The sequence below is a fragment of the Meleagris gallopavo genome, chromosome 1 (genome assembly GCF_905368555.1).
Source record: "Meleagris gallopavo chromosome 1, MGAL_WU_HG_1.1, whole genome shotgun sequence".
In the NCBI taxonomy this organism is placed as follows: Eukaryota; Metazoa; Chordata; class Aves; order Galliformes; family Phasianidae; genus Meleagris; species Meleagris gallopavo.
Window position 1 is genome coordinate 143982549 of NC_139404.1, and position 70998 is coordinate 144053546.

Below are 70998 nucleotides of genomic sequence, written 5' to 3' on the forward strand. Positions count from 1 at the left end.
AGTCAGCCGCGCACGCAGTCGGAACGATTAGGTGCAGATCGCTATCGGGTTCACCACCGTTCTTCACCTACTTTTTATCTCCTTCGCTTGCCACCCCATTGTTAAGCTCAAATCAAAATTAGGAGGAAAGGAGGCGGCTTCCTCGAAACTCGCTTTAAACCTGGCTTTGAAATAAAGCGGCTTCTAAAACGTGGCTGCCCGAGTGCGGAGACGCGGGGGGATGCTCGGGTTGGGTGAAGGGTGCTACAGAGAGGGACCCCGCAGGGGCCGAACGGGTGATGATGCTCTCACCCCGAATATTTCAGAAAGCGCTCGAGTCTCGCTCGGTGGGATACAGCACTGTATTCTGGAATTTCTTGTTCAGCGATAGCTCATCCGCTCGTTTTCTTCCCCCGATAACACAGGGAAAGATCGCGCCCTTGAATTTGCGTGCGTCAGAAGTGCCAGGTCAAAGGCAGGCAAATCCCACGAGCCACGGTCGGGTGGGCAGCGTTTCGATAACGCCGCGTTATCGCAACCGTTAACACCTCGGCGGCGGCTTCACCCATCGGGAGCTCAGCAGCACGGAGCTCCGCGCCCCGTCGGGGCTCAGCGGTGGCCGGGTCTCTGCCGCTTGGCTCCGAGAGGGACCGAGAGGCGTTCCCATCGCTTCGTGCCGCAGCGATAACCGCGTGGGTCTATGGCTTAGGAGCCAGGCTTTACCGCCCATAAGCTTCGGTAGCGAGAGCTTCGAATGGAGCGTTTCATTTCTAATAGGGAAAATATCCGTGAGCCGCTACAGAGCCATTCGAAGCTTTCGGTCCGTGCAATAATTCAGGACCGATGGGTGAATCCTCCGTGCCGCAGCCGACCCGAGGGCTGCCAGCGACGGACACCCGTGAGGAGGGCGTTGACATCGCGTCGGGTTCGAACGGGCGGAATAGGAGATCGCTTCCCCCGCTCGAACGAGGGCCGGAACAGCTCTCCTAATCCCGGGCTGCGAACTGCTGACGGCAGCCCATCCGCCCGCGGGTACCCCGGCTCGGAACTTTTGTCACGGCTGCGGGCCCGTGTTAAGAGTTAATGGTGCGTTCCGGCCGGTGCTTTCCCGCAGCACAACGGTCAGTCAGAGCCGGACTGCGGAGCGCCGACGGGGCGAAAGGCTCGGCCCTGACTGACGGGGCGGCCCCGTGCGGGCGGGTGGCGCGGGGCGGGAGGCGAAGCGGCGCGGAGCGGAGCGGTGCCGTCAGGGCTACGAGAGCGGCCCGCCGACGGCACTCCGCGCAAAAACGGCCGCGCTCGTCCCGACCGGGGATCCCGGCGGAGCTCCCTCCCGGGACGCCGCTCTGACAGCCGGACGACTCACGGACGCGTTTCGCCGGCACCGCGCGGCTGTCGGGCGACGCTCCGCGGGAGCCGCCGGGCACCCGCGGGAGCGCGCATGCGCGAAGCCGGCCCCGCCCCCCCGTCCTGCCGGCGAGGCCCGTGGGTGTGGCCAGCGCCCCCGCCCCGCCCCTCCCCGCGCGGAAGCCCCGCCCCTCCCGCGGTGCGCGGCGGCGGGAGGCAGCGGGGATATAGCGCCGGGCGGCGCGGGGGCGTGCGTAGAGCTGCGCCGCGCGGCGGGAGGAGGAGGAGGAAGAAGGCAGAAGGAGAAGAAGAAGAAGAAGAAGAAGAAGAAGAAGAAGAAAAGAAGAAGAAGAGGGGGCGGCGGCGGGCGCAGCGCCGGGCCGGGCGTTTCCGAGAGGGGCCCGCCCCCCGCCGCTCCCTCCCGCCCCGCCGCCCCTCCGAGCCGGCGGCCAAGAAAACCCAGAGAGACCTGGCGGCTCCCGGAGAAGGGGGAGCGCGGGCGGTGGAGCCGCGCGGCGGGAGGAGCGCCCCGCAGCCCGCCCGAAACTCGCCCGAGTTGGAGAGCGGCGGGTGGAGGAGGCCGCGGCGCCCGGCGGCGGCGAGTATGTGCGCGGGGCGGGCGGCCCGGCGCGGCCCCGCGGGCGGAGCGCGGCGGCTGTGAGCGCGGCGCCCCGGGGCCCCCGCAGCGCCCGAGCCGCCGCCGCCGCCGGCCCCGCAGCGCGCTCCGCGGGCGGCCATGGCTGCGGGCGGCCGCTGACCGCCGCCCCGTCGAGGACGAACCCTGGCCCGGCGGGCGGCGGCGCGGAGAGAGGCTCCGAGGCGGGTACCGGCACCCGTCCCGCCCGCAGCGCCCCGCTCCCGGAGCCGCCGAGATTGACTGGGGCGGAGCGGAGCGCGGCGCGGCCGCGGAGCCGGAGCCGGCCGAGGAGGAGGAGTGCGGGCGGCGGGACACCATGTCCAAGCCGGTGGACCACGTCAAGAGACCGATGAACGCTTTCATGGTGTGGTCGCGGGCGCAGCGGCGGAAGATGGCCCAGGAGAACCCCAAGATGCACAACTCGGAGATCAGCAAGCGGCTGGGCGCCGAGTGGAAGCTGCTGAGCGAGGCGGAGAAGCGACCCTTCATCGACGAGGCCAAGCGGCTGCGGGCCATGCACATGAAGGAGCACCCCGACTACAAGTACCGGCCGCGCCGCAAGCCCAAGACGCTGCTCAAGAAGGACAAGTTCGCCTTCCCCGTGCCCTACGGACTGGGCGCCGTGGCCGAGCACGAGCCCCCGCACGGGCTGAAGGCAGCGGCGCTGCACGGCGGGGCCGCGGGCGGGCTGGGGCCCGACTCGCTGCTGGGCAACCCCGAGAAGGCGGCCGCCGCCGCCGCCGCTGCCGCCGCGCGCGTCTTCTTCCCGCAGTCGGCCGCCGCCGCCGCCGCCGCCGCCGCCGCCGCCGCCGCGGGCAGCCCCTACTCGCTGCTGGACCTGGGCTCCAAGATGGCCGAGATCTCCTCGTCGTCGTCGGCGGGCTCGGCGCTGCCCTACGCCTCCTCGCTGGGCTATCCCGGCGCCGGCGGGGCGGGAGCTTTCCACGGGGCCGCCGCCGCCGCCGCCGCCGCGGCCGCCGCCGCCGGGGGGCACACGCACTCGCACCCGTCCCCCGGCAACCCGGGCTACATGATCCCCTGCAACTGCAGCGCCTGGCCCGGGCCCGGGCTGCAGCCTCCGCTGGCCTACATCCTCCTGCCGGGCATGGGCAAGCCCCAGCTGGACCCGTACCCCGCGGCATACGCCGCCGCGCTATGACCCGCGCTGTGAGCCGCTGCCCGGGGGAAGCGGGCGGGGAGCGGCGGGGCCGCCGCCGACCTGTTGCGCGCCGCCCCGCCTCGAGCTCGTGTGTTTGTTGCATGCGGATAGCCGAGCTGAGAGGGAGTGAGAAAAAGAGGAAAAAAAAAAAACAAAAAACAAAACAAAAAAAAAAACCGAACAACCTTCCCCCACCCCACCCCCCAAGTCCGTCCGTCCATTCCCTCGAAAAAAGTGCTTCCTCGGGGACGTGGGCTCGGGAAGGGCCGCGCGGGGATGCGGCGTTCCCCCGGGACGGTTCCCACGAGGGCAGGGGTGGGGCGATGTCGCTCCGCTCCGCGGGTATCAGCCCGGGACTGTACATGTGTCAATGTCTGTGGCAACGTTAGGTCTCGGATCGGAAAGTCTGTCGCTTCTTTTGCCCACGGTCGAGTCGGTTTGAAGCAGAAGAAAAGGGAAAGAAAAAAAGAAAAAAAGGAAAAAAAAAAAAAAGTGATGGAATGCCTTTCAAAGGGAATAAACATATTGCGGGACCGTTCGGGGATCGCGATATGATCTAAGGTTAAATCAGACTTTTTTGTCTGAGTGCTAATTATCTATTTATTATGTAGCTGAACTGAAGCAGAGCTTTGCTTTGACGGAAGAGTATTTCTCATTTAAAGAAACCCCGTCCCCGCCACTACAGAGTGTGTCACTGTGTCTCGGAGAACCCCCTCCCCCCCTCCCCCCAAAGCCCCCCTTATCCCGTTTAGCTGATTTTAGAGCGACCGCAATTCAATTGCAAATGACGATTTGAAGCCGGAACACAAATTTTAGAGGGGAATCCTCCATCGGTTTATAGAGTTCTTTTTGGTTTACTTTTGTAATGTGTATATTTTGACTAATGGTTGTGAATGAAGCTGGCTAACCTGTATTTAGTTTCATTTTGGCTTTATGTAATATAAAGTAAAACTACAACGGAAAGAAAGGAAACAAAGATTAAGTATTGGTTTTAACATTTACGTGTAAATGGTTTTCTTGTGTGACCTTCTAATTTAAAGTTAGACGTCTGAACGATATCTGTACATTAGATTCCGACTGCCACTCTGTTCATTTTTGAACAAAGAGTTTAAATAAAGCCTGAAGCAGGGAAAGGAGAACCCCTCTCGTTCTCGTGGCGTTCCTCTCAGCTCCCATCGCATCGCCCCTCCGTGCCGCCCCGGCTGAGGTGTACGGTGTCCTCAAGGCGCTCTTTGTTTCATCCTGAATAGATTTACGGGGATATCTAAATCGGGCCATTGTTATTTCGAGCCAAAAAAAAAAAAAAAAAGAAAGAAAGAAAGAAAAAAAAACCGATTTATCACGTTTTTTAATCGTGAATAGGAAAGAAGATTTAAAAAAAAAAAAAAAAAAAGGCCACGTTGTGTTATCTTAAAAAAAAAAAAAAAAGTATTCATGGACGGCAGGAGAGAGTTCACGGAGTGCGCTGAGCCCGATGGCAGCGTTTCATGGGTTCCCAGTGGCACTGAGGGAGCGCGATGTGCCCGAGCGCTGCTTCTGATCCGCGTCACCCCCGCTTTGCACCCCGTGTCATTTGTCAGCCTCCAGGATGTATTTCGGATCCTTTCCCGCAGCGCGTTTCGAGGGGTTCCTAGTGGTGACGAACGAAACCCCGACGGCTCCTTTGACCTTACCCTTCCATTGCAGGTGGAGCGCCTGCGTGCGGCTTTGCGCCGGGGGACGGAGCGGGACGTCGGGGTGCGGCGAGCGGGGGAACCGAGCCCGGCACCGGCCCGCAGCTCTCGGCCGCTTTATGTGCGTCTGTGCGCGTGTATCTACGCCTATCTATAGATATCTCTTCTTTTCCTCCGGAGGGGCTCGCGCTCTCCGTTGCGACATTTGGAGGAAATGCCCTCCAAATCGGGGCTCCCCTCGGAACCTCGCTTAAGAAGTGGAAAGTTGGGGAGCTGAGCGGAGCCGCCCGTCCGTGTGACCCCGATTCACTCATTAAAGCGATCCTGCTTTTGTTATTCCCCCAGCGCTTCGCAATATTATAAGTTAATTCATATGGTTCTGAGCGATTATGCAAAACTAATTTGGACTGTCCAGGGGTAATTATCCCTGACACGGTTAATTAAATCCTTTCAGGGCTCCGCCGTTCCCTTTTGTGGCAGCCCATCACTTCTCAACACGGAACTTCCTGCCGCTTCCCTGGAAGTCGCCCCAGCCCTAAATCTCCGTGACCTCCCCGCTCTGCCCCGCAGTCCCGCACGTTTCCTTTTCGCCTCCCCCTCCTTGGAGGTAACCGTGCCCTTCCCGGGACGCGAAAGCGGCTCTCGAGAGAGCTCCCCGCTTATCGAGGCGGGCCTGGCTGTTCGTCCCTCTTTCTTTAGCGTTTAATTATTAGCGTTACTATCGCACTGGTTGTCTTTTACTCTTCCCGGAGCCTGCCCCGTCCCGGACTCTTCCTGCCCCTCGGGCGCTCCCGGTGCCGCTCTCCGCCTCCGGGTTCGGGTTCCGAGTGCGCCGTACTGATTTGCACCATCCGAGAGCATTTGACCGGGGACAGCCGCACCGACGGGAACGCGGCCCGCACCTACTCCTCCCCCCCCCCCGGCCCCCTCCCCGGCCGCCGTCCGATCGCGGTGGAAAGTTTGTTAATATCTCCCCCCGCTCCTTCTCACCCAGCCCAGTGCGTCCCAAAGGTCAGCACTTTCCTTTTCAAGGACTGATATTATTAATTCGCTGACAATTTCCCTCTCCCCCCTATCCCCTCCCCCCCACCCCACCCGTACCCCACCCCCCCGCCTTCTCCCCCTTTCTCTTTTCTCTCTCTCAGAGGGAAAAAAAAAAAAAAGAGAGAGAGAGAGAGAGAAGGGGGAAATGGTGAAAAGAGCTTTTCTTCTTCGTCTTCTTCTCCTTCTTTTTTGTCCTGCAGTGGGAGCGTTTAGACAGTCGAGGAGGTTTTGTCCGCGAACAAAACCCGGGGTTGGGAGGTTTTGTGAGAGCGTTGTTTGTTGAAGTGGAGCTAAGAAAAAGCGGCGGCTTTCTCCTCATTGTGAGGAAACCAATCAGCGGTATTTGGAAAACTGTTAGCATTGTGCACTTCTTCTGTGCCCATTGTGAGGCGTTTCTTTTCACAAGGTTTTTTTTTCAGCCGCTCCAGCTGGCCAGAATGAATGGCGGTGCGATGTGTACACGCTTTGTCCCTCCGGCCCTTCAAGTAGCCCCCATTGAATAGACTGAGTTGACACTGCATGACAGTGAAACAACATAATAAAAAATACATGAGCCCCTGAATGGGAGCAGGCGCATAAATAAATAAAATGGGTGACCAAAACTGGATAAACTGAATGACAAAACGGTGAAAGGGGAACAAAAAGATATTTAACACGCTAGATTAGCATTAGAATGCAATCTACAAGGCAGAACAATTGATGAATAGGTTTACCGGCCAAGAAAGAAATGGACTAAATGCCCTTTGAATAGATACGCTTTTGGCGAGGGCTTTGAATAGATATGCTTCTTGCGGGGCTGAATGGGAAAAGGTAAAGATGGAGCTATGCAAATGGCCGAGCGAGTGAGGGAACTTTTATATGTCTTAAAAAAAGAAGCGCACACACACCAGGAAAGAATGCCGGCGCAGGATGTTTACTGAAGCAATCATTGCCATTATTAGCGTTGTCTCGGAACAGATAGAGATCGAACAGGTTGGGGATAAAACAAAGCGGCGCTAATTATTTTCCTAATGAACGGTCTTTTGCCTGTGAGAGAGAGGAAAAGGAAAGGAGAGGAGAGGAGAGGAAAGTTGCGCACAAGTCACTCTATCCCGAACTCAATTACTCAGCGCTGGGAGCACCTTCCCCTGCCCCGGGACCCCTCTGACGGGCCGGCATACCAGCAACACCGGGAGCTCCGGGATGCGGAGCTGGGGGCAAAACTCGAGCATCCCCAACCCCCCCCAACTCCCCACCCCGCATCACCTGCGCGCTGCCGGCTCTCGGGGGAATCGGGCCGTGTGCTATTTGCGCGCTCGTAGCGGGGCTCCCGCAAACTCTCCCGCTCGGGAAGTGGTGGAACTCGGGATAGGGATGAGAGTCAACAAACGCTGCCTTCAGCCTCTTCTTCCGCTCGGCCGCCGCTGCTTTGCTCCCGTCCTTCCCGAACGGCCCTCGGTTCCCGGTGCCGGGACGCTGAGGCACGGAGCGGGACAGGGACGCGCTGTAAACACCTCGGTGCTTTTTTTTTTTTTTTTTTTTTTTTTTTGAATGCGTTTATTATCATATTAGCAGGGGAGTATGGAACATACGGCGTATTACTCACCCTATGCCTGCAGGCAGAGAATTCTCCTATTGAAATCAACCAGTATAACCAGATTTCTTATGGGAAATTACAGAGGACATCTTAAAACTCTTCTCACGGAAATATATTACTGGAATGTCAGTCTCAACACAGCGTTTCCCTTTTCTGCCCCCTATCCCTTCCCAGTTACAACAAGTCGTTGGCCACTTCCAGCTTCGGGGCTCAAGATCCTCTGGGGCGTCCGTCGGACACACGCCGGCCGGCGGCGAGGGCCCCGCTGCATTTTCCAAAACACCGGCGGCTGCCCCGGGTAGTGCATAGAGGAGAGGGGATAGGACACAGGAAAGGCACTGGGGCACTCGCCCCATCCCACTGCATCCCGTTCCGTCCCGTTCCATCCCATTGCATCCCGTCCCGTTCCATCCCATCCCGTCTCGTCCCGTCCCGTCCAATCCTATCCCATTCCATCCGATCCCGTCCCGTCCCATCTCATCCATCCCGTCCCGTCGAGGCATCCCCCTCTGCCCTCGCCCTCCCACCGCGATATGGAGACAAAAGGGACGGAGGTGATAGCTGCTAAATGCCATCGAGCAGCTCAGGGGGAATACAGCCCTCCTTATCACCTCCCCTCCGCCCCCCTCCCCCCCCATACACACACCTGAGCTCCCCGACAGCGGTACCCGCGCTCAGCAGAGAGGAAAAAAAAAGGGCTCTGAAGGCAGAAAAGATATCCCTGGAAGAGAATAATGTATGTGCCGGGATTGTTCAACTTTTAATAAGTTTTAGGACTAATTCCAAAAGCAGCAATGATTCCCGATCAAATTATTCCCCTGGAAATGCTCCTACACGTTCTTTTTATTAAGATTTCTTTGGCTGCCAGGTATGAAATACGAGACGTACGAGATAAAAAAAAAAAAAAAAAAAAAAAAAAAAAAAAAAAAGGAAGGGCAGCAGCAAATTCTTAACCTTTTTTTTTTTTTTTTTCTGTTTCAGAGGGGAGGAGGAGGGCGGAGGACGGAGCGGTGCCACCGCTGTGCCCACCCCCCCCCCGGAGCCGAGCACCTCCCGATGCGCTCCGAGCTCGGACCGCCCGCGGGCTGCGAGCCGTTCCTTGCGGAGCGCTTCGGGGCCGTGCGGACACCGCCCGGTGCAGCCCGGTGTGGGGCTACGCGCTTATTGCGACCGGGAAACGTGTGGCTGTTAACTGCTTATTAACGCCTCTTAATAACCCGAATTGTCTCTATAGCGTAGAGCTCGGGAGTAAGAACCATTAAATCTGTTCGTGTTTTAAGAGGGATCAAGACTGAACCGAAATCAATTAGCTCCGCCGGCAACACCGAGCCCTCCTGCGGACGAGTGGCAACCGCACTGCCAGCGTACCTCGCTCGGTGATCGCCGGGGCCGGTATCGCTTCTCCCGACATCGGCTTTCGCCGTGCACAGCCCCGGCACCGAGGAACCCCCGGGTCTCGGCTCCCTGCACCCGCCGGGGAAACCTCCAGCCTCTGCGAAGGATGCCACTGCCCCCCGTGTCCTCCCGTCCCCGTGTCCGGTCCCCATGTCCCCCTGTCCCCGTGTCCCCATGTCCCCCTGTCCCAGTGCCCAGCCAGCCGAGGCCACCCGTGGGAACAGAAGAACTGTGATCAGAGCCCCCCGAATCACGGGGATGGATCTCCGGATCCTGATTACGGAGGTTCCCACCTCCTGCTCTGCGGGGCTCTGCTCCACGGCCGGTTCGCTTTCTTATCTCACGTTATACACTTCCAAAGGGAAACACAGACACGGTCGGGTATGCGGAGCTCCGCTAGAGCTTCTGCACAGACCTTTACTGACCTCGGTAATGTAATGACTGAAGTACAAAGGTATGTTTGCCCGTTGCCTTTGCGGCCTGAATATTCTGCGTGCAGGATGCTTCTCATCAGCTGAATTTAATAAGCAGCATCCCAGCACTCAAGTGTCGAAGGAAGCAACGTTGCTGGCCGGTACTCACCAAAACATGTTGTGTAAACGGTGCCCGTATGGATATATTTGCACAAATCACGCAATATTGTCACACTCAGATTCCTTCATTAAGGGTTTGCGATATTATCGTGGCTATTTTACTGTATTTTGGATGCAATCTCGGCAATTTAAATAGAAAATGTATAAGTAGTCAGAAAGCAACTGCAGCAGGTCTGTTGCTCACAGATGAACAGAGCGGGGAAATACTACAGTGGGCGAAGAGCAGAGAGAGCACAAATCTCACCAGGACCAGGCTTTTGCCCAACTGTTTTTTTTTTTTTTTTTTTCCCTTTTGCAATTGATGCTTTGCAATCAATTAATTAAAGTCTGGGCTCCGAGCTCTTTCGAGGGTCATAAATCCCAGTGGGAATGCGCTCCCTCTTGAAGCTGCACCTGAATCACTCGCTCCTAGGAGGGTGTTCTTAATTCTTGCCTAAGTTGCTTTCTGCCCGGTAAAGAGAGAAGGTAGGGAGGATCGGGGATTGCGGGAGCATTTAGTCTTCAATTGCCATCTCCTAAGGAAGCATCAGAATGTCCCTTTTCTGACATGAGCCAATGGCAAACGTCGCTTCTGGGTGACCGATGGGGACACTTAAGGGTTGTTAATCAAAGCAATCGTGGAAGGCATAGTCACAGGTTTTCTGATGTTTTCCCTCACACGCTTGATAGCAATTACTGTTACACAAATATGTTGTACCCAAGGCTCAGTCCTTCCAAACGAGCAGAATATTTTACCTCTCATTTCTGAAGGATTTTGGTATAGGATTGCAAGATTTTAGGGAAAGAGCGCTCTCTGCAAGGCTCTGGTTCCCCCAAGTCCTTTCACATTCCAGCAGCCCATGCATGGCTTGCACTCATCCTCTTCAAGCTCTCTGCAGCTGCATTCTTCAGAGTCTTTTGAGGGTTTTTGGTTTTATTTTGAGGAAATATTTTCCAGATCCATATCCCCTCTCTTGGGGAAGACTTCCTTCTCCACACTTTTTCTCTCTCCTCTCCCCTCTATGATGACTCTAATAGCTGGCTTCATTGACCCCCTCCACTGCAGCAGCACAGAACATCCTTTGCTCAGGTCTCACCAAAGTGCCTGACCTTGATTTTTAACATCTCAGCATTAATTCAGCACAGCTCAGAGCAAACTTGTTTCCCAGGTTTGAGGCATTTTCTTCCACTCTTCTCCCTTGCTTGATATTCCTGCCAATATCTCTGAGCCTTGACCTCTTCTTCTTCACGTCCTTCATACTAAACTCTGGTCAAGTCACACCTCATTTATATTTGCAAAAATTCTGTTTTAAAATATATTTTGGTTCTCAATGTCCTGTTATACTGGTGCATGGGTCTTCTTTACATGTGACCACCTTCTGCTGTTCTTTCTCCTTTTTCTCCATGAAGCTTTCAAGTTTTAACCCAATCACTGTGCTGACATTACCCCATCTTTCTCCTTTACCGACACGATTTCTCCACGTGCTTCTGCATTTGTTGTGCTTTTCATACCATCTGCATGGCCCGTTGATTCCTCTACCAGCACCCCAGATCTTCCCAGAACACCAACTCTGTGATTCAGGAGCTCCCAACGAGGTTAGCTGGCTACTGCCCTTCTCCTACCATCTCCTTAACGGGAGGTTGCACAGCAAACACTCAACAAGAGGAAGGGAGCTGGGGGGCTGCACAGCTGCCCTCATCCTCTTTTCATGTTGGGTTGTGTCATGCCTATTGGCACCAGGGTGTACCTTAAGCTGCATGCACAGCAGAACTGGCTGGAGAATACAATTTTCATTGGACAGGACTTAATATATACACACATGCATTCATGAGCATGATTTATTCTACGTGTATTTATATATATCTTACATTTCAGTCAAAAATGTTTTGCCACAGTCTGGACATCAATTGCTTTTAAAATGGCAAAATGTAATGTTTCCAAATAAAACCTGTACTTTGCATCCTGCAGTTAATCACGTGATCACTCTTCTTTCATGGGTTTTCTGCAATGCACCAGAGTCCATTCCCAAATGGTAACAGGTGGCAGCTCCTTCCCAACTTAAGACTGACATGAGTGTTTCCAAGGTGTTTCAACCATAGACCTAAGCACCATCTCAAACCAAATGTTGTTTCGCATCCAGATTCTTGGAGAGAGAGGCTGAGATTGAGCTTGGGTTTAAAGCAAATTGGAGGAAGCTGTGAGACATAAAAAGGAGAGCGTGAGATTTTTTTGGGTGGACCAATGCATAGAGATTCAGCTCTGATCTGAAAGGGAAGGCACAGCCTCCTGTCATATAGCTTGAGAACACCCACAGTGGCAATGGATGCTGGAGGGAAAGGGAGACAGATCTCCCTTCAAGAAACTGACGTTCACATAAACTAATATTCCATCACTGTGACAATTTAGCTTTACTCACTTCCTCTGGTTTATCATGACTCTCCCCTTGCTGGCTCTGCAGGATACACCCATCTCAGACCTTCACGTTTTTAGCAAGCACAGACAAAATCTTCCTCAACACCAGTGATCACAGCAGCGAGTTCTGGTCATCACACTGTTACTCACAGGAGCAACAGTTCCGTGGAAAACAGGGATCTCTAGAAATAAATCCAAATGGTGGACTTCACACTTTTTTTTTTTTTTTTACATCACTGACACCAGTCCAAATGTTGGACTTTACACATTTTTATTAACATCACTGACACCAGCATGAGCAGGGGAGGAACAAATGGGTGTAGTGTGACTCAAATCTGGGGGACTCTTCTCTGGACCCAGCACCCAGTGACAATATCCTCCTACTCTGTCCATATGCTACTGTGCAGCTGCTCACTGGTAGATCCAGGGTGAGAATGTTTCCATAGAGTTACAGATTTTGGGTGGAAATAGGCCTAATTTTTCGTATTATTTTAGCTATTATTTTCAATATTTGCCCAGAACTTTTCTGTGGGTGGGAACACTGATGCTTTCTATGTCTGACTGATAGGATCAGGCTTGTGATGGAGCCTTCTACCACCTGAGGCACACATCGGGCTTCCCTTCCGTGCCCAGCCACCGTTAGCATGACAAAAGGCTCCGAACCCATCTTCCCTCAGCCAGATATAACTGCATTTGGCCAAAGAGATAAGTGGTTTTTAAGAGGAGACCACCAGAGAGCCCTGCACAGGCACACTGCGTGGTGGTACAACATTTTCCCCATTAGGAAACCAGCCTAAAAATCACTGTGCATGTCCACGGGATGAAAAAGCTGCCAGGGATGGAAAGAGAAATGCTCTGGGTATCAGCACTGATCAGGTTGAGCTTGAGCACTTTTTGTAATAGATTCATTTAAAGCTGGATATTTGGCAGAGCTAGGCTGGGGACAAGCTTCTGTGAGCTGCTGTGGGGCTGCACCTCAAGGTCAGTGTGATGTGTCCCAAGCCCCTTTATTGTTGGCTGTTCACTGCCAACAAGGGGCAGTGGCTTTAAACAAAAAGAGAGCAGATTTAGGTTAGATGTTAGAGGGAAATTCTTTACTCAGAAGGTGGTGAGGCATTCACACAGGCTGCCCAGAGAAGCTGTGGACACTCCATCCCTGGAATCATTCAAGGCCAGGTTGGATGGGACTCTGGGCAGCCTGAGCAGGTGGGTGGCATCTCTGCCCACTGCAGGGCCGTTGGAACAGTCGAAACTGAGTGGGCTGTAAGGTCCCTTCCAACTCAACTTAAACCAACACAACTCAACCCAGACTAACCCAACCCAACGCAATCAGCCCAATCTAACCCAAACCAACCAAGTCTGTGATCCTATGGAATGTTGTGCAGGATACGCTGCCTTCCCAAGATGTGATGAGCAGTCACTCCAGACTCAGGGTCTCAGCCCTGTGGCCAAAGTCTCCCCCAGGGCCCAGCCTGCTCCCCACTGTACCCAAGGAGCTCCCAGGCCCACACAGGGCCCCATTGCAGCTGCAATCAGAGCAGGAGGCAGGGAGCTGCATGGACAGAGGTTGGCAGGGTAATGAGCAGCCTTATCGGTGCCGGTATCAGTACAAGTGCTTAGATGACTTTTTAATTGTGGCTTAATGCATTTAATTATGACAACTCTTGCCCATTTTCAAGTGTGATGTATTAATATTACAGATCATTAACATTGCTAAATTACTGTAATGACACAGAGTCCTCGGTGTCCCAGTTAGAAGGCAGAAAGCCCTGCTTTTCTCATTTGGCTCCTTTGTTATTCGCTTATAGGAAATTCACGCACGATCCTCGAGTCATTAAAGCACGCAGGAGAGGCTGCTGCCTCCTTATTAAATTATTGATAGGGAAAATCCCCCTTGTACAAATTCCTGAGCCGACGCCGGAGCTCTCGCTGCCTTCCCAACCTCACTCCATCGCTGTGAAGTTGGAGAGCCCGGCGCTTGGCGGGCCCCCCTCCCCTCGTCCGTAATTAGAGCAGCCCGCATTTAACATCTGCAAAATAGTCATGCTTATAAGGGATGAGAAATGCGAGATGTTCCGTTCTGTTTGCGATGGTCGGGACCGTTTTAATCTCTTAACTTCAATATATGTCCTCTAGCGGGCTGTACTTCTTGGATTTCATTTCTAGATCCTTAAGGCTGAGTCTATCTGTCAAACAGACATAATGAATTTAAAGTGCTAATGCCTAGAAGACCAGGAAAAAAAAAAAAAAAAAAAAAAAAAAGAACACTGAAACATATCCTCGGTTGATTAAATTACCACCTCTAGCGACGTTGCCTCCTTATATCCAAAAAGATTTCCTTTTTTTTTTTTTTTTTTTGACTTACCAAGTACCGGATCTTGAAGATCGTGAAAGATGTCAATTTCATGGTCAAAAATAAATAAATAACTAGATAGAGAGTGAAATAAATAAATAAAATAGACGGATAAATAAACAAGGCACGCGGCAAAGCGACTCTACACAGTGCCCTCCCCCCCCCGACCCCCCCCCTCTCCACCTTCTTCCCCCTCTTCCCCGTCCCCCCCCTCCCCATTCCATGTCCCTATCTGACGGCTCTCCCCACCGCCCGCGGGCACCGCGCTGTCGCACCCCGCGTTCGGGTGGCAGCGGCGGCCCCGACACCGCTGGTCCCGTCCCCCATCCCCGTCCGGACTCGGTGCCGGTTTGAGCGCTGATCCCGTTGGCTGAGCCGCGGCGCTCGGAGTACAGCGCGGAGAGGGACTTTGGGGTAGGGAGTTGGGGAAGGGGGGGGGGGGGGGGGGCACGACAAAAAAAAGAAAAAAAAAAAAAAAAGAAAGAAAAAAAAAAAAGAAAGATACATTGTTGGATAAACAGCTTCTTCTAGGTAAAGGAAAAAAAAAAAAGCTGAATGGGCCGTGCGGATGGATCCGGAGACACAATGGGAAGGGGGTGGTGAGAAGCGACGAGGGGAGAGAAAGGTAAAAGTGAACAGAGGGGAGAAAAGGAGAGAAAAGAACAAAATGTAAATGAGTGAGACAAAAAAGCAAAGGGAGAAAGAAAGGAGAACAAGAGGGGGAAAGAAGTAATATTTTCCTTGATAAAAATGCACAAAAGGGAAGATGAACTTTGTTCTTTTTCTCTTTCTCCTCTCCTCTCTCTTTCTGCTTTTCGCCTCGCAGCACGCCAGCCTAAGCTGAGAGCTGTAATGTCATTAAATTGCAAATGCTTTTTCATTTCCGACACACACTGTTTACTTATCTGGCAAAAACATATGTTGGAAGGAATCCGTTAAATTCTGCCCATTGCCTTGGGTAAAAGTGCAATGGAAACGGACCCACTGAGCTTCTTCTTTCTTCTTCTTTTAGCACTTCCCTTATCTACAAGACTGCTTCGCAGAAAACTGGCTAGTTCAATGAAAAATGAAGATACAGCAGGAGATTAGGGAAGAACACTGAGCAAAAAATTCCTGGAGAGAGGGTCACTCCATTGCAAATGATTTCACTCCTCTAGATCTGCATAAATTACTATTTTTAAGGCATCTCCAAAGTCTGTATATTTTTCTCACTCTGTCAAACATTTAATTTCACGCCCCGTGTTCTGAATATGCTAAAATGCATATCTCTGATGCACCTTTAAGCCAGAAAAACGAATGCAAAATTGAAGATAAAATGATGTGATTTGCACTACAAGCCTATTACTTGAGGTATTTACATATAGTTTACCTCTGCAGTTCTGAGAATGATTTATTAAAAAAAAAAAAAATCTGGATTAAGCTCATATAAATATGTATAAATCTTTGTTTAGAAAATAGATTTTGCAGCTGTTGTGTCAAAAAAAAAAAAAAAAAAAAAGTTCTTTAAGATGCTGTGAAGGATTTTTCTTTTAACGTACGTTAAAGAAGAGGGGAAAGGACAGCGCCCGGCACCGCGCTTTGCCGGGCAGCGCTCACGTTCGGGATCTTTCTAAAGCCCCGCTCGTTCCCCTCAGCCTCCCGGCCGCCTCCTCTGCCTCAGCCCACCCGCTGTGGGCCGCTCGCCGCGTTTCCCGAGCACGGAACTCAGGTGTATGGCAAAAAAAAAAAAAGGTAAAACAGAAAAAAGCCCGAAATCCACCCATAGGGATGCGCGTCCCAACGAGGCTCAGCCCGCGCCCTCCGACGCCCCCTGAGCGGATCCCGCTTCCAGCCCCGCTCTGCGTCCCGCACCACAGCGCCTCCCTGCGGCCGCGAGGAGCGCCCCGACTCCCGCCCACGCCTCGCAGCGCTGAGGTAGAGCGGCCGCGGGGCTCGGAGAGCTCTCCTCCTCCTCTTCTTCCTCCTTCTTGTCCGCCCTTTGCCTCGCTCTTCGGGTCGAGGTGAAGTCCAAGCCGTCCGCAGCGCCGCTCGGGAGCTCCTCCTGCAGCCACGCTTGGCGAGGTTAACATAAACAAAGTTCTGAGGGACTTCTTGAAGACGTTGATCGAATTTTACTTACGTGTGGCACATCAGAGATGTGTAAGCATCTGCCTGGGATGGCCATGCACTCGGTGGGGCCAAGAGACTTTTAGGTAACTTTAGGGTCATGTGGTTGGCGATCCCGCACACAGCAGGGGAGTTGAACAGATGATCATTGTGGTCCCTTTCAACCCAGGCCATTCTATGATTCTGTGATTCATTTTGAAACAAAACCTGGACTCTACACCAAGCCTGAGTGGCAGTGCTCCCTAAGGGACACGGTACTTGGTTTTCTCCCCCAACCCCATCACTCCACTGGCACCTCTGGAGCAGTTCCTGCCTGCAGAAATCTGTCTGGCCGATGGCAGCTCTGAGTACCTGTCCTGCTACTGGTTGGCAGTTCTGTCTGTCCATCCTTCCACCTGTCTGAGAACACTGAGACTGCTGTTGGCACCCATGCAGACCAAGGCTCTTTCCCATGCAGGCAGGAAGGTGGGAATCCCAATGTGCAGAACCACCGCTCACTGCCCCTCCCAGCTTTGTGTCAGGGCTTTGAGCCCACACCATCATGCTACACCAGAACAAGGGCTTAATCCCCATTAGAACCAACACGGAGAACTGCAGTTTGCAGGGCAGGGATGGGACACAGTGAGATTTCTGCCTCCTGAAGGTCTGTTGATGCACAGTGATCCACAGCCCAGCAAGGTGGTCCTGCACTCCAGGCAAAGCTAGACACACAAAGATCTGCCAGGAACCAAAGCTGCATTATGGAAAGGAGAAGGGCAGATCATGGCACCAAGCAGCTGACAAAGCCCCAGGCACCCCAAGGGGACCAGATGCTCTCTCCCTGTCACTTCACTAATGAGAACAGGCTGACAGAAGCAACAGAGGACCATGCTCCTTGGAGTGAGATACAGCACTCCCCCAACCTTCTCTGCTCTGAGGACCAGCACCACCACCTCCTGCTTGGCCTGGTAGGGCTCAGCAGAGCTGCCTGCCCTCAGCACAGAGGTGAAATAAGTAGGCTACCAGGGAGGGGCTCGGGGACACAAATGCGTGGGAATCAGTGACAGGGAAGGCACAGAAATCAGATACACACAGCTCCAGATGAGGAAGTTCGACAGTGTTTTCTTGCTGCTCACCTTTGTGCCCTAGCACAGCATGTTCCCTTCCCCGATTCCTCCTCTACGGAACAGGAACAGCACAGCCCTGCCGTTGCGCGCTGCCTGGGTTTTCCAAACCCAACCCAGCTGCTCTGCATTACTTCCACACAGCATTACCTGAACATACAGATTGTGATCACTGACCCCCCGGGTCTCTCACGGCTGCTGCAGGCTGTCACAGCACGGAGCTGAGCTGCAGGCTGTGCAGCGCGCGAGGAACCTTCCCTCTGGTTTCTGAGAAGTGGTTACAGCACACGTGCACCAAGCACTTTTCAAAGTCAAACAGATCTGTTCATTTTTATTTTCAAAATACCAAAGCAGTAAAATCATGTAATTGAGTAATCACTTGCCAAATTTCCTTTTTCTTTTCTTTTCTTTTTCTTTCTTTTTTTTTTTTTTTAATCTAATCTATTTTGAGTTACATTAGAGCCAAAATGCAAATTAAACTGGTAAGGTTCCAAGTTTTTTTTTTTTTTTTTTTTCCTCCCCTTTAGAAAACACAATTTAAGGTACTCATAAGTAAGAAAATTTTAAAAACCATTTGTTTTGGAAAGCAAGTTCCAGCCTGAAGTAAATTTTCATAGGTAATAGGTTAAATAGAAGTCTTATGTAAATGGTGATCTCTGCCTAACAGCTCCGCTTTAAATATCTGATTTGGAAATAACTCCACTGTTTTAAAAGAGGCTCACATGGTCAGAAATGAGGCAAAAAAGTATCCACTCCAGCACTGCATACGTCCGTTCCTTCAGCCCTAACTGCTGCATTAAAGAAAAGATTCCTGGGATAGTTCATTTACAGTCAATCTGTTTGCTGTTGTTGCAGCGTTAAAGCCAGACTGACCAAGCTACCCAGGCACACTACTTGGCTACAAGATGAGAAGGATCCTCTCTGTTCTATCACAGCCACATGAAGACCTGCCTCTCAGCAGATGAAAATATCCACTACTTCACGAGTACCCACTGCAGGCTCAGTGGGCTGCCGATGCTCAGAGTATCTCCCTGCACACAGGCAGACCTTGAGAAGAGCAGTGCCACTTTCTCGGTTACCTTCTGCCACAATGCTGCCATCTGTTGAAAGAAGTGGCAGCCACTCAAATTATCAGAATGGCTTGGGTTGGAAGGGACCACAAGGATCATCAGGCTCCAACCCCCCTGCCGCATGCAGGGCTGCCAACCTCATTTAATACTAGACCAGGCTGCCCAGGGCCCCATCCAACCTGGCCTTGAACACCTCCAGGGATGGAGTATCCACAGCCTCCCTGGGCAGCCTATTCCAACACCTCACCACTGTCTTGGTAAAGTTATGGCTGTCTCCATCTTGCTTCTCTCATAACTGCTCCACCCAAAACTAACCGGACCCTATTCTTAAAAAAGGGCCTTAAAGAAAAGAGACAGGGCAGTTCACAGCGTGCAGAGCGTAATAGAAAACATACAGAAGATACAGGAGATGGGAGCCACTAGGCTACGCTTTGCAGAAGACCAACTGACCTCACAGCTGCCCTTCCTAAGAGGATTTTGGCCCCCTCCATCTTGCCTGTCCTACCTCATCCCCTGCATCACCGGCGTTCACCAAATGCTGGTGAGCTGGTTCAGTGAGCTGAAACTACAGAGAACTAATCTGATCTGCCGCTGCTGCTGAAGACTGAGTTTTCTACCAGTGTAACTCCTTGGCTTCATGTTACTCAAACTGCTAGGTGACAGCCACCACCACTTCAAGGGAAGCAGCAGCAAGCCAAGGGGACGCTCATTTTTGTCAGCCAAGAGCCCAAATGAGCTGCAATGTCAAACCACACCCTCACGTCTCTGATGGCTAGAGAGACTAAAGTCATGGTGGAGAGGGCAAGGGAGAGACAGGAAAAGCGTGAAATCAAAACAGACCAAGGATAAAGAGAATACGCATACTAGATGCAAAGTAGGGGCTGGACTGTGAGTGTTGATCGTGGGAACAGATGGAGAGATAGAAAGAGAAGTGACACCCATTACACTCAAGATCATGTGTGAGAGAGGGGAAAGGAGAGGGAAGAGCACAGTGGGAGAGGTAGAACTCTGTAAGACAGGAAATATTTTTCTAGAAAAGGATTTAAGAAAAATGAGAATTGGAACTTACTGTTGACTAGAAAACCAGTCTAGCTGCCATTCACTGTGGTTAACAAATAATCCTTTGAAAAACACCTTGACACCTTCTCTCTTTTGACATTTGAGGATTGCCCACCCCTTGTACGCTGCAGTCATGCAAGAAAAGTGTTAAAAGTACAACATAATATCGATTTCAGCCAGCCCAATCATCATGAACGTCTAAAATTCAGGCAGAGGCATGACACCATACAGAACAAACTAGAACCACGTCATTTTCAGTTCTGTAGAGGACCAAGATGCAAACAAAAAGATTTTGCTACTTCTATGGCTCTCCAGCGGTACAGGAACCAGAAAAGAATATTCATCAGATCTGACTATAAGTGTTTGCCTTGTGTGGGAGGTCTTATACAGTAATATGTATTAGAAACTTGATATTTTTCCAATCAAGCCTTTCCACTTCCATTTACATGCATTTAATTGTAAATATTCATTTTTCCTACCTGAAGCACTTTAAATAAAAGTACAATCAACATACCCTAGAGAGAATGGGAGCGAATAGCTTAGAGGACTTGTGTGAGCTGGAGCATTGTTCCAACCTCTACATCATGGGTTCCAATCCAGCTGGGGTTGGGAGCTATGCAACACTATCACTGCTCACAGCGCGTGGGGGGTCTCGTGGGCTGAATTGGTGATCTCACTCCTGCTCCTCCTGAACAACCATCCTGCCCCAACCAATAAATCGTAATTGACACTAACTGGCATCTGTTCCAGGAGAAAAGGAGGTGACTGGCAAGGAAGAGTCCTCTCACGCACGCTAGTGAATTTCCTCAGAGCACAACTTCAGCCTGCAATCGCATCAGCGTGCGCTTATTTTTTCCATGCACTGAAACTCACAAACAATGGAATTAGTATACTCTTTCTCTGCAACTTTATTTTAAAACAGGACCATGTAATGCACAAAACCTAACAAGTACGAAGTTGCCATTCAACCTCGACTAAATGGCGCCGTTCAGCACAGTCAGCAGCTGGTAGCGCTGCCTTCACACGGAGCATGTTTCTCTCTGCGAGGTGGCAGGCAGGCTGCAACCCGGCTACAGCCCTCCTGCTGAGAGCTCCTTGGGTGGGCAGCTGCTTTCAGCTGGCACAAACCCTACCCTTGACACACTGGGACTACAGGCGTGCTAAAGGAGTGCTTTTGTCCACTGCCGTCAGCTGGCACGTAGCTGAGGTGGGGGCCAGAACTGCAGCTTTGCAACACCAATTTTTTTTTTTTTGGGGGGGGTATTGGGGTGATGGAAAACACATTTTACAAAGCGAGAAACTTTTTCAGTGAGGGTGCACTTATTGAAGACGACTAGAAGGCGGCTGGAAGCTATTCTTCTAAGAGATGGTTATGAAACCAAATTGATAAGTTGGGTAACTATGTGAATAAGCACAAAAAAACCCAAGGCTGTAACTTATGTCTTCCATGGGACCAAGCATGAAGTTTTGTAAATAGCTCATATTTGAAGATTTCAGGCCCCCCTGACCCATAGATATCATATACCAAATTAACAGACATCTTGAATATTATCACAGTGACACTGACCTAACGCTACAGCACACATTAATGATTTAATAACTTAACATTTGTGGATGATGGTTAAGAAAGAATGCTCATAGAAATAGAAATGCATGTCCGTGGTACAGCTTACCATGAGAAAGCGATACTGATCTGCTGCAGTTACATTAATAGTAAAATTGAAATTTTATTTTCAAATCACTGGATTTGATGCCAGACTAAAAGAATAATGCTACCTGTTGATTTATGGGGCAATCTGGAAAAGATTAAGAGACAACATCTTATACTACGCATTTATACCCAGATGAACTATGAATTCTGAATGTGTTTTATGAATTGTTGCAGGGTATATTTAGAAGGTAAAATTAAGATACCATTTACTTTAATACGGACAGGTTGAAGGCAGAGCTACTACAGGAAGCAAGAAAATACACCTGAAGAATAAAATAGAGTGCCTATTCTGAAAGTCACACGCAGTTTTTCTGCATAGGTTAAAACTTTTATCGTGACAGATCGTAAACTATAAAGGAGCTCTTGTGTCTATCAGAAAACTCTATTTTATAAAATTCATGTCTTATACATGAGGACAGATAGAACTCTTCTGCTGCATTACTGGAGACTTATCAAAAACAGGATGCTTTTTTCTTGAGAAGATGAAAAGTACAGAGATAAGCAGGGAAATAAAGACTGAAGTTTTAACCAATAATATTTTTGTGTGGTTATCAGAGGAATGTAATAATTAATCTTTTAATCATTCTGAAGATTGTGTGAAATCATAATATCTCATCTTTTCCAGCCTCAACCTGCCATTCTTGATCTGAATTACAAACAATAAGAAAGGAGATGATTTAATGAGCAACTTTGTCATGTTGCCATTTCGCCTTAGTCAAAGGCAAATGTCTACTTTCACCTCTAAACTGAAATGGAATAGACTTACGTTTCAACTATGCTCACATCTGAGGCAAACATGAATGAAAAGTTAGGACTGTTTTGAAGCTAGAACACTGGTGTCTTCACGTTTTCATAGAGGCATAATTAGATGCATACCATTAAGAAGAAACGAACACTAATTTACCTGAAAATAAAATCAGTGTTGTGAAGAGACACACGTTCATGGGAAGAAGGCTAAAATATGACAAATAATTAAAGAAAATCCAAGAAAGACAGCAGTCACAACGGTAATAGGTATGTTCTTATTATGAAGGAAAATGTCAGCATGATCTAATCATACTCAATAAATAGGCACTTCAATAAAGTATATATTTACACTGTTTTTCTGAATGCAAGGGCATCACAAAGTAGTATGGCTTTATTACAATGGATGGAAGATGGCAACTACTTAAAACTCAGTGCCAACATGGATTATAACAAATCCAGTGAGTATTTTGTTTTTCAATTATTCATAGAAAATTTAATCCTGATTAAGTATCCTTGGGCAGGAATTCATGGGTAGTTGATGACTGAAACCAACATTTATACGAAATGCTTCTGTTAATTTAATCTGTGTATATGGCTTAATTATGATTGAATCCTCAATGTAAGAGAAATGAATTATATCAGGATTAAAATTCTAGTGCCACATCACCCATTTCTTTTTCTTGGCTTTTTTTTTTTTTTTTTTTTTTTTTTTTTAAATGTGAGCCTGCTGTTTTAATTACCTTTATGATGCTGTATCTTCTTAAGCCTCAAATATTGTTTAAATCTTCACTACTAGGTGAAATTTTCAGTTACATTTACTTCAAAAGAGGAAAACACAAACTCTGTTCCCATCCTCATCACACTTCTAACCAATATGAACAGTATTTGCAAAAAAAAAAAAAGCTTTTATTTCACACCAATGATAAAGTAAGGTTTCCTGTAGATAGTTGTAAACATTTTATATACGTTTTTAGTGGACTTTCCCTCTTTTGTTTCCATTTCCTTTATACTTATACATAAAAATGCATCTTTTCCCTAAAGCATGAAAAAAAAAAAAAAAACAAACCAAAAAACTTGTATTCATTGTAAGGTATTGCATCAATTTCACAACTGGCCTATATCAGACTTGTTTGAGCTTGTAGACATTTTAAGAACCATATTTTATAACACTTACAAACCTAGTATTGATATAAAGTAAGGACATTTTCTGTGGCTGTGAATGGGGGAGGAAAGATTCCTTACACTTTCCTGTCATATGGCTCAGCACCCGTGCTGCACACACATCGTATTTAGGAAATTACTCAAATTACAGATTTTTCCACATAACAATACTTAAACAGATTAACCTAAGGACCGTGTCAGACCAAAGTTCCATGAAATGCTCTGATACTATCACCCAGTTTTCCAGTGAAACCAATGTATCACATACCTGTGACAAAAATACTTGCATCTTTAGATCACTATTGCACATTTTTTTAACATAACACATTCTTATTAAACATCTCAGAAGCGATGTCGATTTTTATGTCCAGAGGATACTGTTAGTGGCAATGTCACTGATGACAGTGAAGATACTTCCCAATATAGACTATGAGAGAGAAAAAGTCTGTAGAGGATAACCATGGAGATGCACTGACAGAGGATAACGCCTATGGTAATAATCTAAAGACAAAAAAAAAAAAAAAAAAAAAAAAAAAAAAAGGAGAAAGAGAAAAAGTGAAAAACAAGCCCAAATAAATCTCTACCAGTACACTATGTGTGTGCTCGAAGCTTAACTTTAAATCTTTTAATATTGCTGCAGTTACAGAAGGTTTGAACGTGAAGCTCAAGTCCAAGATTCACGCTCTCACACCTGGATGTTTTCAAATCAGCAGGTGGCCCTAAGGCAAGACACATAACCCCTTCTGGCGGTCTCTGTTCCGGGGAATTTCAGACTTGCTATTCACCACCCATGCAGCTCCACAAGCAGAGGTGATGCTTAGATATTCTTTTCTTACAACGAACAGAGGAAAAAAAAAACCAAAAAACAACAACCTGAAAATACTCTGAACTAGCACAGTCACAGAGCTGTGATGGAAGTGATTTAACAGTCTCACTTAGACCTCTTCTCAGTGAGAGTCTCTTAATCTGTAAGAGACACATAGGGCAGTATTTAATCAAAACCATCAAGGTACCTACTGTTTCTGAGAAAACAGAAGTCTAAGTTTTGGTAACAGAGAGTCTGTTAAAACATGTTTTTCTTGCACAAATATAGTATTTATTGATCATACATTTCTATTATATCCAAATGCATTTAAAGGAGGAAACATATCGTAATGTAGGAACTCCAGCTGCACATGATGGCTAAACTTTCTCAAAATCCAAGAGGACAGCAACTACTGTTTCTCTTCAGTAAACTCAAGCTCTCAAAATACTGCAAAATTTTATTAACTCATTCCACCTCTTGTCACTGTTCACCCTACTGCAATGATGTATTCATCAAGCACTACTAACAGATTTTTTTGTTGATCTAGAGGAGGTTTCTTCTTATATCCCCCTGGATTTCTTTTTTTTTTTTTTTAAACAAAACCAAACCTGGTGTTTCATTATATCAATATTTCATAAATATTATATTTTCAGTAGAACGTTTATCCCTTTCTACATTCCCCACACAAATAAAAGCTTGTTTTCTGAAAATATTTGCATATAAGTGCAAATGTGCTTATAACTATAAAGTAAAGAAGCAAACTGCCCTGGACTGAGGTAGCCAATCACCTGAGAAGAGAAATGCACTTTATCTGAACATGGCAGGCTTCACACACCAGTTCTCTAGTTCACAATATGATTAAGCAATCAAGAAATCCAGTAAGTCCACCTTTGTTTTTAAATGTTTAGAGCTCACAAACCAAACTAGGCATTTGGATAGATCTCTTAATCTACAGAATACAGTTCAGCTGTGAGTTCCTTGACCTATTTAGCCACATAAAGCTTTTAAATGAACGAAGACTGAAAAGCAAACAACAAAAAAATCCACTGATTTATCTTTCTGCTAGCTTTGTTAAAAGAACCCCAAGGTGCTTTTAATTAAAAAACAAACAAGCAAACAATAAAATGAAACACCCCCTCCACATTTTCCTTTGACTTAACCATCTCCCCACTCCCCTTAGTCTAGAAACGATTACTCTTAGATGATTCAAACCCAGTATGCCTTTGTAAAATATGACTCACATTAGCATCAATAAGAGCTGTGTGACTAAGACTTTTCAAGTTCCTTTGGGGTCATAAGATTAACAGCCTAAGAGCATGAGTTTGCTAACAAACACTGAACATGAAGAACAACTACTATTCAAATTCCATCTCTTTTATCTTGCCTGCACATACCTTTTCCCTTTGATATTCTCTGAATATTACAGAAACGGTTGCAAGACATGGGTGGCACAAAAACCAGAGAATGCAGGCCTGAAAGAAAAGAAGAGTGTAAGTTATAAAATAACTATACGCCAGCAAAGAAGAAAGAGATGACAGTTAAAGGAACTGCATTTACATTTCTGTCTTTTTTATGAATCCATTGTTTAATTTTCAATCAACAGAATGAAAACCACACAATGAAAGGTGGGATTTCTGTTTAGAAAAGCTCTTTGCTCCTTGTCAAATTAAAATGACTGCTCGGAGTATGATGATGACAGGGTGCAATTTAATCAAATCAGACACTTAAATATTAACTTTCTTATGGAGGAAAACAGTTCAGTGCTTTAGTCAACTGCGTCCTACAATTACATTTACAGCAAAACGAATCAGTTTCCATGAGCTCGTACTTTAGCAAAGGTGATATAGAACTCCCTTTTCAGCGTGCTTCTCTCCACTGTGATGATCTGATAAAGACCAGCAGCCAGTGACAAACCTAGGCAAACTCTGAGGCCAATAAGCAGTCCGCTTGCTAAGCCATGGTGTGAATGGTAGCTGTGATGATCTGTATCTTCAAACTGTTCCCAAATTAATAAAAAGGTCTGGAAAAAGAACAACAGTAACATACATTCAAAAAGCAACAATCATACAAGAAACTTCAATTATCTTTCCATCACAGATCAAATTATCAGCACAACTGGTCATGCTCTTCTATGCTTGCTGGAGACTGCCATGTTGCATAACAAGTAATCCTGGCCAGAACTACTTTTCTAGGACTGTGCATTACTCCGAATTTGACTGGCAGGAACAGGATCCCATTTCTTGCATTTTGTTACTTGTAGAAAGTTTGACAAGTTACAGTTTTCTCTAACTTAGGTTGAAGGAATGTAACATTTTAGCCTAAAATTCAAAATATTAATGTAGTTAAACAGTCAGCCTAGTCAGCAGGAAGCCCACTGAAATGATACAGGGAGGTGTCTGCTTCCAGTTGGGATTCACAACCTGTAAAGCTTGTTTCAAAGGCAGGCGACTACGCCTTTTCTTTCAAAATCCTAACAGGATTCACTTTTCTTTTTAAAGATGGGGAAGTAAGAGGGTGGTGCTGCTGCCCCTTTTATACAATAGCCTGAAGGATCAAGCATTCACCCAAGTTGAACTCGGATCTCCCATAATTCCCTTCTTTGCCTAAAGGAAATTCAACTCACATCTCCCACCTCCTTGGAGAGTGCCCTAACTGCCAGGCTATAGGCTGTTCTTGGGTGGGCCACTCTCCACCCCTTCTATTGAAGCTGTGCCATCGTGGAGAAAAGAATTCAACATCAGCTAAGTCAGAAACCGTGAGCGAGCCTGACTCTGCAAGCAACTGGCTTGGAACCCTCTTAGGGACTGTGAAAGGCAGTGTCACAGGTTCCAAGTGCTGTTGCAACACCTGGACAAACACTCCAGCCAACAGATAGCTACAAGCAAGGCAGTAATCCACCTTAACTCTCAGAAAAACAGTACTGTATCCACTTGCTGTAGAATCCAATGTTAGAAGAGCACTGTGAGAAAGAATACTGATAGATTCTCTAAGGAAAAACAGATTAAGAAAAGCCTACTTTCTGAGTCTCAGCTGAATAGAAGGCAGGTGCCTACTTGCAGAGTTGCATGAAAGTTGGGTCTTGCTGAATAAAACCTTTTCAAGAGTTTGGGATTGTTAACATTACAAATTAGAATACCCGTAAAATTTAGGCTCCCAGCAGCACGTACCAGCTGAGTGGCATTTTAAGAATTGAATGTACACTGGAATCCAGTCCACCTACTATAGACATATAACTTGCACTTGGGTTTCAGGTGTCTAATAAAGCAGGCTTTCTGAAAAAAGGTAGTCAAATTTGATTTATATGAGCAAGGTAGCTCTAAAGGCTGTCAGAAAGAGACACTGTATGCCTCAATTTAGAAATCTACATTAGTCAGATTCCTTTCTGAACAAATTCAAAGGCTCTCTAACTACATCAATATTATAAAGACAGAAAGATTACTGATATAAACTTTTTTTTTTTAAATGTGCAATACACCTGTGCATTCCAAAGGTGGGTGTCCTCAAGTCTTGTCAGTTGAGACTAGAATGTTTTTGGCTAAGAATATGCTTTGAGAGTACTCTTTCACTTTTTCCTTCCTTTACTCTGGCTATGACACAGTGAACATGACTGCTGTCATTTTAATTACTTCTTAGCCACCTGAATAGAAAATGGAAATATGAGAGAGTAAGAAGTGTAAAGCACATCTTGAATATCACCGATTACTACTAGTAAATAATCTGACCAATGTTCTTCAAACACTGCTGCTGAAACACCTTTTCTGGACAACTCCAAGCAAATAACTCAAGATGATTGAATTACTTGACGGAGAATCCTCTCAAGGATTAAGCCTGAAATAAGACCACGTGGCTCTTAAAATCCTGAGAAACAGCAGCGTTTGGTAAAGTTGTGGCTAAAGCACTAGTTTTGGTATGAAACAGATGAATTCCCAACACAGAAGTAGAATTTCAGATGAGGTAGAATACGGCCAGGAAACATCAAGGATTCTACTAGTTATAGAATGACAGCAGTCTTGTACAAAGCATTTCATTTTTTGACATTGACGCATGGGAAGTCAATTTTTAATATCCTTGGACTGGACATACACTAAGAAAATTTCAGAAAAATTATATATATAGAATCTCCCTGACATGAACATGAAGCATGATACCAATTCAAGTAAGAATTTTAGGTAGATGCCACTGCTATCTCAGCTTTGAAGAGCAGAGCTCAGGAGGGTTTGAATCATTCTTAACCTACCACCAAAAGTAACATCAACGAAGGAAGCCACTTTCATGAGAAGATGACAAAGAGCTGGAGCAAAGCAATCACGAGAACAAAGTCCAAATCCTCATAGGAAAATAGCATCTGACAACATGGTACGCTCAGGACTAGCCCTCTAAAGAATGTATGCTGTGCAGACAACACAGTTGAACAAAGACTGTATGCAGTGACAGCAGTGTAAGATCACAGAAGTTCATCTCCTTTAAGTTTCACTAGGCTATTCCAAAATAATTAGAAAGCAGAAGCATTACAGGCAGAAATGGAACTGTCAGCACGACACATAGGAAACCTGGAGAAATAAAAACATTTGTCATTGTTCTTACTATGAGCAGGATTTATTCTTGCTCACTGGAGAAAAGCAGCATTCCATAAAGTAGAAATCTGTGCTACGGAGTGTGTGTAAGCTAGGCAGATTAGGCAGTGTGCTCTCAGTGAAGGGAGAGCTTTCACAGACCAACCTTGATTTTGAAGTCAAAATCTCCATGGACATGCCTGAGAATAACGTTAAGTAAGTCCTGATGCCCTTCAACTTGACCACAGAAAGGCACACATCTGCTCCCTCTGCTGAAGTATTGGGAATGAGATGAAAAAAATACACAGGCACCTACACGCTCAAAACAAAATCAGATTTTGTTGTTGTTACTATTGAGCAGAATTGTTTCACCTTTGAGAAGAAATCGGGGTGAATATCCTAATTGTTATCCAGAAGAACAACTCTGCTCAGGCTGTTTATGGAAGAACTGGACAAGCTGTATAAGTGCACATCTTATGTCCAACATTAAAGTCACAACAACGAGATGGTCTTTCCGCTTATGTAACATACCAGACACAGGACACTAACTGCTGTCCAGTACTGTTCTCCCTCTAACAGCTAAAAGAAGCTCACCAAGGACATTATCCTGATGTTCCTGTTATACAAGTTGGATCTCCACATCCATATGATGAAGAACCAAACAGTCACCTCTTCTATCATATGGAAACAATTATGGTGGAACCCCTTATGCCCCTTGCTATGCCAGCAATGACTTTAGAGCAAGATAACATATCAATCTCTAGCAAAAGCCAGTTTGCATGGAGTAGATAATTGTTGAGACATAAAGGTAAAGGGGAAGCAAAAGGGAAATTAGGCAGCAGGAAGACAAGGCTAGCATCCAGTACTTGAGTATGCAATGTCATGAACTCAGGTACAGTAACAAACGTTTCAGATCTGAGGTCAGAGGCATAGCTCACCCTGAGTGCGCCTTTGGAGTGTATTTAAGACCTCTGTGAAGGATGACTTCTAATACACCAAGATTCTGTATGCATTTTGGTCAAAGTGATAAGCTTTCCTTCTGTAATCGCTACCTCTGCTCTGATCAGCCCTGAAAGTTGAAACTGCTTGAGTCTATGTGATGGGAAAGGCTTGTTATCAGTAAAACGTTATGAACAAGGTTTGTGTCTCAGCAGCAAAGTATGGGATAGTTAATGAATGCAGAGCAGTCTGGGAATCTTTTGTGCTGAGAACGAAAGAGAGAGAAAAAAAAAAAAAAAAAAAAAGAACAAATCAGGAGAAAGGGAGATGATGAACGGTAGGCTTGTCCCTCGTTTGAGATGCTACTTGTTTGCAGCCACAAAGATCACATGAGATTTTGCTGGCGAGGAGGCAACAACCACTCTACATTGATGGCAATCCGTAAACACAGCCTGGGAAGTTGTTGGTGTTTTTGAAAGAATAAAAGCAAAGAATCAATAGCATCAGTGGAAAGAGGAGAGAAAACAACAAGAAAAACCAACCAACCAACAAACCCATCTCAAAAAAAAAACAAACAATAACCTGAAAACTTTCTGAGGAATGTGAATTAGAAGTAGGACAACAGCAAATGTCAATAAAACATGGTTCAAATTCTATCTGCTGTGTTAAGGTAATGCATGTGGTATCCAGTATCCTCCACAGTAATCCTGAGAAATCTTTGCTTATACACGTAAGTCTATCCAGTTTCTGGCATGGAAAGAGGCTAGCTCTCTCATAAGAAGTTCTGAGGAAGAGCAGGACAGAAAGGAGATTATGCTATGTTAATAGAAGTGATCACTGATCGCCATCATTGATTGCCCTGTTACAGCAGATCCAATACCCACATCAATCTACAGTAGATTAATTGAGAGAATGAGGTCCTGAGGTCACGGATAGAATTGACATGGCCCAGGTTCTGTTCCCCTGAGCTCAACAGTTGCATTCTTCTACAAGGAGAAGAAATCTGTCAGAAAAAAAAAAAAAAAAAATCAAACAAACTATATGTACTGAACACGTGATGGAAAACACCTCTCTCCAGAAAGGCTAAGGATACTTCTGGTGTCAAAGAATTTTTGCTGGAGACAGCAGACACTGAAACAGACTGGAGAACTACACAGGCAGTGACATATTCTGATATCTGTATTCTGTTCCTACAGGAATCCTACCAAACCTGATAATCTCAACAGTACTGAAAAGGGAGATTTGGCAGGGATGTGCTCTCACAGGGAGAAGACAGCCAACTTTATACCAATCCTCTATTGGTACTCAAATAGCCAATGGTATATATATAAAATGGACCAGTACTGGGGCAGCATGTCTGTATGATGCTTGCCCCAATTTTTACCACAAGTAACAACTAAAAAAAGATCAAGCTGATGATACCAGGTGCCCTTTCTATGTATAGTAAAAAGGGAAAAACAACAACAAACTTTCCAGTCTCAAGTGACAGGGTATTAACACATCCATATGTATGTACCAGAGGAGTGGCATGAACAGAATTAAATACTTTAGAAGTCTTTACTACCAGTATGTAAAACTTCTGGTGCTAGATAGGTTCATTCCACCTTACTTTGACACCCATCTTTAAATTTCAAAAGTCCCATTGACCTTAATAGGCTTTGGTTTATATTCTTAATTAGCAAGAATACTGTAAGCTCCCAGCTACTCTTAATGTTTTAGCAGTCCACTTATTTAATTTGGAAGCAGCACTAATTACAGACATTACTCAAATGGCATAAAATCTTTAGTATGATCTCTTCCTCATTACTGTCTCCAGTTTCTCCCCGTTCTTCTCATTCTCAATGGCTTTCAGATTCTCTTGTCTTTATGCTGTGATTTAAAAAAATTTGTTTACAAAAGACACCACCAGGGTTAGATGATCTCCATTATAATTTACTTTTAAGTTACTGGTTTACTTGACTTTCTAATTTATATTAATAGAAAAACATTTGAATGAAGTTATGTGTCACATCATTTGTATATTTGCAAGAACAATTCTGCATATGTACCTTTAAAGAATTGCCTTATACTGATTGAAAAGGCCATCAGACATCCTATTGTAGTGGTTCGAAGATGAGAACATAATCTCATATTTTTGGTGACAGAAAAAGAACTGTAAGAATCTTTCTTTCCTCTTTCCTCCCATGCCCCTCGTTGTCGGCACTAACATCACAGTTCACAACCACGCAACTGTACTGACGACAGCTATTTATAGGACCACACTGCAAATCAGATTGGTAAAACTGTTCCAAAACTTTTTTTTTTCTCCTTCCAATTCAGTCTAGAATATTCCTCTGATCTGGTTTGCAGCATAATATTATGAACAACTGATACAACTGGGAGTTCGGAGAGCTGTGGGAACTTCTTAAGTGTTTCTACTGCTGAACAAAAACATACTGTGGAGCTATACCTTAAACTGTTAAAATAAAGAGGAACTGTTGTTACTTATTAGACTTGCTGGGTGCACATTGTGCTGTGGGTTTTTTTTTTTTTTCTTCTCCGGTCTTGATACTCTTGTTTCTCATAAAACATTGAAATTAGTTGGTTCACAGTTCTGTCATACTTAATAGCAACTGTACATTTCAGTATAAGAATGAATGTAAAACACAAACCTGTGTAACAACAACTACTACAGCAATGCCAGTAGATGTTGGAGTGGAATCCCATTGAAGAGGTCTGCTATGAGATTTCTTCATTCTGCCTATCGTCCAACCCATACATAGACTCAACAGCAAATAAAGCATTTGTATCTCAGAGACTATGTCACACACTATTAAAAACAAAAGAAAGACATATAGAGTCACAACAAAAATACTTTTCTTTCTTTTTTTCAAAACAAAGAGAAATATTCACTACACCCACAAACAAAGGATGGGTATTTATGCCTCAGAATCACCTTTGCTTATAATCTCCATTAACAGTTTGATTAGCTGAAGTTCCTTTGCCACAAAATGTGGCTATTTTGATCATTTTTAAATGACCAAACAAACCACGACCAGCTTCCCTCTGCTTATGCTGTAATTCTGTAATGACATGGGCACAGTGCCACATTCTTCCAACTTCTACTCTTGTGTCAAAGAAATCTAGGCTCAGGAATCCACCTGCATAAACAGACTTATAAAGGCCAGTGGACTAAAATCATATGTATGTTAATCACACAGCAAATATGAAACACAATGAAATGAACTTCTTCCTTTGTTCCACAAAACTATTGTTCAAAAATCAAACAGTGGCATTGTACTTCTAAATTAATTGCATTTTGTCTTAAGGAAGGCGTAGCCTGCAACAGAAAGCACAAATATTTGGGACAAATTCCACAGTCAGATACTTAAAGGGGTAAATATAATGACTAACTCTAGCACTAACTTAGTTTGGAGCAGCAATGGGTCTGTACTTCATTAAATGCAGACTCCCCTTGCCTCATTTCACTGTGTACACTTCTTTTTTCCCCAGTCTGGAAACAACTAAAACATACTTCATAAAGCTACATTCTTAATCAGTGTCTCTAACCTGTGTTTGAAGCTGCATCTGAGTAAGGAAAATTTCAAGCTAGAATATACTAAACCATTTGTTTTCCATCCTCACTGAAGTCCTGCTTATATTAGAAAGAACTGAAAGTTTATTTCCAGGTAATTGTTAAGCTTCAGAGCTCATAGAATCATAGAAAATCTTGAGTTTGAAGCTACCCACAAGCATCACCAAGCTGGTAAATTTCTGACTGAAACTTACTGAACAATTTTAAAGCTGGTGTATAGACTTCAGTGTAAACTGGCTCAAAGTAGTAGCATAGCAGAGATCTAAAAGCAACTTGAGAAATTAGATCTTGTGTAAATTTCAAATTTGTTTCAGAAATTAGAGATGGTCACTATGTACAACAATCCTTTTTATTCACTTAATTTTAGCTCATTTAAATTAGTTCCATACTTGACATTTCCACTTCTGTAATCAGATATAAGATAAATATTTCTACAGCATAGAGGAAAACTTCCATTTTTATGCAACCGCTGGAATGTATTATAAAAAAAAAAAAAAGTACTTCCACATACAATAGAAAATGCTGCCTCTGTACATAGATTGACAAACACAAGGGATTTGTGTCAAATGAAGATCAGCTACTGTATTTCTTTGACACTCAACAATACTAGCAAAATATGGCTATAAAAAATTTCAACATGTTAACATGTTACTATTGGGATTTATTTGGTATCCTCATGCTTTATACGCTTGCATACTTCTAACATCTTAAGACACCTTTGTTATTTAGCAAACGTCAAAGAGCTTTTAGTAGACACAAACTTGAAAAAACAAACTGATATTTTGGGGCAAAATGAGCCTAGAATTATTTTACAATGCTATCTAGGCATGGTACACCTTAGAAAAATTATTATGCGAGCTCAAGGCATGCCAAACCCATGTTATAAATCCAGGCTAGACAAATGTCTGGATAAATCTGGATGCTCTGGAGAGCATTCAATTATTTTATTTTCTCTCAGTCCTTAAGATAACCTTCCCTGTAAGTTATAGCCAGACATCATCTCTCAACCACATCTTGGATACAGACGTTCCTCTGCTCTTCAGTGTAGCAATAATCAAGCAGATTCTCAGGCAAAATGGTATAAGACAAAAATCAGTACAGGCTTTAGTCATTGGTGCCACATACATCTTGCCTACAAGTAAGAAGAGGCTTTATATTTAAGAAAAGTTGGAAAATGACGATCTCATGATATCTAGGATCAGCGTAAAGTCACAAACTACCGAACTGATACCTGATTTATATATATACACACTTATAAAGCACCTATCACCACATCAATAAACATTTTTTGGAACCACTCTGATGGCAGGGCTAAGAACAGGAGCTGGCCTGAACAACTTTTTCAGCTGATCAACAGCTATAATAATACTATTTGATTTTTCACATTCTGATCTTATCAGAAGTTAAAAGATTGCTATTTGAGATGCTTTTACGTGCCAGAATTATTCATGTGATTTATATGATTAATTTAGATGATGAGTTAGACAGTGTCAGGTTTTTATACATAGTAAGGATTAAATAACACTGGGAAACGAACAATTGCTTGGCATAGCATCTGAACAGGCTTCTAGAAGAAATTCTGCTCCCAGTAAAATTAATGAAAACGAGATCATATAAACAGGATTTCTGTTCTAACACAGGAAAAAAGATGGTAGCATCTTCCATCTCCAAACTGTACGTGCTATTGGCTATCCTTCAGAATTGTAATCAGCACTGAAGCTTTCCACTTTTCCTTCTGCTTTCTTACTGTTTTGGGAACCACAAATTTTAAAAACAGTATGAAAGTGAAAGCCTTTCAGCCGAGTCATCTGAATTCAGGTATTGATTCAAAGACACTATTTCATTCTTAGTAACTTTCACTGTAAGCAAACAGAAGTATGATTTCCACTTCAATCCATACACGCATACACAGAAACTCTCGGATGCAGCTATTTTCTCCACAGTTCTGGTTGCATAGTTAACACTGCATTTCTCAGTGGAGAGGAGTTATGGCTGCTTCCATAGTCTCAACTTAATTTCATTTCAGGAGACAAGAAAGAAAATTTGAAAACCCAGTTGCTAGAGAGGCTGCAAAGATTTCTAACCTGACTTCTTAAAACAAGAGTGTCAATTACTGTGGAGCCAAGTGCCATCAAGAGGCTGTTATTTCCAACTGCAAGTTTCTAAAAGAATTCTATGAAGGGAAATATTTTTCAATAGAGGTTGTTACTAGCCTATGCCATCTCACTATCATAGTACTGCTTTCTTGGCATGCTTCAGATGAATCAAAGGGCAACATATTAGCTCAGAAAGAATCACTAAATGCTTCAAATGCAAAATACACAGAGCAGAAATAATACGTAAATAAAGAAAAGCAACCTTAGATTCCCAACAATCTTGCAAGAATAAACTAGTGCATTTTGGGTAGCATTGTTCAGTTCACATGAGAACTCAGGAAATCTATACAGAGCAACAAAAAATGCTTCGTTACCATCAGTTCTTTGCATAATTACTTTTTAGACCTTTCTAACCTTATTACTTGTGCTGTAAAATGTGCGTTTGTTATAATCGATGTTAAATTTGCTAATGAAATGACACATAAAATGTGATAGTTTCCTTAAAAGCTTCAGTGGATCATGCAAACTCAGCAAAACTCTTCAACATACTGAAAGATTTACTCGTGATAGTTATGTAGATAGATATTTGTAGGATGGATCACAATTACAGGGCTTTAAGTGCAGTTACTCTAAACTTTCAAAATAAAACCTACTTTTCAGAAGAACAACTTAAAAGTTGCTCAATATTTCATGTTAGAAATACAATGATATGGGGCAGGATAATGATTCAGTCCAACAAGAACATTCATTAATGCATTATACAGATTAATGTGTAGGAATACATAAAAAACAGCACATGAGCATACTCACATTCTGCCAGACTTCCCATAAAAGGTGCTCCTATTCCATCCTTGGAATAACTGATAACAGAATAAAAGATGATATTTTAAAATAAGTGATACTTAAGTCTATGCTCTCTCTATAACTATACTTGGGCAACTTTTAAAAAGTGAGCCCTGTGTTTTGTAAGAATCAGCACAGGAAAGACCATGTACTAATCTTTAAAACAGCACGTCCTTCAAGTCTTAAGATTAAAAGCAAAAGTAAAGATACCTTGAGAAATGCAAGTAGTTGGCAAAAGCTGAAGCAGCCTGCAACAGTAATGCAATTGAGAGCACTTTTAATACAGTATGCATTGGTCCGTGCTTCTTAATTGTCTGCCATAAAGACTGTGCATATATGCAAGCAGTTACAAAGTATGCTAGGACAAGCAGGAAATAGAATTCATGTAATCCTGTGGAAAAAAAAAAAAAGAAATACAGCTCAGTTTTTATACAGAAATACTATTGTTAGCAGTAAGCTAAAATCTCCATATGTTATTTATATAATCACCGGATAATACTAAGTAATTGTCATCCAAAAATGATAGCAAAGATAAAATGTGTAAACCTAGCCTATTTTATCCAGGAGTCAATGAATCCTTCAAAAAGCTGATTAGGAAGTATTTTTTACCCAGCAAAACCTTCTCTGAGCTTAGGAGAAATTCTGTTCAAATATGAAAAGCTCTGTAGCAATTACTGACGTGGTATAAAGTGGCACCCAACTTCCTGATAAAAAGAAAATAATTGCAGCCCATTCATCAGAATTGTACTTATTAAATGACTCATTTTTAGTCATTTCTTTTTTTGCTACAATTTTTAAATGAAAAGAGAAAAACCCAGGACACTGTTAGCCACTGGGTGTCACTATTCTTCCACATAAAACATTTCAGGCAACAGAGCTGACAAACACAGAAAACTTTCAGATGAAGTGGAAAGAAAAGAAATGAACAGAAAATTGAGTTTTTTTTTCTTTTTTTTTTTTTGCACCAATCTAAAACAAAACAAAAAAAAAAGTGCAAAGTTTCTGATATCTATAAAACAGAAGCTGACTTTCAGTCTGCTGTATTTGGGCAAGATATTGCCCTGACGACCTGGATGCTGGACTCTTTCCTGCTATCTAGAAACAGTAGAACACACTATATGAGCTAACAGAGAGTAAAAAAGCCAAGGAACCATAAGTTAAAATGGGCAAATGAGAATTCTACACAGAAAACTTCTGTTTTTCCTCTCCAGCTTTCCTTGAAACCATGCAGTGCCTGCAGAATCAGGCTTTATTTCTAGCAAAACAACTCTTAAAAACTTTCAGCCAGCTTCCACCAGAGATGAGAAATAACCTTCAATATGTAAGCTGAAGATCATTAGAACTAGATGAGTTCTTAATATTTGCTGGTACTATAACTTCTATGACTAAAATGCATAGAGTGAAACAGGACACGAAGACCATATGTTAATAAAGACTCAATAAAAATCTAACACTTGAGAGCCACTGTGCCTCCCTTGTATACCTCTGCCTAATTTATGATTGACCAAAAAAAAAAAAAAAAAAAAAAAAAAAAGCATTTTTAGGACAAAATCTTTTATTCTTTTCACTTTTTATCTGTCTTCAGGTTGGATGTTAGGAAATACTACTTCCCTGAAAGAGTGATGAGACACTGGAACGGGCTGCCCAGAGAGGTGGTGGAGTCAGTGACCCCAGAGATGTTCATTTAGACGTTGTACTGAGGGACATGATTTAGTGGGAAATATTGGTGGTGGGTGGACAGTTGGACTGGATGATCTGGTAGATCTTTTTCAATCTTGGGGATTCTATGATTCTTCAGCCACCCACCAAAGTTGGAAAGGATTACGTAGATATATTATTTCTCATTGTGATGATTGGGTGCACTTTAAAAACTCTTTTAGGAAAAAAAGAAAGGCTTTTAACAATAAGCATTTAGGATAGAAAGCTCTTTGCCACTAGAGAGAAACTGTGGTGATTGGTGTGAGACAAAAAAAAAAAAAAACCAACAAAATCAAACCCACAACCAAAAACACTCCACCAAAAACACCCAACAGAAGTGATTTTCAAGCTGTCTTTTTAAGTTTTCCTCCTTCCACATCACTTCGAGTTGGGGAAATAAGTCTTTATCAGGGAATGCAGTGATAGGACAAAGGATAGTGCTTTTAAATGAAAAGAAGGTGGATTTGAATTAGACATCAGGACAAAATTCTTCACTCAGAGTGCAGGGATGCACTGCAACACGTTGCCCAGAGAAGTTATTGGATGCCCCATTCTTAGAAAGCCCAGCTTGGATGGGGCTTTGAGCAACCTGATCTAATAGAAGATGTCTCTGCCCACATCAGATAGTTGCAAATGGATGATCTTTAGCGTCCCCTCCAACCCAAACCATTCTATGACACAGAAAATAAAACATGTATGTTCATTTCAAGTACCTAACTTCAAGATCATCCAGATGCTGTTCACCCAGTCAGCTGCCCTTGCAAGCTTTAGATCCCACTGCCAGTCTTATCTAAATATCTTACCACATAAAATGTTAAAAATTGCTTGCTAGGGACTGGAAACCAGGCCTTCTTCTCTCAAAAGGTAAACACCCTAATCAGAAAGTGATAGTTGCAAGTTCTTTCCTATACTTTCTTTATAGTCCATTTAATTTTGAGAATGCTTCACAGCAGAGACACAATTTTAGAGACTAGAGTAAAGAGTGACTTAACTGGAACCATCTGTAGCTAAGCAGATGTTATCCCACTCAAAGAAAATAAAATACAAAAAAATGAACCTGGATCTCTTCTCTGATGGTCTAATGTTCTAGAGAGAAGAAATCCTCCTCGGTTCTTTGAAAAGTAGACATAGGCATGTCACTTCAGGATTCTGGCAGTGTTGCTGTTTTTCATTCTGAATAAAGAGGTGTTCATCTGCAACCATGGAAGACGTGGCATGTAAAGCTCATCCTATTTCCTACTTCCTACAGCTTTATTATAGATCTATTTACATGGCATGCAAGCTTTTCTGAGTTCTGCTTCCTAATTTTCAAAATCGTCATAAAAAAAATAAAGAGAGCTGAGATGTCTCCCTAGGAGGTCTGTACATTACTTAAAGGCCACATAATGCCACTGATTGTCTCTCAATTTAGCAAAAGAACACAATAACTACTTTTTAAGAATAAGTGAATTAACTTAGAATTCACTTCTGCATACAAAATTCACCAAATTAGAACTACCATCCACATTTGCAAAGTAAGAAGCACAACTGAGAAGAGGTAAGTCAACCTGTAAGTCTGGAAAAACAGTTGATAAGTAGCTTTTTTACAGGTTCCTCTGAAAGTTTCAGTGTGAAGATATTCCTCCCTTCAACAAGGAGCCTGACTTTGTTCCCTCCACATTCTCTGGATACAGCTGAGCACACAGTTCTTAGCACTGCTATAAGGCTAGACCTGAGTATATAGGCTACATCACTACATGAAGACAGACTAAGCCTTCTGGGCTCTTCCTATACTACAGGCAAAGTCAGTGACATGTTAACTAGGCCTTCCAAAGCAGTGAAGCTAAGCACTAGATTTCAGTTGATTTGGATTGACCAGAGTGTCATACAGTTTTATGTATGCTCATCTTCTGCTGCTGCCTTGAGTCATTTCCAAAAGTTTTTCTCTGCAGGTCTAAAGACTTAAATTTGTATATTTTAAATTAAAAAAATTAGGACTTAAACATTTCACAGTGTGCAGCCGGTGAATAACAAACTTGGAAAGACCTAGACGGTAAACTAACACCGTACTGACAAAAAGTTTATGTTGTGCATGAACTCATATTGCACAGATTCATGTCTTATAAAATCTAGCTAAGGAATTCCACACATTAAATAAACAAATTCATTAAAATCAGGGATTCAATTCACAATCAATTGGAAGCTTACAATTTCAATAGAAAAAAAAAACCCAAAAACAATGTATAAGCAAATATATCAACACAATCTTTCCTTGTATACTATATCTGTAGTTAGGTAAGTTTTGGTAAGTCAGTCTAGAGAAAGGGAAGGATTTTTCCCTAATATCAAAAAGTGAACTTAAGTTTACTCTTCTCTAAAAAAGTCAGACCTGAAATGTAAAGGACTCTGCTGTCCTTTCCCCAGTAGATATTTTCACAAGCATAGTAAGTACTGACTTGTTTGGGAGATCAGATCCTTAACTTACAAATCTAATTTTAAGAAAAGAAATCTTACCAGACTCCCCTGCGCTAAAGTGATCTAATGGATTCCCTTCTGCATCTGGATTTAGTAAGACCATTTCAAACTGAATATCCTCGGATTCAGAATAATTCTCGTCGCAGGTAAACTTGTCTACATAAAACACATACCATGTTTCCGGGTAAGGAATCTGGGACACTGTCAGATTTTGCTCTGTGTGGTTCACAGTCACTTTGGAAGAAAACAAACAACAAAAAAGGAGTAGAGACTTGATTAACTTGTTTTTAAAAAACTTATACTTAAATGGAAATAGAATTTAAATACACAGCATTATTTACAGCTTATGAACTACAGTGCAAAACAGTCCTTGCATTGCTTTGAAGCCCATCACAATACCCAAGAGGAGACTTCCAGTCTCATCTTTGGTTTGAACTAGGTGCAGACAATGGCTGGTGAAGATATGAACTGTGTTCCATTTCTCAGCTTTTGGGTTTGCTAGAATGGATCCATTCCAGCAGAAGCCAGTAAATGCAAACAGTATTACCTTCAGCACATTTCTGTTCTCTGGTACAGTATCAGTGGGACTACATTTTCTGTATTAGCCAAGAGATATTTACTCAAAAAAAAAAAAAAAAAAAAAATTGTTTGTGAAATTGATTCTACCCCATTTTCAAAGATATTTAGAGCACGGAACAAGAACAGCCATATGCAACACTACTAATTGATGAGCATGCTTTGAAAATGCAACTTTGCATCTTTTATAGCATCTTCCCCAAACTGACACAGACAAATTCAACAGACATTAAAGGGCTGAGGTCACTGTCTGAAAAAAATACACATTTCAAATCAGTGACATTAAAACTATCTACGCAGGACTGAAAAGTTTCGTTTGCTTACTGATCTCAGCAGTATTTTTCCTAAAATCAACTGTTAACTATTGGGCAAGCTCCCCAAAATCAATTATTTGCTGCATATCAAATATATGCCTCTGTATGTTTGAGTGAAACTAGGAGAACTGTAAGCATTGTTACACTGGTTACTGAATTAATTAATAAGTGTAACAGTGATCATTGCTTATCAGCTCCACCATAGATGAGAGTCGTTTCTTTAGAAGAACTAAAAGTATAACTACTGGACTGCTGATACTTTCATTTTAATATTTTAAGCTCATTAAAATTCTACAAAAGCTGATTTTTATGCAAACTTTTTCTCTAAGAGAAAACTACAAACATTGGCATAAATCAACCCCTAGCAAACTCATTATCCCTAAACCTTTTGTTGTAGACAAAATTCAGAATGAATTTCTAACTTAAAGTCAACTTATGAGAACATTTATGCAATTTAAACAAACTTGTTTCAAGTTATGTCCTGTTCTTTGAAAGCATGCACTTCCTGGATCAACAGTTGGATGACAACTCCCTGCAGCAATAGTCACGAAATACAAATTTGGACAACACATGAAGCAGAAAAAGAATGTGTTTGGATAATTTGTTCTGCGTAGCTAATACTAAGCAAGTGTTCCACTTTGGAACAGTGTATCTTATAAATCAAATACTCAAAATGAAAGAGTTTCTTTAAAGAAAGCAACCTTTGTAAAGATAGATTAATTATTTCATACCTAATTAAATTGCCTAATTAAAACAAAAAAGAAGTTAAATGGCATGTAGAAGGGGTAGCTCTGCTCTCCATTTGTAATCTCAGTTGAATTTTGGTATAGCCTTAACTGCATTAATACTAAGGATCGTACAGAGCACATTTAATCAGTATTCCATCAAACCTGCAAGCTAACTTTAGAATGTGAAGTAAAATTAAATAAGGATACAGTTGATTTTGCTTTTGTATATCAGAGTGACAGGTTTGTGCAATTACAATATCCTTTTGGCTTTTTCTTCTCCTTGTAAAGTGTTATTTTCCATGAAACCGGGAAGAGGAGCCTCCTGACAAATAAGAACTGGAAAAAAGTTTTACTATGTGCTTGGTGTATACACTCCTATCTTACAAGCATTCATTTCAGAGGTTTAATGCTTACTGCAGAAGGTCCCACTGGCTTGAGTCTTTTCTTTTTCATTCTAAGCAATAAAAGTGATAATTCAAAATGCACATTTGTCTACATCACCCATTTGTTCATTCTAACTACGTTAGTTTCATCTTGTAATAGCATTCTTTCTAATTCTTCATACATTAACCTTTTTACAGAAAGGTCTGAGATTTAAAAAAACAACAAACTTTTTACTTTCACTCCAAGCAGAATTATAGAAAACTTTTGTACTCAATGAGTAAATGCAAGCCTGACCCTCATTTTTAAGCTGTGTGCAAATGAGAACAGAACTTGTCATCAAGTTTGCAGTAACTTCGCTGCTTGTCAAGGACTGCCATTTTCCAGGGGTCTATTGAATCATAACTTGCAAACAAAGCCTTCTGATGTGATACAAAGAAGCAATTTGTAATCTTGTAATCTTTTTTAATTACAGAAGGTCAAAGTTCTACCCTGACTTAAGTCCATGCAAAGTCCAAATTCACTGATAAGTTGAGTGTTCTAAATACACACAACTTAATTCATACTGGGAAGATAGAAACTCACTTGTCAGTTGAGCTTTAGAGAATTTCTCTGTACAGCTGTGATCCTGGATGTGATTCTGTAGCTTCTGCCACTCCTGTGCTTGAAACAGGTGAAGTCTGGCTTCTTTTGTTACAGCTGCTGCTACATTGGTGATTCGGACACACAGAACAGCATGGTCACCTTGACATTTAAAAAATAGAATGAACTGCTCTGCCCTAATGCAAGTCATAAGAACAGAGGGTTAGCACAGCAGAAAGTTTTATTAAGTAGCACCACTAAAGCCTCACCTCACTTCTAATTTCCATAAATGTTTGTACATTTTCACTATTTCTCTACATCTCAGTAACACAGTATGAAAACAGCACTTAAAAAAACTTCTAACATAACCCAAATGGCATTAACCTTCTTTACTTCCTACTGCTTTCTTCTTTTCCAAAAGGACTTCCGGACCATATTTTTTTTCCTTCCACCCACTTTTTTTTCCAGGATTTCCAAGGCATGATTACGAGCACCACACGGTACCTCCTGGGTCAAATACCAGAAGAATTTGAGTCAATGGATCTTTATGTTATCGACTGATTAGAGCTAAAACACTTGATTATAAGACAAATGAATAAAACCATATCATTGGATCATAGAATGGCCTGGGTTGAAAAGGACCACAATGATCACTTAGTTTCAACCCCCCTGCTATGCGCAGGGTCGCCAACCAGCAGACCAGGCTGCGCAGAGCCACATCCAGCCTGGCCTTGAATGCCTCCAGGGATGGGGCATCCACAACCTCCTTGGGCAACCTGTACCCGTGTGTCACCACCCTCTGTGTGAAAAACTTCCTCCCAATATTTAACCTAAACCTCCCCACCTTAGTTTAAAAAGCTATCAAAAAAAAAAAAAAAAAAAAGCCTCAAAGCTATCTTGATAAATTCTATCATTATATATTGCCACGGATTGTTTCAAACAGTTTCCTGAATTAAAAGATGGGATTATTCGGGGAGAAGGAATCAGCTGGTGCCGCGAAAGTCCAAGTTTACTTGAAGCGAAGCAAGTCTGGTAGCTTTATGTTGACTTCAGGCTGTCAGAGCAGTCACTGGGAAAAGGCTATGAAAAACAAGCAGCAGGTTGCATAGAAGCCCACGTGGCCTCGCTGGCATCATCACCACCACCACCAGCTGCAGCCCCGTGCACTGTAGACATTCACAGAGCGGCAGGAGCGTTTCTAAGGGAGCAGACAACCTCAGCTCGCACAGTGCGATACAACCGAACGCCGCTCACCTGGGAGCTCGGTGTTCTTTTCTCAGCTTTAAGTAACGCTTTCACCCTCCCCCTCCCGCAGACCTACTTAGAACACTTCTACGTTAACCTTCTAGGACACCGGTAAGTGCTTCCCCATCACCCCACGAGCTGTCCCCACCCCACCCATCGTTTCCCTTTCAGCACCCAAGGGTCACGTTTCAACCCTTCTTGGCTCCCGCTCTATTCTTCCCTCCTCCCGTAGCGTTTCTTTCCCGCAGACGTTCCGCTGCCCGGCGGGCACCTACCGCGGAACTGGAAACGCGCCACGGGCCGCCAAGGCTCCAGCCGGGCGGCGGAGCTGACGAATCCGCCCCGCAGCGTCTTGCTCCAGGCGGCGCCCCCGGCGCACAGCAGCCACAGCAGCCGCCACCCCATGGCGGGGATTCACCACCCCCCCGCCACGTGACCTAGCGGCCCCGCCGGGCTACGACCGGGGCCGGGGGCGTGTCCGCGCTCTTTGCGCATGCGCGCGGCCAGGTCGTACGCCGCCGTAAAGCGCGGACGATGTCGGGGCCGCCGGTGTGCGCGGAGGTGCCGCGCTTTGAGAAGCGGCTGTTGGTGACGGGCGGCGCCGGCTTTATGTGAGTGGCGGTCTCGTGTGCCGCCGCTTTACGGTGGGGTCATGCGGCGTGAGGCTCCGCCGCGGGGAGCTGTGGGACGTGGCGGTGGGCGGGCCGGCGTGCTGGGAGCTCAAAGCGTGTCCTGGGGTGGGGCTGCGACGGGTCGGGTTTCTGTGTGCCGCCAGTCTTAAAAGGCTGAGCGTAGGTAGAAGTCACACCTAAGGCGAGCTTATGGCCTCGCGTGGGTTTATCTTACGTAGGGGTACCTTAAAATCCCTCACTGAGCTGTCCTCTGCTTGAGTGTGACTCCCTCGTCCTCTGAACCCCTTTATTAGCAAACATGTAATCTGTCATTGCTTTGCTGCCTGAAAATTAGTGATGTGACTGTAAATGTGGTCTTCTTCTTCCATCCTGCAGTGCTTCACATGTAGTTGTGTCACTGGTCAGAAACTATCCCAACTATCTGATTATAAATCTGGATAAGGTAAGTGGGCTGTCTTCTTTCTTGCTAGGCAAGGTCCTTTTACTAAAGCTTTTTAGTACAGCCTGTCATATCATAGAATCATAGAATAGCCTTGGTTGAAAAGGACCACAATGATCATCTAGTTTACCCGCCCTGCTATGTACAGTGTTATGCTGAAGTCTACTTGGAATGCTATTTGTTGAATTTCCTTTTGACTTCTCACTGGTTTCCATGTGAGAAGTATCAAACAATTATTATCGTAAGGGTTTTGAAGTGATGGATATTCAAGCACTTATGAAATTGTTAGGATATCTTTCAGACTTCTGTGTTTCTCACGCTTCATCACATTTGCTTGTGAGATAGCTTTTCTTTCAGAGAAGTTTTTGCTTTATTCTTAAACTTGCTCATAATTGGGGTTGAAGCTGAGTTATCTTTGTCCGTTTTCATGATAGCTACTGACAATACTTGATGTGTATTTCCCTTTAGCTTGACTACTGTGCAAGCTTGAAGAATCTTGAAACTGTCTCTGAGAAGGAAAACTACAAGTTTATCCAGGTAATAAAGCCTTCTTTTCTAGGGAACTTGACTTTTTCATTTTTGTGTGGGTGTTTTAAAGCAAAGTAACGTAATTTCCAGAGCTCCCAAAAACTTGAGGGTAGGGCCACTGCTTTACCATAAATTAAAGTTGAAATTGCTTCTTCACTGTTGGGGATAAGTCAATGTGTGGACTATGCTTCTATATCTGACACTTGGATAGACATAAAAGCAATTATGTCATCCATATTCATTTATTAAAAGACCTTGTGTTTCAGCTGAGAATTCTGACATTATAAAGCTGTGTGGCACTACTGTCTGACTTACGTGAAGCAGTCTTTGAAAATAAATATTATATTGTACAATAAAGGTTCAGAGCATAGAAAAATGTTTTCCAGGATGAATCATTCACTTCTACGTCTGCTTTTGATAGTGGAACAGACAGGATGGCCTCAGATCTGACTCCTCCAGGTTTATCTGACACGCTTAGATTTTTCCACTTTCAAATGCAGCAGCTTGTCATTTTCCATGCTATGTAACATATTCTTTATTCTATCCATGCTAAAGATCAGGCTGTGATGTTCTTAGTTCTGCTTTTGTGTACTCTGTAATTGTTTTTGAACGTGGTCTAGGTTCAAGGCATGCTTTCTCTTCATAGGGTGTTGCTGGTTAAATTAGTTTACTGTTCAGTGTTTTAGGCTCCAGACAGTGGATGGATTTAGACTTCTTGTTTGGATAAATGCTCAGACTGCTGAGTTTGTGTGCTGAGGTTCTGTTGTGTGGAACTCAGTGCTGATGCTAGTTCCTTTGTCAAGCTAGGCTGTCTGAGAATGTGGGGCATCAGAGAAAAGCACACGGTTCATTGTTTTCTGAAATACCAGTCAGTTTAATATATGTGACAACTTTTTGCAGTGGCAGGAAATGTAAACTGAGCTTCTCTCTTAAATTCAGGCAATCAAACTTGTTTGGTGTTCACCATAGCTGTTTGTTTTTGTGAACCTTTCGAATCCTGTTAGTGATTATCCCGGATTTGTTGGATGCAATTTGCTTGAGGGAAAGGGAATATGTACCAAGCAAATAAATACTTGGCTTCAGGATGCCAGGAGTACTCTTGTTTTTCCTAATGTTTTTAATACCTCCCAATGCATGATGCAATATATGTGAATGCTGTATAGGACACAAGACAGCCTATATCTAACTGTGTTTTAGAAGAAAAATACACATTTAAGAAATCTTACTGAATGCTCTTTCTTTAAAGAGGAAAATAAAACAAAAAGTGAAAACCACTGAATTTGGTTTTCTATTAAAAAAATCTAATCATATTCAAAATAATCTAATTTCTTATATGCATTACTTCTTTGAAGCTGTTGTTTGGAATAATTGCATGAGAACTTCTAAAGACATAGCTGCATTTGAACTGTGTTCAGTTAATTGCCTTGTTCTTGAAAGTACAAAAGCCTTCCTCCCCCCCCCCCCCCCCCCCCCCATTGCTTCTTTTAAGGTACTCCTGTTTAAGTTGAGCCAGTAGATAAGTATCAAAAGCTTCTTCTCAGTTCTTGTTTACATTTGAGAACTGCCCTTGTTTGTTTGTCACATTAACAAACGACTCGTGTCCATGCTGTGCTCATTTCCAATTATCTCGATGATTCCGGTAACAAAAACAAAACCGAAGAAAACCGTTGGCAAACTTCCATCTGCTTTTGACAACAGTGGAAACGAACTTCGTCTCTAATGCCACTGGGTGTCACCGTCTGCAAACTTTACTTGCTATAAGCAGGCTGTGTCTTTACTGTGTATGTTTTGGAGATCGTGTTGTTCCCGGTGTTAAGTAGTAATATAAATCCTGAAACGATGTATCTATGGCTATGGCTATTGCTCAAAAAGTGAAGATCTTTTAGACATGGCATTGGTATAATGCCCCAAACTCTGTTGCTAACTGTCTTTGTATCTGTGGAGAGCTAAAAGAAAGTATCTAATTGTATCCAAAGGTCTGGATTTTAGTTATTTTCAGGTTATAAATTCCACTTTTAACAGGACGTAGTCATAGTTTTCTATTATTACTACTAAAGAGTAAGCTGAGTAATCTCAGGATTCTGATAAAAGAATCATATTTTGGCTTTGCAGATTGTTCTTACTGCAGAGTTTTTTTTTCTTGTGCCTGCTTTGTAATGATTTGTTATATGATACTTGGTACAAATTGAAACTTACTATTTTTATCAAAAAATAATTTATTTTATTTCCTGTTTAGGGGGACATTTGTAAACCTCATTTTATCAAACAGCTTTTTGAAACTGAGAAAATTGACATAGTTCTTCATTTTGCAGCCCAAACACATGTAGGTGAGCACTGTAGCATATTTTAATATTATTTCTGTATGTATGTTTTGAAATAGTATACTGATATTTTTCATCTCTTTTTTTTTTTTTTCTCCTCTTCATGTAAAACAGATATACAATCTAACATCTTTACAGACTGCATGATTCAGTTGGTTAGCCTTTTTAACTTAGGGGATTCACAGCTTTAATTAAACAACAGTCAGATAAGGCAGTTTTTAATTTTGACTATGTATATATATTTATTTGCTTACTATATTTTGAATCCCATCTGGATACATGTAGCTGGCAGTGCACTCATGTCATGTGGTGTCTTGAAGACAGTTTCCCTTGATTGACTGCAACCTTGCAGGAAAAATTAGAGTGAAAGCTAAGAGTGAGTGTAGCTCCCTTTAGAATTCTTCCAGGGTTCCAAAAAGTAGCAAAATGGATTACATATTAAGTGCCTATTTCAGATTGTCAGTCTTCTGTAAAGCTGTTAATGAGAGGTATTCCTGGCACACAATGAGCAGAAGTCATTGAAGAATTCTCTGGTCTCTGGGAAAATTCTTCTCAGGTTTGTCAACATTGATATGCACAAAGTCGTTAGGTCAGTGGGATGATTCTAAGAATTAAAACAAGTGGTAATTTGTTAACAGTAATAAATATATCATTCAAAATCACAATACATTTTTCTTAGTAAACTTGGTGCTTCGTGGTGAAGAGGGGAATTAGCTATGCTGCCATTTAACTAAAACTAATTAGTGCTATTTCAAATTGAATGTCCCCAGATAACAAGCTTTTGCTCCTCATTCTGACCTATTGCTGAAAGCAAGGATTTTTTGTCTTAATGTAAGTGTAGAAAGTGTCTTCATTTAATGATAACCTTGCTACCTGACAGTCAAACTGGTGATGAAATCATAAAATTGCAGAATTGCTCAGATTGGAAAAGACCTTAAAGATCATCAGGTCCAACCACGACCTAGCCATACTACCCTAACTCTAACAACCCTCTGCTAAATCATGTTCCTGAGCATCACATCCAAACAGTTTTTAAACACATCCAGGGATGGTGACTCAACCACCTCCCTGGGCAGCCTATTCCAGTGCTTAACAACCCTTTCTGTAAAGAAGTGTTTCCTACTATCCAACCTAAACTTCTCCTGGTACAACTTCAGGCCATTTCCCCTTGTGCTGTCATCTGTCACCAGTGAGACCAGCCCTGCTCTCATTGTAAGCACCTTTCAGGTATTTGAAGAGAGCAGTAAGGTCTCTCCTGTGCCTCCTGTTCCCCAGACTAAACAGCCCCTGTTCCTTTAGTGCTCCCTGTTTATATTGCTGCTGTTAATTGTTACGGTTCATTAGAAAACCATGTATTGCCTAAATTTAATCAGAATTGTGGGTTGTTTTTTTTTTTTAATTCTTTTCTTTAGATCTTTCATTTTGGCATGCCCTGGAATTCACTTATGTGAATGTTTATGGCACTAATGTACTGGTTGCTGCTGCCCATGAAGCCAAAGTGGAGAAGTTTGTCTATGTCAGTACAGATGAAGTGTATGGAGGCAGCACTGATCAGGTAAGTTTAAAAGTGTGTGGGGCCCTAATTTTTCTTGGCTTCTCTGAATGTGTTATTTTTGATAATACTTAAACTTGCAAGAAGGTACTAATTGCTTCCAGAAAGCCAAGTATCAAAGTTGTCCTGAAGCTTTTCTGTAGCATGTTTTATTTTGAACATGTTGAATGCATACTAGCTAAAGCAATCAGGTTGGTATCTCTAATGACTTGTGGAAACTTCTAAAAGATACTCCTCGTGAATCGTAGTAAATAATCTTAGATGTTTTTCTGGGGAGAGGAAAACAAGTCAGGAAGTAACTGGAATCAGTTAATTTCAGAGGTGAGGGTCAGGCAAGAACAGGGCATTTTGTATAAGTGATATTTATGATAGCCGTTTTAGAGTCTTTTCTTTGTTTTGGGATTCATAGAATCTTCTGTGTTGAAAGGGACCATTAAAGGCCATCTAGCCCAACTCCCCTGCAGTGAATGGGGGCATGCACAGCTAGATCAGATTGCCCAGGGCCTAAAGGAAAGGTGACTTTCTCAGATTAGTGTGTTTGAATATCTAGGGATATTTATAGAAGTTACAGCTGTATCTTTTGTAGCTTGAAGACTTCCCTGGGCAAGAGCAATCGAGTAATGCAAGTTTTCATTTCAGGAATTTGATGAATCCTCACCAAAATGTCCTACAAATCCCTATGCCTCCTCTAAAGCTGCTGCGGAATGTTTTGTTCAGTCTTACTGGGAAAGGTACCAAGTAAGTTAATGGAAGCTTCAAAAGCTCTGAAACTCATAGTCTTACACACATAAATCTTGAAAAGAAAAATCAGTGGTAGACAACATGATGATCTTTCATGAGAACTAGTCCTGTAGTTTGGATGGATCAGAGTCCTGCTGCTGCTTACTGGTGGAGGTGTACTGCAGGAGGCTTGGCAGGGGCTAGCTAATTTTAGCCTGGAAAATAAACCTGAACAGGAATGTCTATTTTTTTTTTTCAAAATGAACAAAGAGAACAATAGCACTTTAAAAATATATAGTACTAAGCTGGAAGGACATTCATTTATAAGAATAATTTATAAGAATATTCCAAATGCAAATTGCATTGACTAGTCTTGTAAGTGGAGAAAAGATGGAAAAAAAAAATATTATTCAAATTTGTTCAGGCAAAAATAATTTGGGTTTTCAAAGCTTTATTCTTCTCATTTTGGCATGACATTCTGCGAAGATGTTTTTGACATCAGGCTGACTTGATTATGATGTTAATGGCTATGAAACGTTTACTTGGGAATACAGAAGAGTTAAGCAAGTTTTTGGTCAACCTGATGCCTGTATATAATGTCCTGTGATGGGTCCTTAAAGAGTCTGAAAGATAAGGAGCATCTGTTACTCTTGGGGCTTCTACAGACCAAGGAAGCCAGAGGCTTTTGCCTAGAGGCAAGCATATGGATAGCTTGATTCATTAATATTTGTGAAAATGTTCAGATTTGTGGTGAAGCATTGTAGATGTGTCGCTAGTTATTGACCAACCAGAAGACTACAGATTTTCTTTATATGTATATTAAGAATGTTTAATCACGTGCATATTTGATGTCCTTAAGTTTCCAGTTGTTATCACTCGAAGTAGTAATGTTTATGGACCACACCAGTATCCAGAAAAAGTAAGTTAAGCTAATACTTTACTCTGAGCTTCAATATACTGTAATTTAACGCTTTTGTAATGTTACTTTTTTTCACCTGAGAATGAACTTGCCAAAAAAGCACTGCTTTACAAGTGTATTTGTCCATGCTTATCTGTCCATGCTTAAAACACGGTAAAACATCCTACCATCAGCACAACAATATACAGTTGTTCTGGTTGTCGATAAAACATCAGTTAGAGATTTCCAGTTACTTGCATGAGTTTAGCTGCAGTTGTTTTATTCTGTACTTTTTCCAGTTTTCCAAGAACATTTTAACTGACAGGATTCTCCTACAAATAACTTCTGTTCATGTTCTACATGCAGTAGTTAGCAGTGTTAAATTAAGAGGCAACACTTCAGAAAGTGAATTTGAAGAGAGCGGTATGTCTGCTATAAAGTGGATGTTCTAACCTGTGTAATTACTTCTAAGTTTAGGGTATTAAGGAAGCTAACAAAATTAAAAATGTTCCTGTGGCTTCAGTTCAAAAACTTGGTTAGGCCAACTGTTGAGGCTTTTAGAACATACCTAAGCATGTAGCTTAACATAGTATGACTGCAAATACCATGCGGAAAGCTAATTCCTGTTACTTGACTAGTGGTTATTTACCATCATAGAATCCCTAGAGTTGGAAGGGACTTCTAAAGGCCATCTAGTCCAGCCCCCCTGCAGTGAACAGGGACACCACAGCTAGATCAGGTTGCCTGGGGCCTGATCCAGCCTTGCCTTGAAAGTCTCCAGGGATGAGGCATCAACCTATTCCAGTGCCTCACCACCCTCACTGTGAAAGAATTCATCGTTATCTCTAACTTAAATCTATCCTCTTTAAGACACTTCCCCTTGTTCTATCACCACAGACCCTGCTGAAGCGTCTGTCTCCTTCTGTGTAGCTCCCCTTTAGATACTGAAAGGCTGCTATCAAGTCTCCTTGAAAAGCTGTTTCACCACAGGTTTCTTACTGTGTGTTCACCATCGGGAACTTACTGTGTGTTTAAGCCATGTTCTAAACAGTTGGCAGTAGTCAACTTTATTTTAGACTCCAGTGCACTTGTGTGTGTGAAAGTAATAGCACCATTTTTGTGTGTAAATCATTGCATTTTTAATTTCTGATTGGTAATGGATGACCACAAAGGTAAGCATCTCAACACAAGAGAGGCATCTACTCTTAAATAAATGGATGAAGTGAAAAACAAAAAATGTGAACTGTGGACTTCAGGAAAGGCAACTGTGGTGTACAAAATACTCTGCTTACCCTAGGAAAAAAGAAACGTTGCAGTTTCTAGGCTTGATGCATTCCTTGCTTAGATTTAAATTTCAGCTTAAGTTTGAATTTAAACTATTTAAACAATCTTATTATTAAAGCATGTAATGATATGTGCTGGTAAAAACATCCCGTTGTTTGCATAACAGCTTCTAAAATATTTCTGTTTATTCAACTGTTTAGGTTATACCAAAGTTCATATCTTTGTTGCAACAGAACAGAAAGTGGTATGTAACTTGTTTTATTTTGTATGTAATTAGTTATTTCATAAACATAACGTTTATAATTTCCTAATTAAGTTATGAATTATTTGTTTTAGTAGTAGGAAGTACTTAGCAGCTGACTTGCATGGTTTTTAAACTGAAGTACTTTCAGGTAAATTCTTACAGTAGAACTGCGTAAAATGCATTTTAATAAATGGAATGCTTCCATTTAGGTATTAACAAAAGTCTTCTGCTTTTCCCTGTTCTTAAGCTGTATTCATGGTTCTGGACTTCAGAGAAGGAATTTTCTATATGCAACTGATGTAGTAGAAGCATTCCTTACTGTCCTGAAGGAGGGGAAGCCAGGTGAAATTTATAACATTGGAACTAATTTTGAGATGTCCATTGTCCAGCTTGCAAAGGAATTAATCCATTTAGTGAGTAAACAGTTACAATGCTTGTCATTGCACATATGAACAATTCTCTGCTGTAGAATTTTTGTATCTCTATGAGTTAGTTCAGAGCTTGCAGCAGATCTTAGAGCAATGTGTTAACCTTTCTGTGGCAGCTGTGCTATGTGCAGTACAGGATATCACAAACTGCACTGCTGCATTGGTTGTCCTATCTGGGACAATAATCTGGGGTAATGATTAAAAATCATTTGTTCTCTTTCATATTGGCTACTTGAGTTTTGGTCTGAAAATGTGGAAGATTAAAATGTAACAGATTATGTGTTTACTAAGTGCGTAGGGAGAGATACTTGGAATTGTTATAAAAACTACTTGGAACTTCAGTGGTTCGGTTGTTAATTCAGGCAAAAGACCATTTCTGTGTTTTTTTTTTTTTAATTTATTTTTTCCCCCCACTTGTCAGATAAAGAAGACCAGTTCAGAATCTGAAATGGAGCACTGGATGGACTATGTTAAAGATAGGTAAGAAAACAGCCTAAGTGTGTACAGGAGAGCTCTATCCTGAAGAATACAGATACTTTTGTTTATTTCTGTGGAAGTGCTTTTGCTCCGCAGGTGGGTTAGCTGACAGGAAAGTGGGATCTGATTTGCTTGTTTTTTTTTTTTTTTTTTAACTTGTTTTTGGATTTGGTGCCTGAGCTATATAGCATACTGTTTAAAAACAACATCTCCAGTTACTACTTGAATCTTTGGGATGCTGTATTGCTGATCTTTAAAGGATGCAAACTTTCTTCAAACTTTGAACTATTGAAGTTTGCTCTGGGATAAGGATTGATTTTTTTTTTTTATTAATCTTTTTGTAAGGATAATTTATTACTTTGTCCTCAACTTAACTTGAACGATGAATACCTTTTGTCTTTCATTTATTTAATATTTTGGTGTAAGTGTGACTAGTTTAAATTTAAGTGTGCTTTATAGGTAAGACAGAGAGATGTACTCACAGAATGTAGTTAATTTTAGATTTCTAGCTTACTCTGAAGCTACTAGATCCTCTTGGATGATGTGCTTGATCACATGAGCAATGAGTGTGTGATCCAAGACGGACAGCACTGCTTCACCAGGGGAAGTTCATGCTTAACCAATCTGGTGGCCTTCTATGATGGAATGATGACATCAGTGGACAAGGGAAAGGCAACCGATGCCATTTACCCGGACTTGAGCAAGGCCTTTGACATGGTCCCCCACACATCCTTATCTCCAAATTGGAGGGATATGGATTTGATGGGTGGACCACCCGATGAATAAAAAGCTGGTTGAAAGGCCGTAGACAGAGGGTGGGTGATTAATGGTTCTATGTCCAGGTGGAGGCTGGTAATGAACAGTGTCCCCCAGGGGTCTGTCTTGGGACTGGTGCTCTTTAACATCTTTATTAATGACATCGATGATGGAATCGAGTGCACCCTCAGCAAGTTTGCTGATGACATCAAGCTGAGTGGTGCAGTTGACATGGTGGAAGGAAGGGATGCCATTCAGAGGGACCTCAACAGGCTTGAAAGGTGGGCCTGGGTGAACCTAATGAGGTTCGACACAGCAAAGTGCAAGATTTTGCACTTTGGCTGGAGAAATCGCAGGCATTTACAGGTTCCTTGAGAGTAGCTTTGCAGAGAAGGACCTGGGGGTCCTGATGGATGGAAAACTTGAGCCAGCAGTGTGCTCTTGCAGCTCGGAAGGCGAATGGTATCCTGGACTCCATCAGAAGAGGGGTGGCCAGCAGGGACAGGGAGGTGATTGTACCCCTCTACTCTGCTCTTGTAAGGCCCCATTTGGAGTACTGTGTCCTTGCCTGGAGCTCCCAGTACAAGAAAGACAGAGCTGTTGGAGAGGGTCCAGAGGAGAGCCACAGTGATGATCAGGGGACCTCCCCTACAAAGACAGGCTGAGGGAGCTGGGCTTGTTCAGCCTGGAGAAAAGAAGGCTGTGGGGTGACCTCACTGCAACCTTTCAGTACCTAAAGGGAGCCTACAAACAGGAGGGGAGTCAACTCTTTGAAAGGATAGATAACAGCAGGACAAGGGAAATGGTTTGAAGCTGAGGGAGGGAAGATTTAGGTTGGATGTTAGGGGGAAGTTCTTTACAGAGAGAGTGGTGAGGTGCTGGAACAGGCTGCCCAGAGAGGTTGTGGATGTCCTGTCCTTGGCAGTGTTCAAGGCCAGGTTGGATGGGGCCCTGAGCAACCTGGTCTAGTATTAAATGGGGAAGTTGGTGGCCCTGCATGTGGCAGGGAGTTGCAGATTCATGATCCTTGAGGTCCCTTCCAACCCTGGTGATTCTGTGCTACTACTTTAAGTGTAGAACATCAAGATGCTGAAGTTAGGGCAGCATAAAAAGTGGGAAGCTTCTTGAAGTGCTTTTGCTGAGTGTTTCCATTTTTAACTGCAAGCTTGATTTCACTCTGTTCCTTTTTTTTTTTTTTTCTCCGTTTCATTTCTGCAGTGACAATAAGCTACTGCATACTTCAGATATGACTCTTTCTCTAGAGTGATTAGAAATCACATATCTGTTGATAGGGCCTTTAGAATTCTTAACTGCTAATAATACATACTTTCATGTTTGGATAGTTCAGGCAACTGAAGTGTCTTTAAGTGCCTTTTTCTAAAAGGAAATATTTTTCAGAATCCTCTCTAAATTTATCATAGACTCTGAACAAAAATTGCTGTTGGCTCACATGATGTGTCCTATAAGTTCTCATGTAATTCAGATTAAGGATTTTATTCATGTGTATTGGGCCCTGTCTGCAAAAGTGGAATCTAAGTGGGCTCACAGGTTGCCCAGAGAAATAGTGGGTGCCCGATTCTTGGAGACATTCAAAGTCAGGCTGGATGGGGCTCTGAGCACCCTGATCTATCTGTAGTTGTCTCTGTTCAGTGCAGGGGAGTTGGACTAGATGACCTTTTAAAGGTTCCTTCCAACTCAAAGGATTCTATAATTAAGATACCTTACTAATGTTTAATTTTGAAGGACTTTAATCGTGATAGTTACTTGCATTGGAAAAATTAGTTCCGTTTCTCCTTGAGATTAGAACGTTTTAGTAACTGTAAAGTAGTTTGCTTCTGTGTGCTTGTGTACTTCAACCAACCTGTATTCCAGTGTCAGTAATGCAGGCATGATAGACTAGACTACCTAACTGCCAGATTGTAGAAATAAAAATATGTTCTGTACCTAAAGGAAGGGAATCTTTTTGTATTGAGTCTTGCAGTTTGGGATTCTATATATTCAGTATTACAAAGCTTATGCAGCTGATAGCCACTGTAATAGCCATGCTTTAGACATCTTTGTTCTTTAGATCTGAAGTCTGTGGGCTTGTATGGTGAGAAATCTGAGAGCACTGGCTTGTTCAGTGATTGTCCAGAGACCTGCAAGCGCACTAATTTGCGTTGACAGTGGTTTGAGATCATTTTTAATTCATTTTTATTCTAGTCAGTTCTAGGTAGTTGACTGTGCAAACTGAATTGTGTTGTCATAGCTGCACTTGGTTGCCACTTTATTGTGGTGTTTTTTTTTTTTTTTTTTTTGAAGATAATGTAATCTGTTCATGTTGAAGGAGTGCTCAAACCTGAGGCATACCTAATCGTGGCTTGAAGGCAATTTAAGTTCTGTGTATCCAATTAATGTGGGAAGTCTAACCAAATTGTTTTCCTTGTGTGTTTCATATTTCACCAGGCCTACCAATGACCTGAGATACCCAATGAATTCAGAAAAAATGCACAATTTAGGATGGAGACCTAAAGTGCCTTGGAAAGAAGGAATAAAGAAAACAAGTATGTTTGATGCCTTTTACACTCATGGGTTTGGAAGTTAGGGGAGGAGGAAAAGAGAGAGGGGAAGAAATGATTCTATAGGCTAATTAATGAGAAACTAAAGGGAATGTGTTTATCACTTTAATTTTACATAAATTAGCTCCTTTTAAAACTGTTTTTAATATTTTTAAAGAAACATAAGGTATTCTAGCACTAAAAATTAATTCCATAAGTCTTGAATAAATAATTTATAAAGACTAAAACTAGATTTTTTGGGACCTTTATAGGTTAAAGTTTTGCATAGGTCTCTGTTATTCTGTTCTTGTGATATCTGTAAAATAATTGAATGTAGTCTTTGTTCAATTTGACTCACCAACATTCTTTTTGTATTAGTTGAATGGTACAAGGAAAACTTTCACAACTGGAAGAATGCTGAGAAAGCTTTGGAGCCCTTTCCTGTGACAGAGCCATTTGCACAACTTAACGTTCCATAAGGTGGCTGGCAGCCTGAAGGAGTCTATTCTACCTCATACAGCCTCTTCTTCTCCTGCAATCAAGTGACCACACTGAACTCTTAATGTATTCAGGATAATGTGAGCCATGATGAATGCAGAGTAATAGAAAAGAACTTTGGAAGGGTTCAGCACTTTATAAGTTTAATCCATTGATTTCAGCTTTTGGTGCAATATTATATCTTCATTAGGTATAGATAAACTTTTTTGAGTATTTTACAGGGTGAAGAATTTTATGTTAAATTAGTGTAATGGATGTCAAATCTTCCTTATTCCTTTGGAATGAGAAGATGATTACAATATTTGGGATTCCAGTGAATGAATATGTTCATTCATTAACATACTTAGCTCTGAAGTTTTTCATCGGCATTAGTTTTCTTACAATGTAATGTGTTTTGTCACTTTGAACAGTTGTCTTCTATTTCAAATCAAAGAGAAAAGGTAACTGCTTGCTAGAGAATATAAATTGGTTGATAAAAGCTAAGTGTGGTACCCGTATGGTTCACGGTTCTTTATTGTTGCAGTATTGTCTTGAGCAGAGGACCAATTAAACTGTTACCTTCCTAATGCTCAATTTCTAAAGGAGTGGAGGTAGAAAAGGTGCCAAGAAAATAGCTGTTCTTAATGAAATTTCTACAAGACTTTCTTAAACTTTGCTTCTCTGTCTTGAATGTCATCTGTTTACTATATTATGGCCTTTTACTTCAATTGTAACGAACTTGAAGTACTGTAACACAGTTAACATTCCAGTAGCATAACTTTCTGTAGTATGAAGGTGATTTATTGAGGAAAAGTTTTAAATACTTCATTTGAATTGTGGGTTGGCACACCTTTTTCAATACTGTTTCACTTCTTGTTTTTTTTGCGGCAAATTTTAAAGATGTAACAATATATGAGTTTTAATGTAAAATTTCAGAAGAAACTTCAGTTCTGGAAATCTGTCAATAAATCTTTGTCAAATGTGATTTATTGCTATAAGTTACAGTGTAACTGATTTCACTTAATTGTGAATAAACTGAGCTAGTGCGTAGCAGCTGGAAAAATAGATGTCTGTGTTTTTTCTGTTGTTTAATTATTCCTGTCTTAAGGAAAAGGTTCTTCACTTGTTTGATATTTGAAGAGAGTATGCAAAAGAAGAAACTCTTGTCTTTATCAGGGCATGTAAGTATTTAACACAGTTCCAGACACTTCTGCCACGTAGAGCTGTGAAAGTGTAGGGTTAAGATGCTAGGGCACTCCAATCTCTGAAGTAGTCTCTTGCTGTGAATGGGAACTGTTCTACATTCTAAAATCTCTCGGAAATTAACAATCAAAACAAGTATATGCAGAAGTGTTTTCCTTATGCAGGAGGAATAGAGTTTGAGGCATTTATATCAGCTTTATCTGTGCCAGAGTTTTGGAACTAGTTAAGCACTTAAATAGTGCCTCTGCTAATGGCAGTGCTGCCTTTGGAACTGCAGTACTCTTAATTGCACCGTGCTTCTTCTGTGTTGTATGGTGCTGTTGATAGAGTGCTAATGTTGGTTGATAAGGATCATCTTAAGGCTGAGTAGTAAGCTTTGTAACTTCTACACCAAAGGTATTCTAAAGCCTAGGAACCTGTATCTGTGACAAAGTGGGATAATAATGCCTTGCTAGATTGCACTGCACTTACATTGTTTTTGAGTTTCTGATGCTTAGTTTGGTACTCAAAATCTTCACTTGGAAATGAAAATTAGAGGTCTTAATATGTTCTGGTCTACTAGAATATTTGGCATACTGGATATGTACCCTTGTCCCAATGACATGCTTAAATCTCTTGCATTGACTGAAACATGACATTCGTATATTAAGATTTTTTCCTGAGAGACAGCTTACAATACATAGTGTTATTTATCCATCTCATCATTTTGTGCTTTACAAAAGTCAGTAACAGGAATAGCTGAAGTATTGCAAAGATGCATTTCAGATGTATTCATTCTTAATGTGGCAAGTAGTCTGGGTGAACTGCAGTGAAAAACATGTATTTCCCATGTGTTTATGTTGGAGTAATGTATTAGAAACAGTGCAATATATGTTGGTAATACAAAGAGCCTTTAATTTTAGGACTGGAGGTTATAGGTTCTTGAACCTGTATTTTTAATTTGACAAATAGGTACATTGTCTTTGAAACGTTAAAAATAATTAATTTGTGATAATGTCAGAAATAGAAGAAATAAGTACTTTGTGATTGAGTAGATATTTGGAAAGTTGTTTTGAATGTTTAGATGCTGAAGATGCAGGCTTTAATGACACATTTAACTGTCCGAATGAGTATTATTGAGAATGGATGTGTCAAAAAAGATTATCAGCTTTTAGTGGGAACTGTTCTACTTCAAGGTTTAATCAAAGTGTTTGAGAAGCTGAACTCATTTTTCTACTTAGCACATTATTATTATTTATTATTTAAATCGTGGAGTCTTTAAGCTGCTCTGATGTTGTAGGTCAAATTGGCTTAGCAGGTGAGTTTTCTGATAGCATTCATTTCTCAAGGAAAAGTCTTTACTCCTAAAGAAAACTGCTTATTTTGTTGCTAACCTTCTGTCTTCTGCTGTAGGAAGAAAATGACGAAGGATCAGCTAGTGAACTGTTAATGTGGGGAACTGTAATACTGTAGGGTTATGCTTCACATTTTATTTGGGAGATATGAAGAAGGAAAAGGTGGTTATGGAAAATTCTATGAGCACAAAAATTTGTCTGCTCCTCTCAAGGTTTGAATTGCTGTGAAACTGAGGTTACCCTCATAAAATAAGTGGAGTAGGTGTCTATATTGCTTAAACTGGGGAAGCTTTCTAAAGGAGAAAGGCTGGCCTTTGAAAGAGGGATTCTGTCCAGCTTCTGTGACGGAGGAGAGGCTCAGACTTCAGAAAATTTTTAAACACTTCTACATCTCTGTTGGGTAACTTGTGGGACGGATTGGTTCTTCAGCAAGCAACTCAAAGTGCCATGGGTTTGTAAAGTGTGCACTGGGGTGAAATCAACATTGCTGTGTCTTCTTAATGCACAAAGCCGGCAGATTTCTTGCAAGCAGCAGTGGAAGACAGGCAAAGCAGGCACCTGAGGAAACACCACTTGCTGTCCACCTGCCCTGGGAATGAGGGGCTGTGGGGCCTGTGCCTGCTCGACTGTGTGGGAGCTGCGTTTGGTTGTTGGGCTGATACGAGTGTGAGGCAGAAGGCAATGGCGGAGTTTCCTCCCACATGTCACAGGGGGCGTCCTCACAGACAGGTCAGGCTGGAGCTCATGGGGCGTGGAATAAATGCCTAACTGTGGGAACAGGTTTGTTACAGATACACTTGGCTGGGCTTGGAAGATTTGTAGACACAGCTTTCCTTACAGGTGTGTCCTTATGTAAAACCACTGACAAACGAGGTTTCCTTTTTTGTGTGTGGGTACACCAGCTCTGTGTGGGACTGGTCAGGTTTCAGAGTGCAGCTCTTGAAAGCTCAGAGGCAAAAACACTGCTGATCTAATGCTCCTGAATCTACAGCATATTCTAGTTTTTCCATCCCCAAGGTGTTGCAGGCAAAGCACTTTTCTTCTGAGTATAAACGGATGCAGGTATATGTATATTTTTGTGTTAATGCTGTCTCTGCATTGAGGTACTGTTGTCGTTTGCCGTGTGTCTAGTAGCATGGGACATCCAAAAATATTTTTTCCGCTCGAAAATATCCTGACTCATCAGCCAAGTAATCTGTAAAAAATGGATTTGGAACAATTCCTGAGGAGCACATCCGACGCGAGCCGAAATAGCTCAGTTGGGAGAGCGTTAGACTGAAGATCTAAAGGTCCCTGGTTCGATCCCGGGTTTCGGCAAGCCATTTAATTAATTTTTTGCCCCTCCGCTCTCCATACACCCCGGAGGCATCAGCAGACCGAGGCTGTTCCCGTACACAACAATACCCAGGACGGCCGGGCAGCCGCCCGCCGCGCCCCTCTCAGGCGGGGCGGCCTCACTCCCCTCACGCTTGGGAAAACCGAACGCGGAGGCTGAACGTGTGGGCCGAGCGGGTAGCAGCGCCCTCTGCCGGCAGCCGGCTGGAATCACAGCAGCGTTGAATGTAGCCGGTCTATGCGCACTGTCCGCCCAGCTCCTTCTCCTTTTTCCACTTTTACGGTGGAGCCAATCGTTCGGATTTTTCTGAAGCATTATTTGTAAGGCTGACATATGTTTTTCGCCGATAAACAAACTTTAGTTCCATAGGTAAGCTGTCGCAACTGTTCCAGATATACCCCTCCCTTTGAGTCCATTAGATTGTTGATGAGTGCTGCTAAACCTTTTCTCCAAAACATCTCTTGTACCCTTTTTCATATGCTGACATCGCAACAATACACAGACAAGTCTTTCAGCATTGACGTTATTGGTGCGAAACACAGGAGTGGCTCAGCTCCATGCTGCTATTGAGCCTCCTTTTACCTGCACAGGGAAAGGCATTGCTGCCTGCCCCCCCCTTTGTCAGAACATCACACGCCAACCGTTGTTCCCAAAATGCTTGTCCAATGTAAGGAGCACTCTGCCATTGGGTACTTGGTTAGTAGGGCTAGGAGAATGCAATTTTACACCCTTAATAATAATAATGCAGGAAAGTGGCTGTGTAGCTGCTTATATCACTATTTTACCTAAAGTTTTTTTTTTTTTTTAAGCCTTTTTCACTCATTTGATTGCATTACATCTTACCTGCAACAGCAATTCCTTCCTCAGCGGTTTTGTGAAGTTGAACAGAAGCTGAGAGACTCTGCACTGCTGAGACCGACTGCCTTAGGGATGCTGACAACAGAATCCAATTCTTAGAATCATAGAATCACAAGGTTGGAAAGGACCTACAAGATCATCTTAGTCCAACCATCCTCCCATTACCATTGCTACCACAAGCACTAAACCACATCTCGTAGCTCCTCATTGAGATGCCCCTTGAACACTGCCAGGGACGGTGACTCCACCACCTCCCTGGGCAGGCCATTCCAGTACCTGACCACTCTCTGAGAGAAAAAGTTCTTCCTTATGTCTAACCTAAGCCTCCTCTGGTACAACTTGCAGCCATTTCCTTGACTCCTGCTTGTTGCCTGGGGGCTTGTTGGGTGTGGAATTTGGATAGTACACACGCACAGAGTAAGGCTGCAGGCCCTGAGGTAGGAGAAGCCAATAAAATTAAGAGGTAATCTCAGTTTTGGTGTTTCTAAACTTCTGGCTGATTTTGCAGGCTTGTTGCTGCTTCCTGATGTGATTTGGCTGATTCTGAGAAAATAACCCCAAGTGTTGTTGCTTTTTTGCTTTTATATCACACTGTTTTCATTCAATTTTATCTGCTTTACACTACCTTCTTGCTAGCATTGCTGGTTTCCAGTTTTTTTCCTGACAATGAATGTCTTTATTTCCATTTATTTTTCTATTCTGTTCTGTATTCTCCTTTGTTAGGAAGCAGACACGCTACTTTCACGTTGGTTTAATGGAACTCTTATTTGTAATCAGAAGAATCCTTCTGTACTACAGAGAAACTTCTTGTCCACTGTATGTGTGTCTACATTTTTAAGCAACTGTCAGATACTGAAACTGATACCTCACATGGATTTAAAGGAAAATCACAATTTGCAGTGCTGTGGGACTTGGGTCATCTGCTTTGTCCATTATCATCCTCAGCTATTGAATCTCTGATTTTAGTGAATGGAAACTGGAGCAATGCTGTGCAGATGAGATGCTCCTTTACCTCCCTCCCCCAGACTTGTGCATCTGCTCCTCTAGTAAGTCCTTAAGTCCTCCCCTTCTCCATGCGGGCAGCTGCTCCCCTGGTGCTTGTTGCTGCCTTGCCAGCCTCTCTGTGGTGAGCAAACGTTACTCCTACATGTAAAATTTGCTCTCTTAGACTGAAAATCGGTCTGTTAGAAAAGATTTGTATCTGTCTCTTGACTTTGTAGCCTGTGCTATTTACAGACATCCATTAAATCTCATTTAGATATGCTGTATGATCAATACAAGGGATTTAAAAAACACGAGTCAGGACTCATGCTGAGCTTTAAGATATTTTTTCCCTTAGTAGCAAGCCATACTTGTCATCTGTCTGTTATCTGATCTTATAAAAAAAGAACTAGATCTGTGTTTTGCAGTTTTCTGGGGAAGAAATGTATTTAAAAATAAAAAAATCCAGCTGATTATGCAATTCCAGAATCTAGCACTTCCCATCCAATTTTTTTATTATTATTATTATTATTATTATTATTATTTTATTTGAGTTAGCAAGATAGAAAAGTTTTATCTGCTTGAGTTCAGCTCAGGAGCCCCATGAAACAAGACTTTTCTGCTCCAGCTCTTCGGAAGTTTTCGTGTTCCCTCAGCCCATCGATGCTCCTGCTCTGTGCTTTAGTAGTAATACAGAATTCATATTCCACAGTAATGTCTAAATACGGAATTTATAGTATAGATTAGAAATCAGATTTAGGAAAGTTGAGAACTTTTAACCATCAGTCCCGCTGTGCTTATCAGTGTTCTCTTTATTCCTCAGTGGACCTCAGGGGAAACAGTGTATTTTTTTGTTTGGATGTAGTGTGTATGTACTTGCATAAAGCAAAGGCACATTCATTGCTTTGACTGGCAATGTTCTTGAGGGCTAGCCCACATGACATGAGGGATGAATGTCTTTTGTTCCATTTCGTGCCTTCTATTAGGAGCAGTAGTAATGCTAGTATCTTGAATAAAAATAGTGAGAGAGGAGTATCTTCTAGAACTGGCTCTGGGACCAAGGTAAGGTCAAGGCCTTAGAAATTTCTGGTGTTATTTCAGATATTGCATCTGTACAATTATTTCAAATTATTTTATTAATGTAGCACAGAGCCAGACCTGGATTTTCTGTCCTGATATTTATTTCTCTGTAACTGGGCAATCTGTTGGCAGATACCATTCCTGGAACTCAAGAAATATTGAGATGTTTTACTGAGGGACATGATTTAGTGGGAAATACTGGTGGTAAGTGAATGGTTGGACTGGATGATCTTGGAGGTCTTTTCCAACCATGGTGGTTCTGTGAAGGCCTCTGCCTTACCCCTTTTATTCTGCACGTGAGATCTTTTGCTCATGCTTTCCTGACTGTATGCTGACGGATGAACCACAAAGGCAGCCTCTGTGCTAGCCAGCTGGCTTCCTGTGGGTTTTGCACATAGAGAGCACCACGTGTGTTCAAACTAGGATATTGAAATAACTCATGTTTAACTTCACATTTTGTCAGCCAGCATGTATCTGCTGTATGTAAATCAGGTTGTCTCCTACCACAACTGTATACAGGGGATTAATCTCTCTTCACTTTAGGCACTTAAGTTTAGTGTCTGTGTTAGTCATCCTTGTCACCTCTGATGATGAAGGTAGAGAAATTAGAACAGATGTGAGACATTACATCTCCAGGATACCTGTCTGAGAATGAGATGGGTCATCCTGCAGGGCTGCTTCTTTCCCTTGATCAATTATTGTGAACCACAAGTAACTGAGATTTTGCTCTTTATCACCTAGATGCCTAAGTTCATCAAGTGAATCCTACCTTATATTCTGTGACTATCTTGAGAGTTAATCTAGTTTAGAAACTGATGAAATAGCTCTAGAAATGAAGAAGTCTTTGACACCCTTTGGACAGGCAGTGTCTACAGCTCTGGTGCAGATACGGTGGTGATCTTCAGTGGTAGATCTCCTTGTCTTTATTTATACATTCTTTGTCAGCTGATGATGCTGAGATTAGTGGTGTTCCTTACTAAGGATGCTTTTGTCTACCAGTCAGTACTGTATTTACTTAAACTATAAGTATCTTAAGCTTTCATCCCTGTTCCTTCACAGAACCATAGAGTCACCAAGGTTGCCAAAGACCTCTGATATCATCCTGTCCAGCTGTCCACATACCACCAGTATTTCCCCACTAAACATGTCTCTTAGTACAGCATCTAAACAATTCTTGAACACTTCCAGGGATGGTGTCTCAACCACCTCCCTGGGCAGCCCATTCCAGTGCCTGACTGCTTTTCTGGAGAGTAAATTTTTCCTTACATCCAACCTGAACCTCTCCTGGCACAACTTGAGGCCATTCCCTCTAGTCCTGTTGCAAGTTATGTGGGACAAGACGTTAACTCTCACCTCACCACGATCTGCACACTGTAAATTGTACATCTGATATGCAATGGAAAAAATATATCTATTTGGGTATTAAATCATGTTACACTGTTAGCTGACTGATGATGCTGCTTCCTGATCTCTGAAGAGTTTTCTCAGACATGCTAAATGAGGGAATAAGGCAGAAGACAACAAAAGAAAGATATTGCAAAGGAAATGGAACTGCTCATTATCTTTGACTAAGATGAATAGAACTATGCAGAGGCAGTACATGACTTCAAAAGTAAAAGTGTATCAGCAATTTTAACATAACATTTATTTAAGGCTTTGGAAACAGTTGTCACACACATCTACTATACTGAAGTACTGTATGATTTTAGGATCTTTCTGAACAAACTGTATGTACACATATGCTTCAGCTATCTTATGAACTTGGGGAAGTGAGAAGCAAAGTGTAATCAAACTTGGAACTTGCAAAGTGAATGTCTTTAAGTAGTGATTTTCCATTGTAGTCTTCTCCTGACCTGTGGGAGTGAAGTTTAACTGGACTGCAACGCCCAGCGAGGGATCAGTGGGAACGCAGGTGGGACTCATCTGTCTAAACATAAATCTTTAATGCGTATTGAATACCACTGAACCCTAGACTCCCCTAACAATAAATAAATGAAGATTATGCCCTTGTGTGATACAATTCATTCTATCCTAATGTGAGCACAGAAAACAAGCAAAGTGAATTGCACCCTAAAAGCTATTTCTCTCCATTAAGAGAGGACTCTATAGTGGGAGCCTTTGGTGTCCAGTTCAATGTAGATTTCAGCAATCAATAGATGTCTAACATTAGGTGAGATAAATTTCATCCTCTGTCACCTGGAAGCCTGCTGATAAAGCCAGGGAGAGATGGATGAGTGGAATTCACAATGCAAGGAAAGCTTGAGCAATCCAGAGTCCAGACTGATGGCACACAAGCACAGCAGCCCTATTGCTGTTGGCGAAAGGAAACTCACCTAAGATTGTGAAACTGTATTTAACTAGAGATGAAATCATGGCTTGAAGTTTTGTGTATTTGATGTGAGGCCTGGCCAGGTTACTCTTTTCTGAGTTGCTTCTATTCTAACAGTATTTGAATATACCATGGCACGTAGATTGATTTTTCAGTGAGGTTTCTAAAGGAAAAGCAGTCTGTAAATTAGAAAGGAACTGGATAAATAATGTAAATATGAGAAAGCAGGAGCTGATGAGACTTTCTGTATGAAGAGGCATTTTGTGCAAGGGTGGGATCATGAGATCTCCAGAGCTGCCTGAACTTTAGCCTCATTCTCCTGACTGCAGGATGAGGAGACAAAGGGTAATGCTGTGAAAGAGCAGTGATCTGTGGGGGAGGAAGAAGAGCATGTAGATGAATGAGAGGCAGTGTATGCCTACAGGAAGGGAAAAGCAGAATGGGATGGAAGGAGGATCAGAGAAAGCAGAGACAAGCAGTGAAGCAGTAATGAAGCAGATGCATAATAGAGTTATCCTACTCTTGAACTGGCTTCCACCTTGTATATTAAGTAGCTTTGCTTCAGAGATTATCCAGTGAGACTCTTAAGTACTCAAATAATATATACTTAGTGGCAGTATTGGAAAACTGCCTCAGATCGTGCCTCCTGTGCTACAAAATCTAGAGCACATAAATTGACAACAGTTACAGCAACCAAAATATTTATGTCACTTAAAATATGATGCAAGAATTGGGTTTTGATGTGTGCGTTGGCTAAAGATTAGTATGAATTGATTTCCATTCAAAAGACTGTGAATACGTCTGTTTTCATATTGTGCACATGTCTAACATATGTTGCATGATTTTTGGGGCAATGAAAAATATACTAAGGTATTATCAGTTGAGTTTCTTGCTAACCAATGAAGGGGAAATTCAAATTACAACTGCTCTGCAATGGTAATTCATGATCAAAGAATGATCTGGCAGAGAGAGAGAGAACAGTATGGCTTGACTGCAGAATCGCAGAATTGTAGAGGCTGGAAGGGACCTCCAGAGATCATCGAGTCCAACTCCCCTGCAAAGCAGGCCCCCTACAGCAGGATGCACAGGTAGGCATCCAGGTGGGTCTTGAATATCTCCAGAGAAGGAGAATCCACAATCCCTCTGGGCAACCTGTTCCAGTGCTCCTTCACCCTCACTGTGAAGAAGTTCCTTTGCATTTTGTGCAGAACTTCCTATGCTCCAGTTTATGGGCATTCCCCCTTGTCCTGTCTCCACAGATCATTGAAAAGAGGTTGGCCATGTCCCTTCGTCTCTCATACCTAAGATATTTATAAGCATTAATAAGATCCCCTATTGCAAAATGGCTGAAAGTGTGAGTGCCAGAGACAGAAGTCCAGGTAAGGGAGTGAAGTTTCCCTTGCTTGAGGAGATGAGAAATGCTGCAGCACTGTGCTGTAGCAACTGTGGAGTGGAGTGCTCAGGGGCCACCTTTGGTAGGGTTTTGTCACTGCATTGCTCCTTAAATCTCTTTATGTTTAAGTACAACTTTGTGTTTAAATTACCTCAAGAAGTATAGTAAAAATTCCCAACACCGATAAATACTTTTCGTCCATGTTTGACACTTTTTCCACAAAACTAGGATCTATTCTTATTCAGATGAGCTTTATGACAATGTAAATGTCCCTAAACTAAGATAAAGACTTGGCAGAATAAAGAATCAGAAGTGTAATATTCTCTTCAAAGAAAAGAAAGAAAAATATTCATAAAGGCTAACAATTCTAGAAGCATTCATTGTTTCTGCATGCTCAGCTTGAGATACCAAGGATTCACTTAACTGAGTATGTGTGTATTTAAGATATGGTGTCTTTTTTTTTTTTTTTAATATAACGTTTCTTTTATTGATAGAAGTGTATTCTTGGGTTTTGCTCCTCTTGCCTCTTTTCTTTTCAGTTTCATCTTGATCCTTTTCTGCTTGCAGCTTTCTGTATGGAATTATCTTTCTAGTTATCTCTGGAATTATCACCGCTCCTTATGAATCATCATATGGTTTATTTCATATGGTTTATTTTTTCAGTTGAATATATCGAACATTTTATTTTGGACAAAATTCCTTTGGACAAGTAATTCCAAAGGCGAAGTATTTTTTGTCCTGATGCTAATCTGTGCCTGAGTACAGTAGAAGGAGGCTGAGAAACAATACTCTCATTATTAAAAAAGTGGGAACCTATTGCCTACTTACAGCTCAGGAATTCTATAGTACTCCTGTGAGATGTGTGTAGGGATTTTTTTGCCTGCTGTACCTTTGTGTATTCTGTTTTCAGTATTTCTGTTTCTCTTGCTAAAAAAAGAAAAAAATATATATTAAGCCGCAAGATGATTAGGTATCCATATGGATCTTAGACAATAGTTTTATCTTAGGGATGAGCCTGGGCATTACAGACTACCAGGTAGCTGAAATACTGTGTTTGTGTACTTCTAATGCAAAGCTGAAATATTTTAACTCATCAATTTACCACAATTCCAGCTGTGATAGCCTGACCCAGTATTTCACAAGAGCTGACAAAACAGTGTGATTGCAGTTTGAGTCTCCAAGGCTTCGGCCGTGACTCATGTGCTCATGTTAGTTGTTTGAAAGGTTCTTTCATAGCTGTAGAGAAGCAGCACCCATCAACAGTGCCAATTCACAGGGATACTCATTTTCAAGAGACAGGAAAACCCTGTAGTAAATAAAAAGCCATTCAACAGTATATTGTAAAATTGGTATAGTGTTAATATTGTGTATCCCTAATAATAACTCCTTTTTTAACCAGATAGCTGAGGGGAAGCTGTAGTAAATTTGGATAGTGAAGGACAACTGCCTTTTTGAAATGTTTCTCAGAAGAAGGATCAACAGGCTTGGAACAGGCACTGATATGATGTGGGATCTGTCCATTTGTCTGTCTATCTAAGTATTCTCACATTGAGGGCCCTGAAGACTAAGGACTAAAGCCTAACACTATATCTATTCTATGTGCCTTAGCACGTTGCCAGCTTGTAAAATTACATAGTTGTGGTGGAAGGAAGTAATCATAAGAAAAATTACATGCTACTCTTCTGCTCATGCTTTTCTTTCCCCTGCTAACTAATCTTCATAGTGTCATCTATCTGCTATTGCTTTTCTCCATACTCTTATCCAACTTCTCTAAAAGTTGTTTTTCCTACTTTCACTGTTAATTGCAATAATGCATTATGTTCATAACTTTGTCTCAAGACTCTGCCTAACCTAGATTCAAGGACTGATTTTTTTCCTAAACCAGAGAGGTGTTTTCACTGAGTAGGATAGAGAGGAGATTGTTCTAGAGAATGTTCTTGAGTTAGTGCCTCCATTTCTAATTTTTGAGCTTCTTCAACATATTTTTCCAACAATTAGTCTAGTTTTCCACCTTATTTTGCATGTGTCAAGGACAACAGCAGGCAAAAGCCATTTGCAGATTGACTGAATCCTAAGGGAGATGAGTTTAAACCCATTTCATATTTTAGGGATCAGCCTCTTCTCCCAGGTAACTAGTGATAGGACGAGAGGTGATGGCCTAACGTTGCACCAGGAGAAGTTCAGGTTGGATATTAGGGAGAATATTTTCTCAGAAAGAGTGATCAAGCACTGGAATGAGCTGTGCAGGGGGATGGTGGAGTCACTGACCCTGGAGATGTTCAAGAAATGTGTAGATGTGGCTCTGAGGGATGTGGTTAATGAGCTTGGTGGGGATGGATTGGTGATTGGACAAGATGATCTTAGAGGTCTTCGACTTCTCACTTTTGATTGAATAGTTTTATTCTTTTAGCACTTGAGTTGCGTCGTGGGCAAGAACTGCTGCATGCTAGCAGCTTTTAAAAGTCATTTTTCTCAATGTCCTGAGCAAAACTGCTTATTTGCATGTCTGGTATATGTATTGATCTTACAGATTGTGTCCTGCCAGGTGGGTAATAAATGCTCAGCTGTGACAGTTGTGAAAGTCTGTCAGCCAGACCAGCCCTACAGTTATCTCTGGTGGGGGAAGGATTAGGGAGCAGACAAGTAATACTAACCCTTTTAAAAACAATTAAATAATTTATTTTGTATGTAAAAAGGCTATTAAGAGATGAATCCTTCTCCACTTGCCACTAAAATATTTATGGTACTGGAAGCACTGGAATTCTACAGTCAGCAGATGAAGTCTCCAATCCAGGTTGTTATTACTGGGTTTATTAATTTTCGTTAATGATGCACTTATATCCTCTGTGCTTCCAGTTCATTTTCTACTGTCTGCTGCTTTCATGTAAAGTGTTACCTAACAGTGAATGAATTACAAAAATAAGAGATTTTCCCTTTCTGTTTATCTCTGTTTACAGGGTTTTGTTTAAAAAGTTTCTCCAGCCAGCTCAGCTAAAATGAGACCATCAATTCTTCAAAGTGCATGAAAGCCTGACAAAACCTGGCAAAATAAATCCGAGACATTCACCCTCTTGACAAGTTGCCAGAGCCCTCAGGACTCGGGCATCTTTTCTGCCCTTGTTGTCATGTGCAAAACACGAGGATTTACGCTGCGCTAATCCCTCTAATGAGGGCTTCTCCCAACCTCTACATAAGCCCTGCTTAAAGCTGTGGCTGTAGGGCAGGCATTGCAGAGCCAAAACTCTGTCTTTTAAATGGCATTCAAGGCAATTAGAGACCAGGATTAAACAAACACCCG

General features: G+C 42.6%; 4 protein-coding genes and 1 non-coding gene across 6 annotated transcripts in view; 4 read left to right on the top strand and 1 right to left on the bottom strand.

The window, feature by feature from the left end:
- The first annotated feature begins 1483 nt into the window (after nucleotides 1-1483).
- SOX21 (SRY-box transcription factor 21) lies at nucleotides 1484-4261 on the top strand. Its single transcript, XM_085215632.1, has one exon. The coding sequence runs from the start codon at nucleotides 2280-2282 to the stop codon at nucleotides 3120-3122; it is 843 nt and encodes a 280-aa protein (XP_085071758.1). The 5' UTR covers nucleotides 1484-2279; the 3' UTR covers nucleotides 3123-4261.
- An 18560-nt stretch (nucleotides 4262-22821) lies between these two features.
- On the bottom strand, nucleotides 22822-44379 carry GPR180 (G protein-coupled receptor 180). 2 transcript variants are annotated; one of them, XM_085215634.1, is made up of 9 exons: nucleotides 44169-44379; nucleotides 42652-42771; nucleotides 40107-40301; nucleotides 36126-36306; nucleotides 35883-35932; nucleotides 32054-32211; nucleotides 25739-25930; nucleotides 25305-25382; nucleotides 22822-23606 (listed from the first exon to the last, which is right to left on the bottom strand). In XM_085215634.1, exons 1-9 carry the CDS (start codon nucleotides 44296-44298, stop codon nucleotides 23448-23450), a joined length of 1263 nt encoding a protein of 420 aa, XP_085071760.1. In that variant the 5' UTR covers nucleotides 44299-44379; the 3' UTR covers nucleotides 22822-23447. The 2 variants fall into 2 exon arrangements, with proteins under 2 accessions (XP_085071760.1, XP_085071759.1); XM_085215633.1 differs by having other exon boundaries at nucleotides 42652-42810; nucleotides 44169-44378.
- On the top strand, nucleotides 44355-58249 carry TGDS (TDP-glucose 4,6-dehydratase). Its single transcript, XM_085215635.1, has 12 exons — nucleotides 44355-44504; nucleotides 44901-44967; nucleotides 45433-45501; nucleotides 47729-47819; nucleotides 49226-49368; nucleotides 50005-50103; nucleotides 50945-51004; nucleotides 52468-52511; nucleotides 52759-52924; nucleotides 53361-53419; nucleotides 56618-56715; nucleotides 57088-58249. Exons 1-12 carry the CDS (start codon nucleotides 44428-44430, stop codon nucleotides 57186-57188), a joined length of 1074 nt encoding a protein of 357 aa, XP_085071761.1. The 5' UTR covers nucleotides 44355-44427; the 3' UTR covers nucleotides 57189-58249.
- A 2718-nt stretch (nucleotides 58250-60967) lies between these two features.
- On the top strand, nucleotides 60968-61040 carry TRNAF-GAA (transfer RNA phenylalanine (anticodon GAA)). The gene has a single exon. It is a non-coding gene; the product is annotated as a tRNA-Phe (tRNA).
- A 9657-nt stretch (nucleotides 61041-70697) lies between these two features.
- DCT (dopachrome tautomerase) overlaps nucleotides 70698-70998 on the top strand; it is a 19757-nt gene continuing 19456 nt past the window's right edge. The window contains exon 1 of the mRNA XM_019612411.2: nucleotides 70698-70998. This exon is cut by the window's right edge and continues 413 nt beyond it. The gene's annotated coding sequence lies outside the window, so the exon portion shown is untranslated.

Bases quoted from the DNA above. Each gene is read 5' to 3' on its own strand.
- TGDS (XM_085215635.1), top strand. From the start codon at position 44,428: ATGTCGGGGCCGCCGGTGTGCGCGGAGGTGCCGCGCTTTGAGAAGCGG. The intron at 44,505-44,900 runs GTGAGTGGCGGT...TCCATCCTGCAG, and splicing joins ACGGGCGGCGCCGGCTTTAT to TGCTTCACATGTAGTTGTGT. The intron at 51,005-52,467 runs GTAAGTTAAGCT...TCAACTGTTTAG, and splicing joins CACACCAGTATCCAGAAAAA to GTTATACCAAAGTTCATATC.
- GPR180 (XM_085215633.1), bottom strand. From the start codon at position 44,298: ATGGGGTGGCGGCTGCTGTGGCTGCTGTGCGCCGGGGGCGCCGCCTGG. The intron at 35,933-36,125 runs GTATCTTTACTT...TTCTGTTATCAG, and splicing joins AACTACTTGCATTTCTCAAG to TTATTCCAAGGATGGAATAG. The intron at 25,931-32,053 runs GTTTGTGTTTTA...TTCTTTTTCCAG, and splicing joins TAGTAGTTGTTGTTACACAG to ACCTTTTTATTAATTTGGGA.
- SOX21 (XM_085215632.1), top strand. From the start codon at position 2,280: ATGTCCAAGCCGGTGGACCACGTCAAGAGACCGATGAACGCTTTCATG.